The sequence below is a fragment of the Schistocerca serialis genome, chromosome 11, assembly GCF_023864345.2.
Source record: "Schistocerca serialis cubense isolate TAMUIC-IGC-003099 chromosome 11, iqSchSeri2.2, whole genome shotgun sequence".
Classification (NCBI taxonomy): domain Eukaryota; kingdom Metazoa; phylum Arthropoda; class Insecta; order Orthoptera; family Acrididae; genus Schistocerca; species Schistocerca serialis.
In genome coordinates, this window is record NC_064648.1 from 94,127,538 (window position 1) to 94,199,626 (window position 72,089).

At 42.1% G+C, this 72,089-nt stretch overlaps 1 non-coding gene across 1 annotated transcript; it reads right to left on the reverse strand.

Moving 5' to 3' along the window:
• Window positions 1-48,010: 48,010 nt before the first annotated feature.
• On the reverse strand, window positions 48,011-48,085 carry Trnas-aga (transfer RNA serine (anticodon AGA)). The gene has a single exon. It is a non-coding gene; the product is annotated as a tRNA-Ser (tRNA).
• Between the last annotated feature and the right edge of the window lie 24,004 nt (window positions 48,086-72,089).

Genomic DNA, 72,089 nt, shown 5'->3' on the forward strand with positions numbered 1-72,089 from the left:
GACAGATCCGGAGATCTTGCTGGCCAGGGTAGTTGACTTACACCTTCTAGAGCACGTTGGGTGGCACGGGATACATGCGGACGTGCATTGTCCTGTTGGAACAGCAAGTTCCCTTGCCGGTCTAGGAATGGTAGAACAATGGGTTCGATGACGGTTTGGATGTACCGTGCACTATTCAGTGTCCCCTCGACGATCACCAGTGGTGTACGGCCAGTGTAGGAGATCGCTCCCCACACCATGATGCCGGGTGTTGGCCCTGTGTGCCTCGGTCGTATGCAGTCCTGATTGTGGCGCTCACCTGCACGGCGCCAAACACGCATACGACCATCATTGGCACCAAGGTAGAAGCGACTCTCATCGCTGAAGACGACACGTCTCCATTCGTCCCTCCATTCACGCCTGTCGCGACACCACTGGAGGCGGGCTGCACGATGTCGGGGCGTGAGCGGAAGACGGCCTAACGGTGTGCGGGACCGTAGCCCAGCTTCATGGAGACGGTTGCGAATGGTCCTCGCCGATACCCCAGGAGCAACAGTGTCCCTAATTTGCTGGGTAGTGGCGGTGTGGTCCCCTACGGCACTGCGTAGGATCCTACGGTCTTGGCGTGCATCCGTGCGTCGCTGCGGTCCGGTCCCAGGTCGACGGGCACGTGCACCTTCCGCCGACCACTGGCGACAACATCGATGTACTGTGGAGACCTCACGCCCCACGTGTTGAGCAATTCGGCGGTACGTCCGCCCGGCCCCCCGCATGCCCACTATACGCCCTCGCTCAAAGTCCGTCAACTGCACATACGGTTCACGTCCACGCTGTCGCGGCATGCTACCAGTGTTAAAGACTGCGATGGAGCTCCGTATGCCACGGCAAACTGGCTGACACTGACGGCGGCGGTGCACAAATGCTGCGCAGCTAGCGCCATTCGACGGCCAACACCGCGGTTTCTGGTGTGTCTGCTGTGCCGTGCGTGTGATCATTGCTTGTACAGCCCTCTCGCAGTGTCCGGAGCAAGTATGGTGGGTCTGACACACCGGTGTCAATGTGTTCTTTTTTCCATTTCCAGGAGTGTAGAAAGAACCGAAGGCGGAGTCACTCCATTATAGGGGTAGCATGCGTGGAAATGCAGGACCGTTCGTAATGACTGAGTCGCGAGTGTCGATGTTGCGACGTCACCACAGTGTATCAGCAGGACACGCCCCCCGAGATGTCGCCATGTGGGGAAACAGCGTCGCAGACATCGACACCTCCTCTGGCAGCACGACGGCAGTGGCACGGTCCCGACAAAAAGGCGATGAACATTTTCAAAATAATCTTGAATTGTTGCTCAAGTTTAACTCGGCAAGAATACAGACAGCGTCTGGCGCAAGAATGCCGTCGCGAGCGACTCTTTTCCCAGCTGTAACGGAATTTTCGACCTACTGCTGTTTCCGCGGCAATTTATAAACAACGTGTCATTTTAATTGTTCGTTTATCTGGTCATGACGAATGACAGAGCTGGAAAGAAATGTGATGATGATGGGATGGACGTATTTTTTTTTAGCTGTAGTTGAATTGAAAGGACATAACATTTGTTATTGTGTTTTTTATGCATTAAGGGAGACAACACAACGCACACTTTCAGTCTATTCCCCAAATCTATGAAAGTAAACATCTGAACATTTAATGAGTTGGTCAAATCACTTCATAGCCTCGTTAGTAAGGGCGACCTGATTTGATAGCATCTCTAGTTTGGAAACGGAGATTCAGCCATGGGCAGGAGTTTGCAACCGTTCCTGTCAGAAAGGCCACAATTCGTAATTACTGACGGAAAGTCATCGTGTAAAACCGAAATCATATTTGCCGTTCGAAACGGAAGTGTTACGAACCGTCTGCTGTTTCTAGTCTGCGTAAACCATTTAGGGGACAATGTGAGCAGCCCCCGCAGAGTGTTTGCACACGATGCTGTCGTTTCCCGACTAGCAAAGTCTGCATAAAATCAAAACCGGTTGCGAAATGCCGAACTATTTAGCCGAGAGGCGGTGATTGACTCGAAACAATGCGGTGCGTAAAGTCACCCACAAGACACTATGGCTCTTGAAAAGGAATCCGTTACTTTTCGGAGACACGATAAATAACACAAAATCAAAGATTGTTAATTCAACTAAATAGCGAGGAACTACAGTAACGAACTGTTTCAGTTGCAAAAATCTCACAGTAAATATAGTGGGCGAAACCGATTCAAAGACTGCGTTTTATTGGCAGAACGCTTAGAAGTTGAAGCAATTTAAACCCAGGGCGAGAAACTGTTTTATTTCGTGGAGATGTGTCCAGCTGTTGTTTCTCTGATCCGCCAGATTCAGTTCCGGTGTGGCAACAGATAAAAAGAAGAATGACCTGTCAAGGACCTTTACACACTGCACATGTGAGGAGAAAGCAATGAATAAGAAACACAGAAATTGCATCGGTTTGAATACAACAGGCACTATGCTGACTTCTGTCCGGGGGAGTATCGCTTCAAATGGTCTGTGCATGGAGCCTTTCCTGGGAGTCCAGTAGTAGTTTCCCATGCACCATTGCAGGTTTACTGTAAACCTTGGACCTTCACAATGAATATGGAACACACAAATTGCATCGGGGTAGAATACAAAAGGCATCATGCCGACTTCTGTCCAGGGGAGTAACGTTTCAAAAGCTCTGTGCTTCGAACCTTTCCTGGGAGTCCAGTAAAAGTTTCCGATGCACCACTGCAGGTCTACTGTAACCCTTGGACCTTCACATTGAATTCGAAACACAGAACTTTCATCGGGATTGAATGAAACAGGCACCATGCCGACTTCTGTCCAGGGGAGTAACGTCACTCGGCTAAAGAGCGGTGGATTTTGCTGCTGCTAGTCCGCCTCAGGCCATAATGGGCGGGGGATGAAATCACAATAAAGAAGAAGAAATGGAGTAACATTCTGTTGAGTCAAAATTCGTCGCCATTTGTATGTTCTCAGATTTGACGACCAACATACATTTCTACTTTAAACCCACGTAAGGATTCTGAAACAGCTTTGCTGCGTAGCCTGAGCAGAAATTGGGCTTGTAATTCGCCTCTTTTAAAGAAAGTGTCCAGATAGTCCTCAGTGTTTCGGCACTGGGAAACCGTAACGATTTCTATTTCACGTGTGCTTGTTATGGTCGGCAACCGCTTACATCTTAAGCAGAGCCGACAACTTACTGCCATGAACCTAGACGGAGAAACGCATATGCAGAAGTGGATACCTACTTTAAAAGATTTACGTACATTCTACACACATAGTGGCAGGCCCTGTTCCATAATAAACAATCGTGTCGTCTCAACATTGCCACTCGCATCGTGTTTATTACAGCCGACTCTGCAACGCCACATATGCAGGCCCTTCAATCGACAGAGCTGGGCCTCATACTCTTCTGACTGAGACGATACATTTAGTATTCCAAAAGATTCGTTCTATTTTGAAGTTTAAGCATTTAAAGGGGGTATATTTTTGATCTGCTACAGCTTTATTTCGCTTTTAAAACATATAAATGGCGTACAATAACCGAGCGTTTGGAGCACGCCGGATCACAAGTGCCAAACACTCAAATTCCCATCGCTTTGTTTTCTGCCTCCACAATCGAATCGCACAACTTGTGTTGCCAATGTGCTACCATTATAGTTCAGCCGGCCGGAGTGGCCGAGCGGTTCTAGGCGCTACAGTCTGGATCCGCGCTACCGCTACGGTCGCAGGTTCGAATCCTGCCTCGGGCATGGATGTGTGTGATGTCCTTAGGTTAGTTAGGTTTAAGTAGTTCTAAGTTCTAGGGGACTGATGACCTCAGCAGTTAAGTCCCATAGTGCTCAGAGCCATTTGAACCATTTGAACCATTGTAGTTCCATCCTCCTCCCCGAAGCAGTTCTATGATTTCCTACGCATCCCATTCGTGTATCAAATCAGTATCATAGTTGACTTGATAATGACAGAGAAGAAATATATCATTGGCAGATTTTCATACGAAATTTAGAGTACAGCCTCTCATATGTCTGAATAGTCCATACTAGAAAACTGTACTAGAAATTGGTGCAAATCGTGTATGTACCTAATGTTTGAAAACCACGCCCCAATCAGGACAAACGCAGTTGCTCTGCTGAAACTACTGTATACTGTTGGAATCTCTAATTTCTCATTAATTCACTGACTTTACGTAGCAAAGCATCTACAGTACTGAGAACATTTCTGTGAATGACGCTTACTACTTCTGTTTCGCTCAGACCGATGCTTAAATGTAAATATCAACAGTTGCAACTACTATTTTGGAGGTTATCCACATTACGTTTCTGGAGGCAGTATTTAGCAGCTTTCAGTTTAGTCAATATTGGTGACAAATGAAGCTACATTGTTGTTAGATCATAAAAAACAGATAGCACCCATCTGTTCCGACAGATTATGTTCAACCATTGAAAGGTGGCTACACTGAGCCACAGCGCCAGAGATTGCGCCAAAGAGTATTATTCAGCCGCCTCCACTGGCAGTTCTTATCAAGAAGTCGTGGTGGAGAGTGCTTGTTGAGATGTAGCAGTGGTGAGTCGTTGTTGAGAAGTTCCCATGGAGAGTGCTTGTTCAGAACTTGTAGTATTGTTTTGATGGGCTAGACACCAGATGTTGTTGGATTAGGGATGCTGTAATGTGCTTTTCGTCAATATATATGAAGGTAGAAAAATTCCTTTTTTTAATTATTTATTTCAATGTCTTAAACAATAATGCCTCTTGGTCACAGGTTCAGTCAACAAAGCATCTGGCTCATGTTCTTGTATTAGACTGTACTTCTGGTTTCTATGTGCAATTATAGTATTTCTGTTTTTTTTTTTTAAATTACTTCAGTATAAATGGTGTTTAAAATATCTGGTCTTATTGAGGAAGAACCGTGCCAGATGTGTATGTTGAATCACAATTCCACACACAGAACAGCTACATTTGTGTTTTGTTGTTTCGTAGGTTTTATAGTTGCTGGGGACTTAATTAATTAATTGTGTTAACGGAAATTTCCTTTCATTCCTTGTTGTTGTTCTATGCAGTCAGATTGCGTACAAGTACCAGTCAGGGCCAACCGGTTACGAGACTTCGTAATCAGACAGTCAGCTGCTAAAAATTAAAAAGTATTTGCATTCATTATATTTAATTAGGCCCCCATGCACGTGGCGATCGCTGCTTCGGATCGTCCCTTGGAATTCTTTTGATTGTAAAAATAGCAGACAGTAGTATTGTTCAAGTAATTTGTAGTTTAGAAATTGTAGTCTATATTGCATGTGTAGATTTGGTAATTGTCTTTCTTCTAATGGTATTTTTTGCAGAATTTAATTTTTGTTGTCTTGTATACGGGTTAGACAATTTTGTGCAATTATGAAGATTTCAATTGTTCGTTAATCGTGTTTGTCGGGAAGCATTTCGTGTGAATTGTATTGTTGGAGATAAAGTCTCATTGTGTGTAATTTTCGTATAGTGACGAATTTTGTATGTTTTGTAAATGATTACGCGATCGATGAAAAAGGCAAAAATGATGGATAGTCAGAATGACGAAATTGTTGACATGGCGAACTCGCCAACACAGGAGAACAGTATGATGAATAATGAAGTGGAAAACAATTTAATAAATCGGGAAAATAGTCCGGAACCATTTCAAAATTTTTCTCAATCAGAAAATTCACAGAATACGAGATTAACGATAGAAGATTCTGAAATAGTATCGAACACAGATAGCTTTACAGCTATGACGAAAGAAGTTGGTTTTTGTGGGAAATGTTAGGGGTGAAAAGAATTTCGAACCAATTAACATGGAGCAGTTGATGGGCGCTATATTAAATTTGGGATCACATATGGGAACAATGGAAACACAGTTAGACTCACTGGGATCACAGTTAAGATCTGAATTAAAAACAGTGGGATCACAGTTAGACTCACAAATAGGAACAATTAAAACACAGATAGAAACAATTAAAAGTGATATGGGAACAATGGAAACACGGTTAGTATCTGAATTAAAAACAGTGGCAACACGATTAGAAACTGATATGGGAACAATGGAAACACGGTTAGACTCACGAATAGGGACATGTTTCAAAAACATGAAAGATGAATTAAAGAAAGAAATTAGAGAAGAAGTACAACCAATTTTGAATGCTCACAATAACAGATTAATTGCAATAGAAATTAGACAAAAGGAACAGGATAGAGAACAGGAAGAAAGAGATCGCGTGATAGTACAAAAATTTTCAGAGTTAAATTTACAGCGTGCACACGATAAGGAAGAAATATTTGAGAAAATCAAGGAATCCGTACCAAATGACAGATTCAATAACCTAACACAACAATATGAACAGTTAACTACTAAATGTGTCAATACCGAAATCCGAGTCGCGACACTTACGGAAGCCGTAAATAAACAGAAATAACAAATAGGTGACTTATTGGAAAGAGTTGAGGAGATTGCAGATAAATTGACAAGTCTTAGTTTAAATGGGGACAGAGATTCAGATGATACAGCTCCATTGCCATTTGCAGAAACCGAAGAGTATCAGAACATAAATAAACATGTTGAAAATCAGGGAAAATTTAATGAACGCGTTAAAAGGGAATTTGAGGCATTACGAAAGCAAGTCAAGCAAATTGAAGGTGAAATCGTAGGAAAAGACAGTAGAAGAAATTTAGAATCACAGATAGCAGAGGGGTTTGAAGAAAGTAATTTATTTCATTTACGAGAAGCAACAAGAGAGCGCCAGGCGCGCGAACTTGACAATAATCGACATTCGGACTGGGACAGAGGCGGTAGGTCTTTGTCGCCACGAGGAGGAAACTTTGACTATAAACACTTCTTAACTGTTCGGAAATTTAAGATCTTTCGCAATTCTAAGAATGACATACATCCATGTTCATGGTTAGATCAATTTATGTAAGCACTTCCACCAAATTGGCCACTAAGTCACAAACTGGAATTTATTTGTAGATATTTAGAAAACGAACCGGCGACGCGCATGCGCGCACTTATTAGAGATTGTAATAATCCAAATGACTTTTATCATGCATTTCTATCGGCATATTGGTCCGAAAACACGCAAGACAGAGTCAAACATAGTCTTATTATGCAGCGTAATTTTAAACAGTCTGAGTTCCGCACGCCAGCAGAATACTTTGAAGACATGATTCGAAAGAATCAGTTCCTTTCCAACCCTTATAGCCCGACTGAATTAATTCGCATTTGTTTAACTAAGCTGCCACAATCGATAAGACAAATTGCTTTAGCTGGAAGATCTAAAGACGACATTGAGACTTTTAAGACCTTGCTACAAGAACTTGAGTACGACAACGACGACGGGACTTCTTGTAATTTTTTCAGTAACAGTAGTCACAATAGATTTTCAGAGAGAAGGGATAGTGATCGGAACGGACGTTATATGGGTAATTTTGAGAATGACAGACGAAACACACAGGACAATAGATACCAGCCTTATGACTATAACAGACGGTCTAACAGAAATTACACAGACAGTTATAATAACGGAAACTCCTACCGGAATGACCAACCATACGGAAACGGTAATCGGTATCATCAAGACAGAAATTATTCATACAATAATAGAAATTCTTACTACGGAAATAACCAGGGTAGTAGATATAACAATAATTTCAGAAGTGACAGTCGAAATTACACAAGAAGTAGTCGTGCTGAAAGCCAGGAAAACAGAAATTTTAATAACAGACACAACCAAGAATTTACATGTAACAGACAAGAGGGACCTAATTGGCATCCTCCACGTGACAGAACTTCAGACAGATAAGTGCAAATCGTAGAAATTGATCCCCGAAATGACGCGAATAATCAAAGACGTGACGCAGGCATTCGACAATGACTTGTAGCTTCGGGTTCTGGCAGCAATATAGACGGTTCAGAAAGTAATGACACTACGTCTTTACACTACGTACGCCTGGAAGACATGAGAGACATTTTGCTAGACGAAAAGGAAAATAATGTAGACACATTTTTACATCCTGTTATTGAAGTATGTGTGGGTAAGAATAAGTTCACTGCAGTTTTAGATTCTGGGAGCCCATTGAATGTCATTAGTGAATCAGTTTTTCGTATATGTGTAAGAACTATTGCTTGTCCTGTGTTACCTGTTTCTAAAACTACAATTCGAGGCGCTGTTTCTGGAAAAAGTGTGGAAGTCAAACAACAGACCAACTTAAATTTCATTTGTCAAGGATACGAATTTTCTGCTAATTTTATTATTGTTCCATTATACAGTACACAAATTACATTAGGTATGGAGTTTCTTAACGCACATAAGACAATTTTAAACTTTAAAGAAGGAAGTGTGAATTTGACTGTTGGCGGAATGCCGAAAAGTTTGAAATTTTTCGAGTGTTTAACAAAATCTGAATCAGACACAAAATGTTTAAGGTTTCTTACTTCTGATGTTTTCGCTGAGCATTATGACGACAATGTGTTCATTCATGACAATGACAAGAGATACAGAGACGGGATGGATGATATAATTAATAGCGAAGAATTAATTAATGAAAAGGTTAAGAAAGCTGAAGTGCCAGATGACGTTGCAAGAGAAGAACTGCACCAAATTTTGACTTCACATGCTACAGTATTTAGTCATCACACAGGAACTATACAAGGCTTACAATATTTATTTAAAATAAAAGAACACACACCATTTCGGAGGAAAACGTACGCTATTCCTTTGGCTTACAGAGACAAGGTTAAGAGTGAACTTCAATACATGTTAGATCAAGGCATTATTGAGCTAGCAGTCAGTCCTTATACCAGCCCATTACACGTCGTTCTTAAAAAGGATGGGTCAATTCGTTTGGTTCTGGATTCCAGACAGATAAATAATATCATCATTCCTGAAACTGACCGTCCACAAAATTTAGATGAACTTCTTCAATATTTCCATGGAATTAAAGTATTATCCACGATTGATATACGCGCAAGTTTTTGGCAAATAGAACTCCACCCTGATTGTAGAAAATACACTGCCTTTTTAGCCTTTGATAACTGTTACCAGTTTCGGAAATTACCGTTTGGACTTACTGTATCTTCAGCAGCATTCATTCGTAGTTTAAACGAAATTTTTCCTGTTTATCATCGTGACAATATTGCTTCATATGTTGACGATATTCTTATTGCTAAACGTTCTTGGAATGAGCACAACAAAATTTTGGATTCATTATTACGTATTTTTGTAAGAGTTGGCATTACAGTGAACTTGGAAAAATCTGAATTTGGTCGTTCTCAGGTGAAATTTCTTGGTCATATTATTTCTACAGAAGGTATTCTTCCTGATCCAGAGAAACTAGACGCTATTCGTAATTATGCTGTCCCTACTACAAAACGTGATGTTCGTAGTTTCCTTGGTGCTGTAGTTTTCTTAGACGCTTTGTTAGATTGGACGATTTGGCCACACCTCGTTTATGTGAACTATCTGGAAAGAATTTTAATTGGTGTTGGGATGAGGAAGCTCAGTCAGAATTTGAACAACTTCGTGATGCTTTAGTTGCTGCTCCACTTCTTTCACATCCGGATTTATCTAAAGATTTTTGTTTGGCGACGTACTCATCATACAAAGGCCTAGGTGCCCACTTATTTCAAGAGATAGAAGAAGACGGCGTTGTAGTACAGAAAACTAAAGCATTTGGAAGTCGTGTTCTCACTAAATCAGAAAAGAATTATTCGATTACGGAACTTGAAGCCTTGGCTGTTGTTTGGGCTTTCACAAAATTTCGCATTTTTTTGTATGGCAGACATACTAAGGTTTACACCGATCACCGAGCTCTGGAATTTCTTATGTCAACAAAATTAACACATGGAAGATTGTCACGATGGGCGCTGTATCTACAGGAATCTGATTTTAGTATTGTTTACACACAGGGTTCTTCAAATATTATTGCTGATGCTTTATCACGTGCACCTATGGGTTTGAAACAAAGTGCTGAAGAGGATTGCAAGGAAAACAATTATTGTTTGATGTATATTCAACGTGTTGCGTTTGAGAATTTTATTTCGTCTTCGCTCCAGGACATCGCTAAGGAGCAAAATAAGGATCCGATCTGGAAGGACATAAAGGAGAAGTGGAGGAGAAAGGAAAGTGTAGCGATTAGACAGTATTATTTACTTCGCAATGATATTCTTTTTAAACGAAAATCGGTCGACAACTCTCTTTGGTTAGTTTGTATTCCTGATGAGTGGGTCAATAAATTGATTTGGTACACACATTTCAGTTATGCACACTTTGGTCCCAGAAAATGCTTTCATAAATTACGAGAAAATTGCTACTTCAGTAATATGGAAAAACGTATTCGATCTGTTCTTGCCAAATGCAAATTATGTCAAAAGGTTAAGCCGCCAACTATTTCTCACAGAGCACCGTTGTTTCCTATCATTCCAGCGAAATTAAAAGACGTGGCTGCAGTCGATTTGTTCGGTCCAGTGGTTCGTTCTACTAATGGTTTTACGTACATTTTGGTAGCAGTGGAATTGACATCAAAATATGTGTGTTTTACACCTTTACGCAAAGCAACAGCTCGTTCAGTATCTAAAGCTTTCATGAAACATTTTCTTAAAGAAGTGGGTCATGTTGATAAGATTATATCAGATAATGGATCACAGTTTCGTTCTAAGATTTGGCTTCGTACTCTACGGCGTCGTAAGATTAAACCAATCTTCATTTCACTTTTTCACCCCTAATCTAACACTTCAGAGGGATGGATGAAGGAAATCAATAAATTGTGTCGACTTTATTGTCATCAGAATCACAGAACGTGGGATTAGTATCTTCATACTTTTCAAAACATTCTGAATGAACTCCCTAATGATTCAACTTCTTTACCGCCTATATTGATATTAAAAAATAAAGCGACGACAAATCGCATATCTGAAATCGTTTCTTTTCCGCCTACACGGAAACTGCGGCATTCAGAAGTTGTCAACCTGGCTCTACAAAATATTGCATCTGCGGCTGCTAAAAGAGAGAAATCAGGTAAACGTCCTGGTCGTTTAAAATCCTTGTCAGTTGGTCAAAAGGTGTTAATTAAATCTCACCGCTTGTCTCACAAAGGAAAAGGCTTGTGTCGTAAATTTTTTCTGCTTTATAACGGTCCACATAGGGTTCGCAAAATTATTCATGATAACACTGTCGAAGTAGAAACTCTTCAATCTCGGCGCTCTAAGGGAATACATCACATATCGAACGTTAAAATTTTTGTGGAATGACAAACTTTTGAGAGACTGACAGATACATGTAAACATGCAGAGAATACAAGGATACCACGCCGTGTTCCGGCGGCGGCACATACTCAAAGCAACAGTCAAGTCTGCGCGCCGCACAAGGCAGTCATTGACCGCAAACAATCACGTCCTACGTCACGCGTACCTATAGCTGATCGAGCGCTCAGTGCGAATGCACTGACAGCCGTAAACAAATACACAGTCTATTTTCTCTGATTAAATTCAGTATAAAGCTATAGTGACTTGATAAATTATGTTATTAACGTTCAGTATTTTTCAGGATACGGTTGTATAAAATATTGAAGAACTTCAGGTAAATTCTGTGTGTGTCCGACGTTAAGAGCACTTGCTATCGAGAAAATTTTCAGGAAGAATTTAATTTCGAAGAAGAAACTAATAAACTAAAAAGGTAACTATTAATTGAGTTTATTTTTCAGGTGACATATTTCCCCTTAGGTACGTACTTTAGACGTAATTTGCTGCTCGCGATTACGTGATTTATACTTTGTGCTAAATTTTATGTTCTATGAATTTACTTGTGAAGTGACGTGCTTGTGTACATTAACTGATTTTGACAATGATTGATTAATGAACAGGGTTGTTACTTGCGTATATTATGCATCGCTTGGCTGCTATGCTTTTTCACTGATGTCACATTTTCTTTTTTTTTATTATGTGCCTGCTGTGCTTATTTATTTAAATTATAATTGTCACCTGATTAATTGTGCTGACTGTGGTTATGTATGTAGGTTACACTTTGTGATTTATCTGCTTGCGCCTTTATGTTTATTTATTAAGATTACATATGAACATTTATTTACTTATGCTGATACGATGCTAATGACCTGTTTATTATGTAAGATATATATTTGCTGCATTGCGTATGGATTGCATATTTACACATTTCTGTTTTGTTGTCATAACTACTCTTCAATTTAGAATATAGCAACGCTGATGTACTGTGGATGAACATAGAGTTTAGGTCACACTGTGGTATTAATTATAGATTGTTCGCTTGGCAGAGCCTCGTTGCAGGAATTGTGCTGCATCCACTTGTTGACTTTCTGTTCTCCACTGGTATATTTACTCGCTATTGCATGTTTTGCTTACGCTCAGTGCCTTATATTTTAAGATAAGAAAATGAACTGCCATGAGCTGGAGGTTTTATGGAAGCTGTATAAATTTATGCTAATAGAAAGGAAGCTAACGACATGAAATACCAACACTAGGTTTAGACCATTGACAGTTATTTCACTGCATTCTTCGTGAGCAATTGAAATAATAAGTGATGCTTGACACAAGAAATACTCCACATGTTTGCTTCTGTTTTGCCATGATTCTTGAAGTGGTGTACACACTGTGAAATATTATGATCATTCACAATCCGTACTCATACTTACTTACTGAAAGTTATTCAAACTAAAGGCTGTTAGAGGTCATGTATGCATTTCTTTTATTTAATGATGGACAAGGTAACCAAAATGTATTTTATAATTCATAATGAGTAGAAGATTTCGCTCAGGTGGACTACACAGATGTTGTGTGTGGTCATTGTGTCTTCGGATTGCATGGGATGATGAATTGAAGTTTGCACTAGGATTTTATCTGTACTTGTTCGAGGAGACTGACTAGAGGAAAGAGTCGTTATGGAAGGGAAATGATATTGGTAATAAGGTTTATATGTATCGACGTATTGAAGAGGTATTATTGAGGTATTGAGATTATGTGAAGTTGATGATTATTGGAGTTTTGGTGGACAAGAGGTAAGGTAAATGATATTGATGATAAGGTTTATATGTATCGACGTAAGAGGTATTATTGAAGTATTAAGATTATATGATTCTGATGATTATAGGAGTTTTGGTGGATAAGAGGTAAAGTAAGTGAGGAGCATATTTTTTTTGTTGGTTTATATGGAACAAGGAAGATGAAGTTGGCAGACTAGAACACTCAAGTAGAAGGAAGATAGTCTACACACACACTTTGTTAAATCACTCAGTAGTATATACTTTTTTTTGGAGAGAGGAAGCATTTGCACATCTTGGCACACTGACAGTTGTTCAGAAACCGTACATTTTGATTTGGCTTGGCAAACATTGGTCTTGACATGATGACTATGACGTTGACTAACTATTATTGACTGTTATACATTGCTGCCACTACTACTTGATACACAAGTTGAACATAAAATTTTGGACAGAATCGCATTTACACAGTTAACACTATTCAATTACACAGTAGTACTTAATGTGGATGAAAGGTGAGTGAGTGTGTTTTGTGTGTTTTCCTTTCCTAATCCCAAATAATTGGTACCGACCTATCTCCTAAATATTATTTTTCTTGTTTGTTGTGGCTTGCACTGACACCCATAAATATTATAGGTTTACTGTTATTTGTGTATTGTAATAGTTAATATGACAATTATCTGATATCATTTGTGTGTTTGTTATAAATTGTATGTTTAGTGTAAGAGCATTGATAATAATTTTGTAAAAGCAATTGTGTGTGCCTTCAAACTGTTGTATGTGCGTGCACCCGTTCAACATTGCTGGGTGCCACTGATGGACTGCTTCTACTAAAATGATGTCACTGCTCAACATTACTGGGTGCCACTGATGGACTGCTTCTACTGGAATAATGTCACATGTTGGTGTTTGCACCTGCTCAACATAACTGGGAGCCACTGATGGACTGCTTCTGCTGCAATGATGTCACTTGTTGGTGTTTGCACCTGCTCAACATTACTGGGTGCCACTGTTAGAACTATTTCTACTGAAATGATGTTACTTCTTGCTGTCTGCACTTGTTTAACATTGCTGGGTGCCACTGATGGAACTGTTTCTACTGAAATAATGTCACTCGTTGGTGTCTGCACCTGTTGACCATTGCAGGGTGCTACTGCTGGAACTGTCAACTACTTGTTTATTGAACTATGGAAAGCATTTTATGTGAAAATTTGTATAAACTGATTTTTTTTGTGTATTTACTGTTTGTGAAATGTTATGAGACTCTTGCCTACACCTATTTGACATTGCTGGTGCCATTGATTGAATGATACTTGTGTAAACTATAATGTAAAATCATATGTATGAAAGAATTTGTATTCCTTACTGTATTTTATATATTAGGTTATTGAAGGGTCAGTGGAAAGCCAAAATTAATTTAGTTATGTGATATTCACTTATTAATATTATTTTTTATTTTTGTCTGTAATTTTTTTTCTTCTTTGGACGAATTTGGTGGTATTTTCACCACCAATGCTGGCAAAAATACCATCAAATTCTAGCCCGTGGGAGAGGGGCATATGAAAGGTGGCTACACTGAGCCACAGCGCCAGAGATTGCGCCAAAGAGTATTATTCAACCGCCTCTACTGGCAGTTCTTGTCGAGAAGTCGTGGTGGAGAGTGCTTGTTGAGATGTGGCAGTGGTGAGTCGTTGTTGAGAAGTTCCCATGGAGAGTGCTTGTTCAGAACTTGTAGTATTGTTTTGATGGGCTAGACACCAGATGTTGTTGGATTAGGGATGCTGTAATGTGCTTTTCGTCAATATATATGAAGGTAGAAAAATTCCTTTTTTTAATTATTTATTTCAATGTCTTAAACAATAATGCCTCTTGGTCACAGGTTCAGTCAACAAAGCATCTGGCTGTTCTTGTATTAGACTGTATTTCTGGTTTCTATGTGCAATTATAGTATTTCTGTTTGTTTTTTTTTAAATTACTTCAGTATAAATGGTGTTTAAAATATCTGGTCTTATTGAGGAAGAACCGTGCCAGATGTGTATGTTGAATCACACTTCCACACACAGAACAGCTACATTTGTGTTTTGTTGTTTCGTAGGTTTTATAGTTGCTGGGGACTTAATTAATTAATTGTGTTAACGGAAATTTCCTTTCATTCCTTGTTGTTGTTCTATGCAGTCAGATTGCGTACAAGTACCAGTCAGGGCCAACCGGTTACGAGACTTCGTAATCGGACAGTCAGCTACTAAAACTTAAAAAGTATTTGCATTCATTATATTTAATTAAGCCCCCATGCACCATACCTCCATATAGCTCACAACGTCACGCATATGTTAGTCTTGGTCTGTGGATATGCATTGAAGAGCCAAAAAACTGTTACACCGGCATAATATCGTGTAGAGCCCCAGAGAGCAGGCAGAAGTGCCACAACACGACTTGGCATTGACTCGAATAACGTCTGAAGTAGTGCTGGAAGGAACTGACACCATCAATCCTGCAGGGCTGTTCATAAATCCGTAAGAGTAGGAGGGCGTGGATGCCTCTTCTGAACAGCAAGTTGCAAGACACCCCAGATATGCTCAATAATCAGAATGCGATTTTTACTCTGCAGCAGAGTGTGCGCTGATGTGAAACTTCCTGGCAGATTAAAAGTGTATGCCGGACCGAGACTCGAACTCGGGACCTTTCCCTTTCGTGGGCTTGTGCTCTACCAACAGAGCTACCTAAGCTCGACTCACGCCCCATCCTCACAGCTTTAATTCCGCCAGTCCCTCGTCTCCTACTTTGTGAGGATGGTGCGCGAGTCCTGCTTAGGTAGCTCAGTTGATAGTTCCGCTTGGGACGCGACAGCGATCCGATGTGTCGGTACTTCCGCGTAGTCGTAGCGCCGCAAGCCGTGTTTATAATAATTATTGGATTGTGACCTGTGATATTCTCAGTGTCTCAGTGCTTCTTCACTACCGTCGTACTCAAGCTTCTTAATTCACTCACAGCGGTCCCGACCGCTCATATAGTGCAGTTATGGCTCCCAGTGTACCTCGTAAGAATACCCTGTGTTTCGCATTTGAGAAATGTTCCAGGAATGTGCAACCGAGTTCTCTAGAAATCCATGACTGGATAGTAGATGTTATTGGCATCACATCCGACCAGGTCCACACAGCATATTATGAAATTGGCGGAATACTGTTCCTTTGTGAAGTTTTTAGGCCAGATACAACTGGAGAAAATTTTGGTGAATACTGGTGGGAAAGCAGAGTTCCGACATCGTGACCAGTCGGTGAGTACAGTTTCAATAACTAACGCTGACATTGAGTATAAACAAGTGCGAGTGTTCAATTTGCCTCCTGAGAGTGAGAACTGTTTTCTTAGAGATGTCATCGCCAAATACGGTGACATCCGACTGATTAGAAACGAAAAATGATCGAGCCAATGTTATAGTGGCGTTCGCTCAGTTGACAGGGCTCTTAAAGTCAATATCCCATCCTATATAATGGTTTGTGGTTATAAGGCTCATGTCATTTACGAGGGGCAAGTAGGCACTTGTTTTATCTGTGTCACGAGTAGCCATTTACGAGAGGATTGCCCACGACGCGTTGTCTTACTTCGAAACAATCTGCAACAACGACAGAGATTAACACTGGCTGATGTCCTAACTCAAAATCAACGCCTTCTGTTACGGACTCCCAACCAAGTGTATCTGTGTCAGAGGACAACGATCTCGCTAACGGCATCTTCCCACCCTTGCCTCAGAAACCCGTGGCCTGTCACCACTCAGCCACCGGTGTTGCATTATCTGTCGCTAACAAACGACGACGTACTATAAGTGACGGTAGTGGTTCCGGCGACCAGGTAGTAAAAAATCAAACCCATGACACGGAGCCACGGGCCTCCACACAGGACACGCATGTGTCCAAGTGTCGGATGGCTCAGTTACGACCCACCAAATACCCATTCAACCGCCCGACGCAGAAACTGTCAATACGAGTGCTGTCGAGTGTTTGCAGCAATGCGTTCCGATGCCGCTTGCCGACTCGCCGCAGGTGGCCAACACACAAGAGGCGGCAGTCAGTCAACTGCAACTCGTAAACACGGCGGATGTAGCACGCGCTGTAGAGCATAACATAAACGGCCGCCACCTCGAAACTACTCCCAAACAACACGAGGACCCGGACAGCTGTACACAAACAGCCAGTGCGGCTTCGAACAAACACAGTGAGCCTACTGGAGCCGAGTCTTCGGACTTGCCGTCACCCGTTCCGAAGCAAGGACTTTCACATACTGCTTACAGCCACGACTCGCCGACTCCGCCGTCTTCAGTGACACTTCGGACGACTTTGCGACTGCAAAATAAAGTTAAACCAAAGGACTCCGTGGCTGGAAGTAATTCAAAAAGTAAAGTCAGCGCAAAAACTGGCACAAAACCTGCGAATGTAGGTTCCAAGTCCGACGGTGGGATGGACTGGGCTTCCTACGCTTCCCATCACCCACAAGTCTCGGACGATCATGAGTCAACCTTATAAGTTTTTGTCCCTGAACATTAATAGTGTTAGGACAGATTTAAAATTAGCAATGCTACGGCAGTTTATCTATGAGTCGGAAGCTGATATAGTTCTGTTACAGGAAGTGTCTATCTTAAGTTTTCATGTATCAGGGTTTGCAAAAATCGTAAACACCGTGGGGAACGGGGGTACAGGCGTCAATATCTATGCTCCATCTGGAACGACCTTAAAATCAGAAAGAGCTAACTTCTTTAAACAAGACATCATACACTTGCTACGCCGCAACCCAACCCAGTTGATAATTAGTGGTGATTTCAACTGTGTGATCCACAGGAAAGACCAATCAAATGGCTCTGAGCACTATGCGACTTAACTTCTGAGGTCATCAGTCGCCTAGAACTTAGAACTAATGAAACCTTCACACACATCCATGCCCGAGGCAGGATTCGAACCTGCGACCGTAGCGGTCGTTTGGTTCCGGACTGTAGCACCTAGAACCGCACGGCCACTCCGGCTGGCGAAACACCAATCGCCAAACTTTAATTACTGTAGGGAACTACATGATCTGGTGCATCATCTGCAGCTGAAGGATGCGTGGGAAATAAAATTTCCTACCCTGGTAAAGTACACTTACCTGACCACCACCGCATGTAGCCGTCTAGACCGTTTGTACATCTCTGAGAACATTTGCCAACATATTCTGGATGTCGATGTCATTGTGGCTAGTTTCTGCAACCACTGCGCCCTCTGTGTCACGATAAATCTGGCCAATGTTTCTATTCTCGCCGATGCCTTGCTACAAGATGTCATCTCCACGACATGGGCGGATTGTCTCAAGCAATGCCACAGATATCCGAGCAAGATAGCCTGGTGGAATGCTGTGGTCAAACGGAAAATGCGATTATCATTAAGAAACTACAGTTGGTAATGGGCGCAAGATTGATTTTTACCATACAGTTCTGCGAGAGTTGTATGCGACTACGACACCAACCAACACACAGCTGACGACCATCAAACAAATAAAACATCGTGCCCATCGCAAGCGAGCTTTTATCAGGGAGCTGGACACAGATGATGGACTCCGTTTGACCGGCAGAGTCATATTCTTACTGCAGTTTACCCGTACTTCACGGATCTGTACTCGCAATGCGATACGTATGGTGATGACGGCGGCGATATCGTGCGTGCTCTACCCACCGTAGTCACGCCTGCGGACAACTCGGCGGTCGTGCACGATTTTGCTCCAGACGAAGTCCTTGAACTGATTTCTGGCTCGCCATCGAATAAATCCCCTGGCCCTGATGGTTTGGTACGGGACTTTTATGTGCGCTTCTGGCCCATAATCGGACACGCATTTACAGACGTTCTCAATGTAGTGATGCGAGGGAGTGACGTGCCGGCCGAAATGAAGGAAGGCCGAATTGTATTGATACCAAAAAGCGAACACCGAAAAACCTTAGATAACTTCCGACCTATTACTTGACTCAATTTTGATTATAAAACCTTCGCCAGAGCACTTAACAGCAGATTGTCTCCATGATTCACAACCATCAATCATGCATCCCTGGTCGCATCCTTTCGGAATACAGAGATGTAATAGCCATAGCGTCAGTCACTAACGTGAATCTCGCATTGCTGTTTATCGACTTGTGCAAGGCTTTTGATCGCATGCGCCACGAGTACCTCCTACAGCTGCTGCAGCGGTGTGGTTTTGAGCAACGGGTTCTAAATATCGTGCAACATTTCGTCACGGGCATTACAACCAGAATCAGCGTAAATGGACAGCTTACTCAACCCATCGAGGTCTAAAGAGGAGTGCCGCAGGGGAGCCCTCTCTCCATGATGTTATTTGTTTTATCGCTCGAGCCGCTCTTACGCTCTATTCATGACAAACGTGCAGGCCTTTCGATCGCCGGGACGTCCTTCGTGGTTCGTGCTTACGCCGACGACGTCGGAGTGTCACTGCGCAACGACGGAGACGCATCAACCCTCGAGACCGCGGTAGACGAGCACTGTCGTGCTTCCGGTGCTAAAATCAACGCCGGTAAATGCACCTTTGTCAGCATTCGAGGATTCGACGCAGCTATTATATCTCGGGCGAAGCGTGCGAAACCCACACCCCTCTGGGGATGATTATCGACAAATTGTGGGACGGCGAGTAAGTTGTAAAAATAAATTGCTGTATAAATGCTTGCATGTTGAATCAGTTTCTGGCTTTTAGAATGTTGTTAATGCTATCTTTCGCCGTTCTCAACACTGGCTCTCTATTTACTTTTTAGCACCCAGAAAGTGATTTAACAAAACGTGGAGCCAGTAATTAGAGATCCTAGTGCCCACTTCATCTGAGAATACCATTATAGCTGCAGCTTATAGCTCTGAGGAATTAGGAGATTGTCCGGGATTTCTAATCAAAATCGGTTTTCCAAAATAGTTGAGTATATTCTGAAATTCACTGATAAAAAACACAAGTATCCCTACAACCTAACTAACAGAGCAGTTCAGAGTCTAATGCGCTGATGCAACAATAAATGTCCGAATTAAATGTTAAAAAGAATGCTCGCCATAATTTGATGAGATTATTTCATCAAACGCCACGCTAAATAATTGGTAGAATGTCTGTCCCGCGACGGCACGTGAAAATACGACAATACGCAAACTGAAGCTAGATAATGAAAATCATCCCAGAATTAACACTTCACTTGAAATATTTTCATGGTTCCGCGTATCTCTAGTAACTTAATACGGCACCCGAGGCTGTTTGTAGCAGTGATACCGATGCGACGCGACTCCCGACACAGATGGCGTGTCATTCAGCGTCTGGAGAGAACTGGGCCTTGCTTCCTCGCGCAGTGTTCTTATATATAAAGCCGCGGTGCGGACGGCTAAGCGAACGCCTGATCAAATCGGCCCTCCCGACTAGCCGCTGGGCTGGTAACGCACCACTTCAAGTTATATAATAATTTATAGCTTCTTTTGCTGATGGTCGATGAAATTCTTAATTTAAACGTGCATTCAGCACGCAGGTAAGTACTGATAATAAAATTTTGACGTGGCTAAGTTAAATATTTTGGGCGAGAGAATTAATTTAATTACACTGCACACAGTAGATGAGCTCTGAACTGGCCCTTTTGTGATCCGCTACCGCTATAATTTTATAGGTATTCAAAAGAAACTTTTCACATCTTCATAGTCATAGCGGACCTCTGACCTATTTAAATCTAAACATCCTAGCCTTATTTATTAGCCTACTTAATCTATCTTGCTTCCTTCAATTTTGAGATGAAAACCAGAAAATCATGAATTTCCACTAAAATCTTAATTTGTGAAATCCAAAGTACTGTTTTATTAAATCATTATGAAAGATGAATCTAAATATAAATTTTGAAGTCTCTAGCTCTTTTCTGTTGCTTGAATGATTTTTTCGAAAAACGTCCAAATTTCGAAAATGGCTGAAGTTATAGAACTGATATTTAACACACATTAATTTAGTATTATTCCTGACATGCTAGAAAAGTTTAAGGTCATTTGCTTGATTTTTAAGGTATTGTGCAACATTTATCACGTCAGAGCTAGTAACAGCAGACTGGCTGGCACACAATGGAAACTGATGTGAATTTACTACAGCGTGAGTAGGCTGCTTCCCTACAAAATGCCCGCTAAAAATGAATGCAAAAAATTGGAAGCAGGTCACCAATAAAATGCAAGGTGCCATCTATGAAAACAATTGTCGGTCCGGTAACATTCTCCAATGCATACGACTCCTCAGCAGTTACATATTCAGTAAAGCGTACTGTATGGCCCAACTATTTCCAGTCCCCAAGATGCAGGCCAAACACGTGATGAAACTCTCTAATAGATTTATCTGGCAAGGGCATCTGTTCAAAGTGAAATACACCACTCTGACGTCTTCCAGACAGGCCGGCGGACTCAACATGCCTGACATTAACCAAAAGTGTACTGCGTTATATGTTAAACGAATGACCCATTTGTTGGACAAGGAACCTCTCAGCGTAACCAGTTGGCTCTTCCGAACCTTACAACCCACCGATATGCATCCACCCATTAATGTAGGTAAAATACATTACAAACTACGACATGTCAAGCAGTTTTTTCTTGAAGTAAGCTATATTGATGGACATTATTTCACGCACGATTTACCGACGACGCACCTGTTATTAAAAAGATGGACATCTCCAATAGTCCTGAATCCCATTGAACTTAAATACCCGAGTGTTCATTGGAAGGCAGTTTGGGACAACATAATTTTAACTGTCCACACTGCTGAAGTGGCGTCCGCATGGTATAAAGTGGTAAACGATGTTATACCCACTAATGAAAGGTTGCGTAGAATCAGTTTAAGTGACAGTGATAAATGCGTGCGCTGTGGTCTGGTCGACACGTTACGCCGTCGCTTCACTTGTGGCGGCCACCACATGGACTGGAAATGGGTGCAGCAGAGGCTGGGCCTGATTACTCGCAGCAGCCCAGCCAGCCACTGCACCGACATCCTGCCCTGGCCGGACGCGAAACATTTTCCCGCTACCGAGAACAACACCGTGATGTGGCTGTTAGGACAGTTTGTGACATATATCATCATCCACAACAGTGAAGATAATCTCATTAGTTTCGAGGCTTACATGAGAACGGCACACTGGAAGATGAAACGTTACCCAAATTTCAGGAAGGTGTTTGCTAACATGTTAGACATAATTTTTGAAAAACAAGGCGTAAGGTAATTCTCGATGCCGGTAAGAACACAAATAACATGCAAGACTATGTAGCGAACAAAATACACAACGAATAAGGGGTTATACCAGTTCCTAGGACTACTCCCAACTTCTCAATGGTGGTATTAACTTCATTATGACGTTTTCATTAATTTATGTTCCTGTGCATCTCTTGTTATCCGTTTGTATGCTCCAAATGACTTTGAGTTTGGACGGTTATGAATCAAATGACAGAACTGTCATTCCAGTTAAGACAATCAATTATGTACATGTTTGCGTTTCGGTTCTATGTCTCTGTCTGGACTGAAGAGGCTATTGTCAGTTTACTATTTTTGTTCTATTTTGTAAGCTTACAAATGGTACTATATTGAAATGTCTTCTTCAGTCTATTGTAGGATACAATTCATGTTGAAACAGTTCCAGCACTTCAATATTTTGCTTTTGTGCTTATTACATATATGGTTGTTTTAATAAAGGAAAAAAGGTAAAAAAATAGCTGGTAGAGCACAACCCCACGAAAGGCAAAGGTCCCGAGTTCGAGTCTCGGTCCGGCACCACGGTTTTAATCTGCCAGGAAGTTTCATATCGGCGCACACTCAGCTGCAGAGTGAAAACCTCATTCTGGATTTTTAATATTAGCTGACCTGGTAGAGATATCTGTTTCAAGGATCCAGTGCAGAAACTACTTTCCAGCACTGTATCAGATATTTGGAAAGATTTTGGCCATAGATAGATGTATGGAAACGTTGTGCTGATCACACATTTGGATTATCCAATGGCAGTCATTTGCACATATCTCGTACCACTTACGTTCTTCTAGAATGACGAAGTACTGTACTGAGGACTTGAATTATAAATATCTCCTGCCAGAATGCTGCAGGAAAAAGATTTCGAAAATATCGAACAATCTCTGGGACAGGTATTTTAATTTGAACTGAAGCTAAGAATTCAGGTCCCACTACCCTTGATAATACCATCATCTGCTCTTGGAGAAGAGGGAACAGTTTTAGATTATTTGGAGGCTGTAAACCATGTTACCTTACCACCACCACGACCAAACTTTGACAGTATAATCGATTTCAGTGAGGATCAAATTCAGTCTGTTCAGGAATATTTGCCTTTTTTTACACGTACTTGTCGGGGTATTGTGCAAATGCTGTTCTTAAGAATCTGAGACACGACACATGTAAAGCATATTTAGAGAGAGGTTTTATATTATCAGCATAGAAAGCAATGCAGGATAATGAAGTTATTAATCTTGTTATTTCTGCTTATTCGGTTGGTAAAAATTTGGTCTCTCGAGAAATTCAATACAGCTTCATTAGACGCCCTTGCCAGGGAAATTTACTTTTTAATTCTAGATGCTGATGAAATTAAAAAAGAAGACTTTTTCCTAAGGGAGTTTTCTTAAGCTACGTTGTCCAAGAACGACAGTTGGCTGCGACTGCGACGCTGCCCCCTCCTCTTTTCCCACGCTGGCAGATGGCGACAAGGCCGCAACACGACAGGAGTCGTCGCTGTTTCCCAAGCTCTGGTCGGCGGCGGCGGATTCAAATACATAAGACAAATAAGAATTCCGATTTTCTTTCTGTAAAAAATACTGTATGTTAATGGACTTCTCTATCGATTGTGAGGAAAGTAAAAGTCACAAAAAATTGATGTTTGCTTATCTTACAGTTTCGCATCAGAGCTTGATAATGAGGTGTCTATTTTTCCGATATTCGTCATAGTTATTCCGATACTTAATTTACAAGTAAGCTACTGCATAAAATTTGAATTATGTACAGTGAAAAATGTAGTCGCTGGCTACTTTGCGTATGGTTCACGTTAGGTCATACATCGTTGCCGATAAAAGGAAGCTAACATATCGAAATTATTAAGAATGATATCGATCTCCGTTTCCGAGATTTGGGCTCACATATCTCCGGGAGCGTCGCGACTAGCCGCCAGTTTTGTCGACGCGCAACGTGAATCATGTGGTCATCACACGATAGAGAATGCATTTGTTTTGTTTCGCTGACAAATTTGGACCTAATGAAACCATTTTGTCGTATATTTCTCCGGTATGAGTTACTAATATTGCCCTATATGCTCTTGACCATTTCATTTAAAACGCCACGAAAAGTAGGTTTCTTAAAAGTAAAGACATGCTGCCTTCAATATATTTTCTTCTCATTCTTGGGAAGAGGATAAATTACTCATCTCTAGCATTTTCTTCTGAACCTGGACGAGGATATCCAAGTAGAAGTAGACGTCCTAACAAAACCAACAAATGTCAAAAATTTACGTTTTTCAACAGAGCGAAAAAACGTTCAAATTAGTTTAATATCGCCTTGCCATCAATTATATTTTTTATATGATGTGGTAGGTAAATCATAGCGACACTGGGTTTGAGTATTACTTCCCGTGAGTATCGCATTGTAGCTTCACAGTACATCATGCGGTAAGTACGGATGGGAATGCCATCTGTCGCTCAGCTGTATTTGACCTTCACTTGTCAGTAGCGGCGCGTGTTTCCCAAGCTGCAGTCTGTCATTGACATGATGGAGAGAAGTAGAGCCAGATTCGATTTCACTTTAAAGTAATTAGATATTTTACAGCAATATGAAGACGATGACACACTTACGTTGTTGTGGCTCCACAACAAAAGGAAAAAGAAGAAGGTTCATTGTCTTTTTGCGACACGTGGCGATGAAGGCTGTTACAACATTTTGATTAACAGGCACCTTTTAAATGACGATACGAAAGTCAAACATTATTTCAGATTAAGTGTCAGCCAGTTTGTTCATGTTTTGAAACTTATAGAAAGTGACATCCAGAGAAAATCGGGCAACCGGGTCAAGAAACCTATCAGTGCAGCTGAAAAACTCCCAGTGACGCTAAGGTACGTGTAGTTTTATTATCTTATGTACATTTGCGGCGCTGGGATCACAACAATTGTTTGTTCATCTGAAACTTTTGATGCAGCTTGTATTTCTTTCGTCTCAGGCTTTTAGCAGATTTATTCATATGGATTCAACTTTCGTATTGTCTTTTAAATCAGTCCCAGTGATGTAAACCGTATTGTCTATCATTTCATTCAACTGAGAGAGCAAAATATTGCAGACATATCTGGAACAAAGCCTCTCTTGTTATAGCTCGTTAAATGTATCAACAAAAGTTGTAAGGAAATGCATGAGAATGTGTCCTAAATATTTACATTTACGTAAATTCATCAGATTCGGTCATAAACCTGCCAGTTTCAACTGTGCACCAATTTCTTCCAAAATTCTGTCTCTGAACAAAGTGTTCCTATATTTAGGGTTCTTCAAATCGTAAAGGCAAGGATGTTGCGAGACCAGCTCACAGAGCATCACATCCTGTGAGTGGCTCATTTCAGTTTTCCTTGACTGGCTCGACATCTTTCTGGCAGCCGTACGTCTTTGTGTCGTCCGACTTCTGTCGCAACACTGCTCACTGGTGCAGTGCTGCGGCAGCTGCCGCAACAGTCACGCGTCGCATCCCAAACTCGAACTGCGCATGCGCCAGCAGGCAACTTCTGACGTCACGTAGCGACCCGTCACAGTCGCTAGTGTGCGTCGCGTCTTGGACAACGTACGTTTATACTCAGGCGGATCACATAGGCGACAGAATTCTTTAGTGGGTAGTAAAAGTACCGTGTAATATGTTTCTCAATAATTAGCGATAATGGTAATAACAGCAAAAAGAGAAAATTTTCAACTGTAAAGCAGTTTAAAATAAATTTTGTATCACGTTAACAAACATTTACATTTGTCATTTTCCTCTCATTCATAATTTTATCTTCTCGATACGTGTAATTGCTTTGTTAACACTGAAAGTGCATGATACTAAGCCTATTTTTTACTAACAAACATTTCATTTCATTAACGGCAGTATGCTGGTACACATTTGACTGTTCTGATGACACAGACAGAAGGACGTGTCAGATTTATGAAATCTATCTTTTTGCTTTCTTGGTTAAATCTCGGTTACATGAGGATCTACAATTAAACTGATCCTGACGACAACATCGATACGATCTTTGGTGAGTCATTTATGTCTCAGTGAATTATATTTTTGTCGAAGTAATTAAGCTTATGGTCACCAGAATAATTACTCAGCCCTATCTGATAAGTTTTACTAAAACTTCCTCCATCACGTAGAATAATTTACAGGCTGTGGCGTATGGCGGTTTCACTCCCAAAGTTTTTGTTAACAAACGGTAAAATTTTGAAAATGATCTCAAACACAATAGAAGGAAATCACAGAGCATTGCAACCAGCGTAACATGCATTTTTCACTACAGCATTCAGGAAAGGCATAGTGTCTTTTTAAATGATAAAGGGCGGCATTGTTTCATTGGAAGTGGCACACAGATTGATAGTCGAGAACTAAGTCTCGTGAATTTTTTACATTTTCACGAAAGAACTGCAGCCTCCAGCGGCGATGCAGTGTCGGTCTATCGGCAATGACGTCACAGTTGACCGTGAGGCCTGTGTATCAGAAGCTGTGGGCTCAACCCCCTGCAGTCTTCTGCACGCCTGGCTGTCGAGAGCTGAATGAGATGTCGGACTGCCTGGTTATGTCGTTCCAGCCTCGCTCTCAATCGAACATTTTTAATGGGCTTAAGTTCTCCATTCATCGAATTCAATTCCAGTATCGAAAGTGCTGCCCTGCAACAGAAAGAAGTTGAAGCACGTTTTATTATGTTACGCGTTACAAGGGAAATTATCACCAATGTAGAACATTATGAATTTATAACGACTGTATCTTCTCTTGCAGAGGATTTCTGTCTTGCTCGTTCGAAACGCGTCAGTTATAGTGCTTCGGGATTGTGAAATGATTAACCTATTGATATTATAATGAAACTCTGTATATTAAACACGATTACCTAATTTTTGAATAATAATTACAACACTGCTTTCAAATCCTCAAGTTTCCTCATTCATGTGTCGTAATATGAACTAACTCACAAGCAAGACAGCCTATTCCAGCGTAGACTTGGCCACTGTTTCTATGTTTCGATACAGTGTATCGATACGTGGAACTGTTTCAATGTTTCGGAACGGCTGCGCTTCACTGTTTCGAAACAGTGGTGTTTCATTCTGCCCCTGTCTCGGATAACCGGACCAGATTCGATCTCGAGCCAGACACTGTAAGAGGTCTGAGCAGATGTAATTTCGATGTATTGCTCATGCGCTGCCTGCAATAGGCAAGGTGTAAGAGAATCTCTGACCAGAGAGCAGTGTTGACTGCAGTAGGAACTGTGTAGCTGTAGCAGTAAGTTGTTTCTAGTCTGAAGTCTGCTCTGGTCTGGTCTGGTGTATCGTGTTGGCTGGCCTGGTCGCGATGCAGCGATGGCGGAGCCGAAGTATTATTGTACAAGGTAAAAGCAGCCTCGCGCATATGTAGTAATGTTATCTCAAGTCGCATGTAAATGTTTTAAAACTCTCGTGATAATAATCTTCCTCATAAAAAGTAACTTTTAACAACCATTAATCTCAATTCAAAGAATTTACTAATTTCTCCCATCCATGATCATCCCAATTATTGCAATAGAAAAATCAGTTGATAAATGAGAGATATATCGGCCTGCATTGCACAGAGCTGTGCCGGAAAATTTATTGTAAGAGCAGATATATCCGGCGACTTTATTGAGGTAAGAATTTTTCCTTTTTTATTCAGAATGATCTTTCAGGGCCATGACGCAGCACTGCTGTCGTCCAAAATTTACCAGGTTAAATTCACAGTGAATTATTGAAAAGTCATAAGTGAGCGACAATTTAATTGAGAGGTTTTATTACTAGGTTACTGAATTTATTTTTTTATTGGGACGTTACACTGAATGTGAACGACATAATTATAATTTTTACTGTTGTGAGGTTACACTAAGTGTGAATGAATTTTTAGCTTAGATTAAATAAGAAAGAATTTTGTGTGGGAGGACAAATCAGAAAGAATTTTGTGTGGAGGTCAAATGTGAATGAATTTCTGTAGGGAGGTTATAAATGAGAAAAAATTTTGTTTTGAGGTTACACTAAAATTAGAATCTTATCCATTTTTGTGGGGAGGTTACAACACAGAAACTGTACCGTTGTTTCAAAATAAGGCTGTTTCAGTCCACCTGTGCTTGGAACGGAGTAATTGTATCGAAACAGTGATGTTTCATTCCGCTCTATGTCGGACGAGATTCGGGCTCGGCACAGGTACTGAAACAGCAACATAACACTTCATGAAACACTTTCAACAGTGTCGAAATCTTTTTGACAAACAATAGCATGAAGCTTAAGATATCCGAAAATAAAGCTTCGTTTCTAGCTGGCTGTCCTATTACGATATGGCGTAACATCTGCTTTATAAACACTAACCAAACAATAAAACAACGCATACTATTCACATTCAAAATAATAAATATGTGAAAATCATTCAGTTAAATTACACTTTTTTATAACATACGCTTCTCTGTTCACGTACAGTAATCACATTAAGAAACGCAAGTAAGCCTACAACATTTTGAATAAAAAAAGCCGTAGAGTGACAGGTATTAGACATATACGTAAATTTGATGTAGGCATAATTGCAAGCAATCTGTTTGACGTATCACTGATAGTGTGATGGTGAACGGGAAGGGCTGGGAAGCATGGTGAATTTATAGTAACGGTTCGAAACACTTTGAAAGACAAAATTTTTTTCTGTTATATTTTGTTATTTATTCGAATTATTTGTGAGTCTATAGTCACTGTGCCTATTACCCACAATGATTCCCTTTGTGTGAATGGAAATTAGCAGGATGTGTATATTACCCATACTATCAGAATATGGGAATCCCAGTAGCATATCCGTTGTTTCTGCAGTTTGCTCCCACCTCCAGTTCCGTTCGTGGTGGCTCTTCTGTCTTCAGCTATGGCTGTCCTCAGCCAATTGAAAAGTATGAAAGTCACACGACACGAAAGCAGCGCATTTGCTGCAGGAAATACGAAACTGCCGAGACGCCTAAGTGGTCGTTTCATGCATTCTGCGACATCACTAGCGCTCTCGCACTTCATTTGTGTTTATATGGACATGCATACATACAGAGTAGACAGTCAAGATGATAAAATGTGTAGGTTTATTAGATTACAAAACACAAACTGTATCGAAACACCATATCGAAACATTACATTGTATTGTTTCATTTGTTTCGAAACAGTTACGTGTTTCAGTTTACCCATCACTATTCCATTGCTCTATATTATCAACATTGAACACACACGACATATGCTCGCCTCACGTTGCGAGATACAAACCACAATTGGTTGCTCTCTTCAATAATTATATCATAAGAAAAATTATAACCTACAATTAGTTGCCACAGCTGCGAACTATATAGCATTTGCCACGAATTACCATAACTGGTATTAAATATTCTTGTGATAAGTACTGCAAATCTTCGTACCCTTATCTCCCTTATCTCAAAGTCTATAAAGAACAAAAGATATATCATTGCTGAGTTGAGCTCTACTTCAAATACTTTCCGACAAGGCGTCAGAAAGCGAAATAAACGTGACTGCCAGCCGTCGGCTGCTACTGGTCGGCGAAAGGCGAGCCACACAACTGTTGCCTGGCGTCGCCAACAGATGGCAGAGCGGTAGTCAGTCTTTTGCTCACGGCAGTACGTGTTGGTTAACTATGTAGTATTGACACATGTATGGAAGAATATCGACTCCTTTACTGATACATTAGTTCCCCACTAAGGGGCAGCCTGATGGCATGTAAACCACTCTTCAAAGTTTAGGCGAATTCCAAGGTATTTTAAATTAAATAAAAACATGGCTATGAAATACGTTGTTTCGTTTTGATGCACATCCTCTCCCGAAACAATGTCCATATCATAACTGGTTCTATGGGGAACATATACGTTTTGACGATTCTCACATTGAAGTCTGACTGCTTTTCTCGCCGTTTCTTCCTAGCATAACAGGGAGATACACTAAGTCTCCCATCGCATTTAATATCCACATTTCTCAATCGTTTCACTAAATTTGTAGTAGCTGCCTGTTCACCTAAACACAAAATATTTGCCAATGCGCCGCTAAATGTACCCTTCAGAAAACGCTGTTTCTTCCTATCATTTGCAGTTTTCCTCCACTAACAAAGTATCTCTTCCAAGAAGAAAAATAAACAACATCTGAAGCTTGCAAAACATAATAGCGTTCCGTGGAATTCATTTGTACTTTATGTTCTTTTTCTCACACAGCTCCCAAGTTTTCATTGAGGTGTGAGAAGAGAGAATGTCTTCGATACGTAATGACTGGGTGTTCTGTGATGTCCTTAGGTTGGTTAGGTTTAAGTAGTTCTAAGATCTAGGGGACTGATGACCATAGATGTTAAGTACCATAGTGCTCAGAGCCATTTGAATTTTTGTCTTCGATAGTTACTCTCCCTCAGTCCTTCTTTGGGGCAAACATGAGGAAGTGAGTTTGAAACAAATCGTGAAACAACTCTGTTCTAGCCAACCACTCTACTGTGTTCATTTGCGTTGCAGGAGGTGACTGTATATCCAGTCAGTCCCTTTTTGGCTTACCTTTGTCAATAAGATAAAAGGGAAGGAATTCTCCCGTCACATGAGCGGGAAGCACGATTTTGAGGTGTCCTCAGTTTTCTCTGGACGTCGACATGTCCAACGAAACAAGAGTTTTCTTTTGCTGGTATGTCATGAAACACATTTTCATCAAAACTGTAAACTTTTCAGCAGGACCGCCTCCAAACTCGGCTTTTTGTTTCTCTAAAAATGATATCGATTACATTCTCAATTACAGCAGCCCCTTCGTTAAAATATTGACTGTAAATTTGTGAGATAGTTCAGAACTATGTATCTCTAACAATGCCTTTCCCCAAGCCCATCCAAGCATATTATCAGCAAGGCAGTCTACTGTTCTTTTTCAGGTGACATGATTTAACCATGCACCTGAAGTCAGATAGTGATATTGGAAGAACCGAGTCACTGACACTGATACAGTCTTTGACAAAACATCTCTCTTCAGTCTGGGTAAGAACAGTGGGCCATCCAGCTTTTCCGTCATTCTTGTTTCTCAAATTGTTCGCAATGGTTTGTCTTGGAATGTAATATTTCCTTGCAGCAACCCTGTGTCCATTTCGTCCAGAAGTAATTTCTTCTAATATCTTCCTGATTTTCATTCGAATGACCGGTTTCATGCAATATTCCTGACAACCTGGTTTTACACGTTTCTGTCATTCTGCAGTCTGTAAAAGAAAAACATAGTAAGCCTACAGTACTATTTTAATTCGTGGCTAATTGGAGGCTTAGAATGAATATTTAAGCTTATTTATAATTGCACCTACAGTACTTTTCGAATAATTTGGAAGAGTGTAGAACAATTCTACTTCCTTCTGCATAAGCCTCTATTGTTCTTCTCGATAGCTGCACTGGCTCCAAAATTTCCTGAAAGATGTTACTTCTACTAATAGTCGATAGCGATATTGTGGTCGACACTAGATGTAGACTTAAAACACTTTAATCTTTAATGACACTCTCAGTGTAAAGTGTTCACTGATATGGCCAGATTTGTGTGTCACATATAGTTCGAATCAAAGGAATGCAGAGTACTACCTACTACACACTCCAGCAGACCTTTTCTGAGGCCGTGGAGGCCCATGTCCCTACTGTCGCCATCCAGCCCCACCTCCCTACCTTACCCCCACAGGCCGTCCTCCTCCTCCGTGAATCCTGCCCTCTCTACCGTGCCTTCCTCCACACACGTGACCCAGACACACTACGACGCCACCGGCAACTCCAGCGACACATCCGAAACCTGCTCGCGGCTAAGAAACTCCATGACTGGCGACAGACATGCACCCGTTTAAATGCTACCCTACCTATAAACTCGTCCAAGTACTGGTCAGCCTCCCATCGCCTTACCGGAACTAAACCCTCCTCCTACTATCCCCTTCTCCATGATGATCACCCCTTTCCCGACGACACCCTTAGTAAGGCCAATCACTTTGCCTCCTACCTTTCCGATGTCTTCTACATCCCCGATGACCCCTGTTCGATTACTCCCTCTCTCTGGATGTCCACGATCGAACTGATACCTCTGTCCCTCCCCTCGCTCGTGGTTTCCAGGACAACATTGCACACACGGAACTCAATGCCCCTATCACTACATAGGATCTAATTGCTATACACCGCACAAAACGCAACACCGCTCCTGGTCATGATCGCGTCACCTACCGCCACCTTCGTGAAGCTCCTGTCTCTTTCCTCTCCACCCTGGCCAGGCTCTACAATGTAGTCCTGTCCACCGGCTACTACCCCGACCTGTGGAAAACCTCCCATATCCTGATGTTACCCAAAACCCGGTAAACCACCATCCGCCGTCTTCTCCTATTGTTCCATTAGCCTTATCTCGGTCTTCAGCAAGGTCCTGGAATCTATCCTCACCTGAAGCATCCACCAGCATCTCCGTCACCACCGTCTCCTTCCTGTTACCCAGTGTGGCTTTTGGCCTGCTCTTCCGATGACCTTATCCTCCACCTCACTCATCTCCTTTCCGAACAGCTAAATTCCCGCAGCTCCACAATCTTCCTCTCCCTGCCCCTCGAACGAGCCTATGACCACGTATGGCATTCCGGTCTCCTCTTCAAGCTCCAAACCTTCGCCCTTCCCATTAACTACGTCTGTCTGATCAGCTCCTTTCTATCCCACCGTCCTTCCTACGTCACCATCCATAACACGGAATCCTACACCTTTTTTCCCTCTGCCGGTGTGCCCCAAGATTCTGCTCTCTCCCCCCCTCTGTACCGGACATGCCACCAACGTCACCCCCCCCGTCCACCGTCTCAAATTTGCCGATGCCACCGCATTCCTTGTCCTCGCCCCCACCCTGCCCCACACCTTCTCCAATAACATCTTGACCGGTTCACCGCTTGGTGCAACCAGTTATTGCTCAAGGTCAATCTCTCCAAAACCCAGGCGATCATTGTAGGCAAAGCCACCCCTTCCTTCCGCATCCTCGATTTCTGTCTAACCATCTATGGCCGTCCTATTGCCCTCACCTCTACCCTTAAGTACCTTGGCGTCACCCTCGGCCGTCGCCTCTCCTGGACCCCCCATCTCCGGACAATCCTAGGTACGCTCCCGACTCCGTCTCCTCAAGCTCCTTTCCGGCCGTATTTGGGGTCTGGACCCCTCCACCATCCTCCACACCTATAAATCCCTCGTCCGCCCTATCCTCTGTTGCGCCCATCCTGTCTGGATCTCTGCCCCCCCCCCCCCTACCTTTTACAAATCGCTTCAGATTCTTCAACGCCATGCTCTCCGCCTCGCCTATCGCATCCGTCTCCCCTCCCCCATGTGGATCCTGTACGGCCTCATTCCGTTCCCCCACCTCCTCCTTTTCCTTGAACGGATACGGATCCTGTACACCTCCCGAGAACTCGATCCTCCTCACCCGTTTGGGTCCCCCTCTCCCAACCCCGCCTACTGCCGCGCCTGTATTCCCACATCCCACCCCGTCTCCATCTCTCCAGCCTCCTTACCCTCTCCCAAGGTGGCTCCCGCCAGCTCCCTCTCCCTCATGATGCTCTCCTCCCCTCCATCTATCCCTCCTACCAGCATTGATCCTCCCTCCCTCTTCCTGTGTTTGCTACTTTGGGCACGCACCCTCCCTTCTCTCCCTCTTCCCCCCCTTCCATCATTTCTCCCCACTCCTCCCCTGGGCTTCCCATCCTCTGTCCCTCTACTCCTCACCCCATCTCCTCAGCCATTGGCATCTTTGTTCTCCCCTCTCCCCCACCTCACCCTTCTTCCCCTCTTGGCAGGTCCTCAGACTCGCACATTCTACGTGGACATTCACGCGCCGGATATCATCGCCATCAATATCTCGTGTGTGCCGTCTTGTTTAGTGTTCAGTGTTCACCATCACACTCCATCGTTCACCTGTGCCATCGCCATCTTCAGTGTTTGTGCGTCGTGTCAACAGTTTGTAGTGTGGATTATCGTCGACTGTGATCGGCTCCATGTTTGTCTTTATGTGTCTACTGTTTTATCACCCACTTATGTGTATTCTTTCTGTTGTTTATTTATCTGTTCTATGGCTGAAGAGCGGCGTTACATGGTGCTGACAGCCTGCCTGTTTGTGCGGGTTTGAAAATAACAATAAAGAAAAAAAAACTTATGATACTCGATTTTACAGCGATCACAGTTTTTGTTAATTTCTGGGGGAGGCACATCCAAATGTGATTTGTGCCTTTTAATGTTTGGTCAACCATGCGCTTGCTGCTGTTACTGTAAGCCGGTCACAGTACCAGCACAGCAAGGCCATTTGGGTTAGTGTTACAAGGCCAGTCAGTCATCCAGACTGTTGCCCCTACAACCACTGAAAAGACTGCTGCCCCTCTCCAGGAACCACACGTTTGCCTGGCCACTCAACAGATATCCCTCCGTTGTGGTTGCACCTACGGTACGGCTATCTGTATCACTACTAAGGCATCTTTTGAATTCGATAGTATTGTGCGCATTTTCTGATAAAAATAATTTTTGTTGTAAGAACTAAAAAGTGGCGTGTGTGAAATACTTAATTAATTTACTTTTAGTTAATGATAAGGAGTGATATCTCTAGTTATCGATGTATTAATAGTTGTGTGTGATATTTAAGTAATAAAAACAACCAATCTCATACTCATATTGAAACATAAGTGATAAAGAATATTTGGGATACATTCATTGAAGCAATTATGCTTATTAAAAAAACAGAGATGGGGCCCCTCCACGCCCGCACCAACATGGTGACCAAACCGAAAGTTCTACTGTCACCTCCGTAAACATGTTAGTTATCTAGTAAGTGGATCACAGGATGCTGGGCTGTGATGTTGTCCGTGCGTCTGGGTAAGGCTACGCATTAACCCCGTCCATCAGGTGATAGATAGTGGACGAAACGCGAGTGAGGGTAGCGATTTGAAGAGCAGAGGGAAAAAAGTGCCATGGCTCGTGCCGTGGGAAAAAAACCTCTGCGACAGTGGGATGGGTAGTAAGAGCCGTAGTGGCTTACTAGCTGCGATAGTTCATGCAAGGTTGCATTTGTTAGTATGGGTATCATGCATCATTACCATGGCAAGCGATGGCGATGTATCCCAGTTGCTGCGGCCGCTACATTCCTGGAACAATCGAGAGCGTTATACAGTAGTGGGAGATCGGCCATAGATCATCTCGCTGTGTGGGGGATGTGTGGAGCTTGTCTGCATGCAGTGTACAGTACGGCTTCCCTTCGTGGTGCCAGTTATTCGGCAGTGTCTTCCAGCTGGATATCCAGTAATGGCGTCTGATTAACAGGGGCTCGCCTTTACTGTTATGTTTGCGTATGCTTGGCCATAGATGTTAGGTCCTTACAAGTATGTCTTTTGGTCTTTTATGTTTCCATTTATGGTTCTGGTCGTAGTTCCCCAGATTCAGAATAAACGGGTTCTGCAAATGTCTGGAGTTTCTATATAGTCTTGTGGTGATTTTGTGGATTACCTCCGTGAGAGTCGTCGTAACTGCCGTCTGCTTCACGTATGCTGTGCAGCGAGCTACCTTAATTTAAGTATTAATTGTATTTTTCTTACTTGTCACTTCTTCTTCCGTGTGTATTTGCTTTTAGGAAGCTTTAATTGTCGGGTTGTATTAATAGTGTTCCATAGATTTCGTGTTTGTTTTGAATACAGTCAGAGAGAGTCCCTTTAGTCAACCATAGTGCCAGTAGTGCTAGTGTTTGTTTTCAATACAGTCCAGAGACAGGTACCGCTATTTTCATTGTTTTCTACAAGAAGTGGCTAGCAACCACAGTTTAGTCAATAAACAGCCGCCTTTAGTGAATTAGCAGTCTAGTTAAAGGTTGATTAACTCTCTTCAGTAAATTGATTCCTTAGGATGGATAGGATGTGTGACTGCTGTGTACAGACGCAGGAGGAGCTGGCCACTGTTTGCGAACAGCTGAGCGTGTTGATGGCCGCCGTCAGCCGTCTTCAGGCTGCTGCCTCGGAGTGTAGCGGCAGTGGGGAGTCTGGTGCGTCGCAAGGTACAATCCAGGTGTTACATGCTTCACCCACTGCCCCTGCTGTCGAGACAACTTCGCGGGTACCGGGCGCGGTTGGGCCACCCTCTCCCCAAGGGGAGTGGCGTGTTCAGCGGCGTTCGCGGCGCACAAGGCGGAGGGTCAATGTGGAGGCTGGTCGTGTGGTATCGCCCGCTCTGCCTGTGATATGGTTGCTCCTTCAGCAAGGTCCGAGCAGGCACACGGGGGGAGGGGTTTATTAGTTATTGGGAGCTCCAACGTTAGGCGGGTGATGGAGCCCCTTAGGGAAATAGCGAAAAGATCGGGGAAGAAGGCCTGTGTTCACTTTGTCTGCTTGCCGGGGGTCTCATCCGACATGTGGAGGAGGCCATACCGGCGGCGATAGAGAGCACTGGGTACACCCGACTGCAAATTGTTTCTCATGTCGGCACCAATGTCTCCTGCCGTCTGGGTTCAGAGGTCATCCTCAGTTCGTACAGGCGGTTGGCGGAATTGGTGAAGGCCTCGCTCGCGGGGTGGAATCAGGGCTAACTATTTGTAGTATCGTTCCCAGAACCGATCGCGGTCCTCTGGTTTGTAGCCGAGTGGAAGGCTTAAACCAGAGGCTCAGACGATTCTGTGGAGATCTGGAGTGCAAATTTCTCGACCTCCGCTATCGGGTGGAGAAATGTAGGGTCCCCCTGAATAGGTCAGGCGTGCACTACACGCCAGAAGCGGCTACAAGAGTAGCGGAGTACGTGTGGAGTGCACATGGGGGTTTTTTAGGTTAGAGAATCCCCTCCCTAGGCCCGACAAGACGCCTCCTGAGACGCGGCAAGGTAGGAGTAGGCAAAATGCAACAGGGAATAACAATATTAATGTGCTAATAGTAAACTGCAGGAGCGTCTATAGAAAGGTCCCAGAACTGCTCTCATTAATAAACGGTCACAACGCCCATATAGTACTAGGGACAGAAAGTTGGCTGAAACCAGACGTAAACAGTAATGAAATCCTAAACTCAGATTGGAATATATAACGCAGAGACAGGCTGGACAGTGAAGGGGGAGGCGTGTTTATAGCGATAAGAAGTGCAATAGTATCGACGGAAATTGACGGAGATCCGAACTGTGAAAAGATTTGGGTGAAGGTCACTGTTAAAGCAGGCTCAGACATGGTAATTGGATGTCTCTATAGGCCCCCTGGCTCAGCAGCTGTTGTGGCTGAGCACCTGAAGGATAATTTGGAAAATATTTCGAGTAGATTTCCCCACCATGTTATAGTTCTGGGTGGAGATTTTAATTTGCCGGATACAGGCTGGGAGACTCAAACGTTCATAACGGGTGGCAGGGACAAAGAATCCAGTGAATTTTTTTAAAGTGCTTTATCTGAAAACTACCTTGAGCAGTTAAACAGAGAACCCACTCGTGGCGATAACATATTAGACCTTCTGGTGACAAACAGACCCGAACTATTTGAAAAAGTTAATGCAGAACAGGGAATCAGCGATCATAAAGCGGTTACGGCATCGATGATTTCAGCCGTAAATAGAAATATTAAAAAGGGTAGGAAGATTTTTATGTTTAGAAAAAGTGACAAAAAGCAGATTTCAGAGTACCTGTTGGCTCAACACAAAAGTTTTGTCTCAAGTACAGATAGTGTTGAGGATCAGTGGACAAAGTTCAAAACCATTGTATATTATGCGTTAGATGAGTATGTGCCAAGCAAGATCGTATGAGATGGAAAAGAGCCACCGTGGTACAACAACCGAGTTAGAAAACTGTTGCGGAAACAAAGGGAACTTCACAGCAAACATAAACATAGCCAAAGCCTTGCAGACAAACAAAAATTACGCGAAGCGAAATGTAGTGTGAGGAGGGCTATGCGAGAGGCGTTCAATGAATTCGAAAGTAAAGCTCTATGTACTGACTTGGCAGAAAATCCTAAGAAATTTTGGTCTTATGTCAAAGCGGTAGGTGGATCAAAACAAAATGTCCAGACACTCTGTGACCAAAATGGTACTGAAACAGAGGATGACAGACTAAAGGCCGATATACTAAATGTCTTTTTCCAAAGTTGTTTCACAGAGGAAGACTGCACTGTAGTTCCTTCTCTAGATTGTCGCACAGATGACAAAATGGTAGATATCGAAATAGACGACAGAGAGATAGAGAAACAATTAAAATCGCTCAAAAGAGGAAAGGCCTCTGGACCTGATGAGATACCAGTTCGATTTTACACAGAGTACGCGAAGGAACTTGCCCCCCTTCTTGCAGCGGTGTACCGTAGGTCTCTAGAGGAGCGTAGCGTTCCAAAGGATTTGGAAAAGGGTACAGGTCATCCCCGTTTTCAAGAAGGGACGTCGAACAGATGTGCAGAACTATAGACCTATATCTCTAACGACGATCAGTTGTAGAATTTTGGAACACATATTGTTTCACTTCTCTGGAAACTAGAAATCTACTCTGTAGGAATCAGCATGGGTTTCGAAAAAGACAGTCATGTGAAACCCAGCTCGCGCTATTCGTCCACGAGACTCAGAGGGCCAGAGACACGGGTTCACAGGTAGATGCCGTGTTTCTTGACTTCCGCAAGGCGTTCTATACAGTTCCCCACAGTCGTTTGATGAACAAAGTAAGAGCATATGGACTATCAGACCAATTCTGTGATTGGATTGAGGAGTTCCTAGATAACAGGACGCAGCATGTCATTCTCAATGGAGAGAAGTCTTCCGAAGTAAGAGTGATTTCAGGTGTGCCCCAGGGGAGTGTCATAGGACCATTGCTATTCACAATATATATAAATGACCTGGTGGATGACATCGGAAATTCACTGAAGCTGTTTGCAGATGATGCTGTGGTCTATCAAGAGGTTGTAACAATGGAAAATTGTACTGAAATGCTGGAGGATCTGCAGTGAATTGACGCATGGTGCAGGGAATGGCAATTGAATTTCAATGTAGACAAGTGTAATGTGCTGCGAATACACAGAAAGATAGATCCTTTATCATTTAGCTACAATCTAGCAGGTCAGCAACTGGAAACAGTTAATACCATAAATTATCTGGGAGTGCGCATTAGGAGTGATTTAAAATGGAATGATCATATAATGTTGATCGTCGGTAAAGCAGATGTCAGACTGAGATTCATTGGAAGAATCCTAAGGAAATGCAATCCGAAAACAAAGGAAGTAGGCTACAGTACGCTTGTTCGCCCACTGCTTGAATACTGCTCAGCAGTGTGGGATCGGTACCAGATACGGTTGATAGAAGGTATAGAGAAGATCCAACGGAGAGCAGCGCGCTTCGTTACAGGATCATTTAGTAATCGCGAAAGCGTTACGGAGATGATAGATAAACTCCAGTGGAAGACTCTGCAGGAGAGACGCTCAGTAGCTCGGTACGGGCTTTTGTCGAAGTTTCGAGAACATACCTTCACCGAGGAGTCGAGCAGTATATTGCTCCCTCCTACATATATCTCGCGAAGAGACCATGAGGATAAAATCAGAGAGGTTAGAGCCCACACAGAGGCATATCGACAATCCTTCTTTCCACGAAGAATACGAGACTGGAATAGAAGGGAGAACCGATAGAGGTACTCAAGATACCCTACGCCACACACCGTCAGGTGGCTTGCGGAGTATGGATGTAGATGTAGATGTAGATGTAGAGAGTCTCCAGTCGGTATTCCCAGTGAAGGTCCGCGATGCGTGTGTATCGTGGAGCATTGCTTATGATTTTTATTACTTTGTTTTGTATGAGCTACAGACGGCGCAGGTGTGTAGGCGCAGCGTATCCCCAGACAGGAGCTGCGTACGTCATCAGGGGTCGGATAAGTGTCATGTACATGGACCTCGACACCCTTCTGTTCAGTGTGCTACGCCTGTTGAGCATAGGATAGAGCTGTTTGAGCCTCGCGCTAGCTCTGTTGGTCATGTGTTGTATGTGGTCCCCCCAGAGTAATTTCCGGTCCAGCCAGACACCGAGGTATTTGACTTTCTCGCGGAAACGTATTGGGCGTGCATGAAGAGTTATTGGTCTGCAGTATCGGTGTTTGCGCAGTTGCTTCGGTCTTCTAGTGAACAGAACAGCTTCGCACTTGTCGACGTTTACTCTAACACACCATTTCTCCAACCAAGGCTCAGCCACTCTGAGTGCAGTCTGTACTAGGCGTGACGTATTGTTTGATTGTTTCCAATCTTGCGCGAGGATGGTTGTGTCATCCGCGTAGATTGCCAACGTTGTGTTGAGTGTGGTTGGAAGATCGTTTATGTAGAGGTTAGACGGTAGGGGCCCTAGGATGCTTACCTGGGGTACTCCTGCGTGTATACCGTGTCGTGTTGATTGTTTTCCCTGCACGTCAGTGTTGAAACTCCTGTCTGTGAGGTATGAGTGTATTAGACGCACCAGCCCGTCGGGGAATCACGCGTTGCTGAGTTTGCGAATGAGGCCGTTGTACCATAGACGGTCGAAAGCCTTTTCGATCTCCAGGAACACCGCCCCTGTAGCTTTGTTTATGTTGAAGCCATATGTTATATGTTCAACGACCCGTAAGAGTTGTGGAGTGGTGATTCCTGAAGCCGAATTCCTCCGGTCTCAGGATGTCATTTGTTATGCAGTGCCTACTGATGCGTTTCAGAATCACCTTCTCAACAATCTTACTGAGAGAGCTCAGAAGTCTGATGGGTCGGTAATTTTGTGGGAGGTTGTGGTCTTTCCCCGGCTTCCTGAACATCAGGACCTTGGCCGTCTTCCAAAAGGCGGGGAAGTGTTGGTGTTTTGGTATGGCATTCGTTATGTGCATTCGGAACTCAGTTGCTTTATCTGTGAACTCCTGGAGGACACGGTTATGAATGTCATCATGACCAGGGGCTTTCCTAGCAGCGGAATGCATTATAGCCCAGGAGACTTCGGTTGTGCTAGCATGTCGAATTTCGTCGCGCGATGGTTGGGCTAGAATGCGTGTAACCTCTTGGTCAGTAGCAAGTGTGAACACTGGATCTGATGACGCTGCGAGTGTTCGGGCCATTAGTTCTGCTTTGTCTTCCGCTGAGTATGCAGGTCCGTCAGGCAGTTGAAGTGTTGGGGTGTATATTTTCTCCATGGTGAAGTGTCGGGCTAGTTGCCACACGCCAGGTCGTGCGGCGTCCAGACCTTCGAGTTTTTGGTTCCACTGTTGTGTTCTATGTGTTTGTATTTTGTCGTGTATGATGCCCTGTAGCCTGTTAATGTGTCGTTTGAAGTACTGACGCCTGGTGCGCTGCCATTGTCTCCTCAGGCGATTCCTCATTGAGATTAGGCCCAGGATATCCTGGGGCAGGGCCGCACTGTGAAGTTGTGAGGTGCGATCAGGTATGGTGCCTGGCATTGCGTCCTGGACGGCGTTAGTGAGGGTTTCTACTGCCTCGTCAATTTGTACTGTTTCATTCATTTCGTATATGGGTGGGATGTGGATATCGAGCGTTTCCTTGAAAAATGTCGTTCGCACGCCCGTAGTCCAACATCTAGCGTTGTTCCATGAGCTGCAGTGTTTCCTCAATGTATAGTAATACAGTTTGGTGGTTTGAGGGCAGATCGTATTCAACGGCAACGTTGAGTGTCGCTGTAATGCCCTTGATGAGGGCCATGTCTATAATGTCTGGCCTGTGTCCCCTCTGATAGGGAATGTGCGTCGGTTCAGTCGACGCTAGTATAATGTACTTTCTGCCTAGTGAATGTTCGTACAGTTTTTTGCCGTAGGATTTTGTATGCGTGAATTCCATTCTGGGTGTTTTGCGTTCAGATCTCCAGCGACTATTACTCGCGGTGAAATGTTGAGTAGTGTGCTGATATCGCGTGTTGAAATGCCTACAGGGCTGTTGTATACCGATATCAGTGTGGTGTAGGCTCCGTTGAACTTGATTCTGACGGCCGTAGCCTCGATTTTTTCCAGTTCTGGGAGCTCTATGTTTGTGTGCTCAATGTCTTTGTGTATGACGATTGCAGTTTCACCTGCCATGGCGTCGCCGGGTCGGTCGGTACGATAGACGCAGTAGCCACGAAAGTTTGTGCGGTTTAAGCTTAGTCTCGCTCAGTAGCGCGGCAAGGATTCCCTTAACCTAACTAACCTAAGGACATCACACACACTCATGCCCGAGGCAGGATTCGAACCTGCGACCGTAGCAGTCCCGCGGTTCCGGACTGCAGCGCCAGAACCGCACGGCCACAGCGGCCGGCTCTACCGTGCGTTTCTTCGCAGTACGTTATTTGCGGGAGTGGGGTCGTGTTGTTTGGGGGAACAGGTGTTGGTACCGATGCTTGTTGGTTTTCGGGTGTTGTATGTGGCTGTTGTGTAGCTGTTGTAGCGGTTGTTTCGCGTGTGTGTGAAGGGCGCTGAGGTTCCGCGGCCTGTGCCGTTCCGCCAGGGCGTGCAACCGTGGCAAACGTTACGCCGTTCCCTACTGGGTTCGGCGCTGGCCTTGGGCGTGGTATGTCGTCCAGTACCCTGCTCTTGTCTTATTTACGCTTCAACGCCTGTTTGTATGCACTGCACTGCGTGAAGTTTGCCGCATGGGGTCCACCACAGTTGGCACAGAGTCGCTGGTTTGGCTGTGTTTGTGTGCAGGTGTTGGATCTGTGACTGCCAGCGCATCCGCGGCAGCGAGTTGCCAGGCCGCAGCGGAGGGCCGAGTGGCCGAACCGCTGGCAGTTGTTACATTGTTGGGGGATGTTGGGTGGTTCGTAAAGTTCTACACGTACGTCCATCCTCAGAAAGCTCTTTATCTGCAGGATGGCGTGGGAATCAGCCGTGTCGGCTAACTCAACCGTGTAGTGTGGAAACGGTTCGTGTGCGCGGAACCCTATCATCCGGGAGGCACTTTTACAATCGGATCCCAGATAACAGAGCGCCGCCTGTACTGTCTCGTTGGGGGTACTGGGATCCACTCCCTTGATCCCGTACTGCTGGGATCTCTCGTCCAGTGTTCTGTACGTGTAGTGTTTGATCTTCCGATATTTGAGGAAGGTCAGAAGATCTTTATATTCGTTGTCTGTGGCAACGTACAGTGAGGAACTATCCCCCGAGTACTTTGCGTGTAGTGTACTGTTTATGTGCCTCTCCGCGAATGCAGTGTTAAGGGCATTAAGGTTCCCATAGTTTTGTATAACGACTGGGGGGAAACCACTCTTGTATTGTGTGGGCACCGCTGTGGATTTTTGTGCTTTGTTGTTGTTCGCCACAGCTGTGTTTGCGTTTTGTTGTGTGTTAGTATTGTTGCTAGCCGGAGGTGAGCTAGTGGGTGTAGGCAACAGCGCCTTTCGGTTGCCTAGCGAGTTTGGTTGCTCGCTTGTTTGTGTTTGTGTTGGAGTTTTTCTGGCTCCGCGTTTCGGGCCCTCCACCTGCCAGGGCTCTGTGTAGTGGTTTTCTGGGTCCACATCCGACGCCGCTGCCTCGATCTCTTGAGGCTGCGGCGTCGGTGGGACAATGGTTCGTGACTGTCCGGTGACAGAGGAGTGTAAGGTTATGTTAAGTGTTGCTGTTTTGGTGGGTGAGACGTCCGCCCCGAATAGTTCGGTGATTAGCCGGCGAGACTCGAGCTGGTTTTGCGCTTTCGCGCCAAGCTGTCGAACGTCGCCAGCTGCTCCCTCGCCTTCGGTAGCGGGCGGGGCGCGAGTTTCGGCGGGTGCAGTCGATCCTCGCGCCTCGTGCGTTGCAGTCTTACTGCGGGTGACAGCAGGGGAAGTGCTAGCAGCGTCCGCCATCTCGCACTTAAGATTATTTATTAGGTGGGAAGGGGAAACGACAAATTTGCTTTTCTCGATAGGCGAGAGAAGTGTCTCTTCTTCCCTATTGAAGTGGGTGTTCCCTACGCCACGCTAACATGCGCTGTTGGTGCAAGCGCGGCACCGAAAGGAGGTGCGGAAGAAGATTGGCCTGCAGCACGCGGGCGTGGTCCCGTGAAGTCGCCCTGGTACTGCCCTAAAAGAACGTGAGAATCACGTTGGGGGCGTTGGGTAACCGGAGGCTACCGGAAGCAGGGAGCCGAAGTTCTTTCGCGGCACTCCGCAACTGGTTGCGCGGCTTTGTGTCGGAGGGGAGCGCGCTCAACCCTTCGGCACTCGGCCGGTTGCCGCTGGGCAGCAGCGCCGGTAGCGGCTGATGCGCACTCCCCGGGCGACTGGCTGCGGAGCGCCGGTAGCGGCCGGGTGGAGGCGGTGGCGGGCGATCGCTCTCTCTCAGGTTCGAATCCTGCCTTGCGCATGGATGTGTGTGATGTCCTTAGGGTAGTTAGGTATAAGTAGTTCTAAGTTCCAGGGAACTGACCTCAGACGTTAAGTCCCATAGAGCTTTGAGGCATTTTAACCATTTTGAACAAATATATGAATTTACTTAAGCTTATTTATATCCATTACAATCCGCACTACCCGAAGCATAAATTTCAATAATTCCATAATTGTATCCATCCATATGCATAAACTACAGTAGTTACAGCTTTAGTATACTACCCACTGAAGAACTCTGTCGTCTGTATGATATACCTGACTATAAGAAAACTCCCTTAGGAAGAAGTCTTCTTTTTTAGTTACATCAACAGCTACTCTTTAAAAGTAAATTCCTCTGGGAAGAGCATCTAATGAAACCGTGTTGGTGTTCTCCAGAGACCCAGTTTTTACCAACCGAATAAGCAGAAATAACAACATTAATAACCTCCTTCTCCTTCATTGTTATCTATTGCTGATAATATTTTATCTTACTCTACATATGTTTTACATGTGTCGCATCTCAGATTCTTAAGAACATCATTGGCACAGTAACTTGACAAGTTTGTGTGAAAGATGGCAAGTATTCCTGAACAGACTGAATTTGATCCTCACTGAAATCCATTATACTGTCAAAGATTGGTCTTGGTGGGGGTAAGGTGACATCATCTACACAGTAGGCTTCCAAAGAATCTAAATCTGTTTCAGATGGAGTTTTCAAGGATAGTGGGGCCCGAATTCTTAGCTGGATTCAATTTTAAATACCTGTCCCAGATATAGCAAATAGTAACATACTGCCATTATTCGATATTTTCCATTTCTTTCTGTTTAAACCATTCCTAGCAAAAGATATTTAAAATTCGAGTCCTCAGTGCAGTACTTGGTCATTTGTAGAAGAGCATGAGTGATACAAGATATGCACAAATGAGTGTAATTGGATAATTCGCATGTGAAATCAGGACAACGTTTTGATACATCCAACCATGGAAAAACTCTTTGGAAATATATGATACTGTACTGAAATGTAGTTTCTGCAGTGCATCCTTGAACGGATATCTCTACCAAGTCATCTACTATTTAAAATGTTCCACCATGCTCAAATTAATTTTGATGAATTTAACAGTGCTCTCAAAACTTTCAGTAAAATGATGTTCCCTCAAGGTTAACAAACCTTGAACAGTCCTCTCATGGAAAATATTCAGCACAAGGATGACATTTTGCACTCCAGGTTGCTTTTATATAAAAAAAACTTCAAATTAAGTTTCATGACAAAAATTTATCATCTGTGTACACTCCACGTCATATGCTTTTTAACTGCAGAGATTTTCGTCATAATCAGTTTCAAACTGTGGGTACTTTATTGTCTTATTTTAACTAAAGTTCAGTCTCGATCACATCACTTATGTCTCAATAACGTAGGTGACCGGTTTCGGTTATATTTATATAAACATCTTCAGACCCATGGCCTCCTTGGAGGATGGTAGGAGGAGCTCTCCTCAGCTGTTACAAAGTAACTGAGGAGAGAGAGCTCCGCCTACCATCCTCCAAGGAGGCCATGGGTCTGAAGATGTTTATATAAATATAACCGAAACTGGTCACCTACGTTATTGAGAGATAAGTATTGTGATCAAGACTGAACTTTGGTTAAAATATAATATTTTACTGATCACTGTTGCAAAAATATTCACCAAAATTATACTTTATTGTCTGATCTGGATCATCTTTATCGATCTAGTTGTATGTGACACATTTTAATGTAGGAACGGAATGTTAAATTAAAAAGGGGGTTGTCTGTCATTACAAAGGAGACTATAAGCAATTGACAGTTGAGAAGGCGAAGCAAAGGTGATGTAGCCCGCCTGTTAATTGAGGTTTTGTCACTAAGAACACAGAGCAATCAGTGAACAACGTGAACTGATTCACAAAGAAATTTGAAGTGCTGATTTGTATAGTAGCTGCTGAATGTTTGAAAATGCACACGTACATCATGCAGTGCATTAGGAAGGGGTAGTGCAAGACAATTTGTGCTCCTTATAAACTCGTAAGTGTGTGGTGATGTTGAAAATAAAATACTACAAAAAATAATACAATCTGGCGAGTATCTCTAATACTTCTTTTGACGCCTACTAAATTCACTTGCTCACATAAAAAATTAATGTTGCTAATTTCAGTTTTATCAAAAAAATTTACAATTTTTTCAAATAATTGGTTCAGAATAGAAATTAGATTGTTACTGAAGTATTATTGTTCTTTCTGGTGAAGTTTTCCAAGTTATCTATGATGTCAATTTAGTCATTTATTCCTTGTGTGCATTACCTACGTTTTCTGCACATTTAAATAACCCGGGTCCAATGGACCGGTTGTGTCTAATTCGAAAATTAAAATGGAAAAACTATTTTGTAGATATTAACATACAGAAATATTTTGTTTTAAAGTTTATCACTATAATATAAGACAGCTGAGATCATTTTTAACACTTTCACTGAAACATAAGCCACCAGTATTATCACAAAATGTTCGCAGATCAGTGGTAATGATATTCATGAAGAACAAATCAATAAGCAAACAAGGATGACAGTGAAACTTCCTGGCCGATTAAAACTGTGTGCCCAACCGAGACTCGAACTCGGGACCTTTGCCTTTCTCGGGCAAGTGCTCTACCAACTGAGCTACCGAAGCACCACTTATGCCCGGTACTCACAGCTTTACTTCTGGCAGTACCTCGTCTCCTACCTTCCAAATTTTACGGAAGCTCTCCTGCGAACCTTGCAGAACTAGCACTCCTGAAAGAAAGGATATTGCGGAGACATGGCTTAGTCACAGCCTGGGGGATGTTTCCAGAATGAGATTTTCACTCTGCAGCGGAGTGTGCGCTGATATGAAACTTCCTGGCAGATTAAAACTGTGTGCCCGACCGAGACTCGAACTCGGGACCTTTGCCTTTCGCGGGCAAGTGCTCTACCAACTGAGCTACTGAAGCACCACTTATGCCCGGTACTCACAGCTTTACTTCTGCCTGTACCTCGTCTCATACCTTCCAAACTTTACAGAAGCTCTCCTGCGAACCTTGCACAACTAGCACTCCTGAAAGAAAGGATATTGCGGAGACATGGCTTAGCCACAGCCTGGGGGATGTTTCCAGAATGAGATTTTCACTCTGCAGCGGAGTGTGCGCTGATATGAAACTTCCTGGCAGATTAAAACTGTGTGCCCAACCGAGACTCGAACTCGGGACCTTTGCCTTTCTCGGGCAAGTGCTCTACCAACTGAGCTACCGAAGCACGACTCACGCCTGGTACTCACAGCTTTACTTCTGGCAGTACCTCGTCTCCTACCTTCCAAATTTTACGGAAGCTCTCCTGCGAACCTTGCAGAACTAGCACTCCTGAAAGAAAGGATATTGCGGAGACATGGCTTAGCCACAGCCTGGGGGATGTTTCCAGAATGAGATTTTCACTCTGCAGCGGAGTGTGCGCTGATATGAAACTTCCTGGCAGATTAAAACTGTGTGCCCGACCGAGACTCGAACTCGGGACCTTTGCCTTTCTCGGGCAAGTGCTCTACCAACTGAGCTACCGAAGCACGACTCACGCCTGGTACTCACAGCTTTACTTCTGGCAGTACCTCGTCTCCTACCTTCCAAATTTTACGGAAGCTCTCCTGCGAACCTTGCAGAATTAGCACTCCTGAAAGAAAGGATATTGCGGAGACATGGCTTAGCCACAGCCTGGGGGATGTTTCCAGAATGAGATTTTCACTCTGCAGCGGAGTGTGCGCTGATATGAAACTTCCTGGCAGATTAAAACTGTGTGCCCGACCGAGACTCGAACTCGGGACCTTTGCCTTTCTCGGGCAAGTGCTCTACCAACTGAGCTACCCAAGCACGACTCACGCCCGGTACTCACAGCTTTACTTCTGCCAGTACCTTGTCTCCTACCTTCCAAATTTTACGGAAGCTCGCCTGCGGACCTTGCAGAACTAGCACTCCTGTAAGAAAGGATATTGCAGAGATATGGCTTAGCCACAGCCGGGGGGATGTTTCCAGAATGAGATTTTCACTCTGCAGCGGAGTGTGCGCTGATATGAAACTTCCTGGCAGATTAAAACTGTGTGCCCGACCGAGACTCGAACTCGGGACCTTTGCCTTTCGCGGGCAAGTGCTCTACCAACTGAGCTACCGAAGCACGACTCACGCCTGGTACTCACAGCTTTACTTCTGGCAGTACCTCGTCTCCTACCTTCCAAATTTTACGGAAGCTCTCCTGCGAACCTTGCAGAATTAGCACTCCTGAAAGAAAGGATATTGCGGAGACATGGCTTAGCCACAGCCTGGGGGATGTTTCCAGAATGAGATTTTCACTCTGCAGCGGAGTGTGCGCTGATATGAAACTTCCTGGCAGATTAAAACTGTGTGCCCGACCGAGACTCGAACTCGGGACCTTTGCCTTTCGCGGGCAAGTGCTCTACCAACTGAGCTACCGAAGCACCACTTATGCCCGGTACTCACAGCTTTACTTCTGCCTGTACCTCGTCTCATACCTTCCAAACTTTACAGAAGCTCTCCTGCGAACCTTGCACAACTAGCACTCCTGAAAGAAAGGATATTGCGGAGACATGGCTTAGCCACAGCCTGGGGGATGTTTCCAGAATGAGATTTTCACTCTGCAGCGGAGTGTGCGCTGATATGAAACTTCCTGGCAGATTAAAACTGTGTGCCCGACCGAGACTCGAACTCGGGACCTTTGCCTTTCGCGGGCAAGTGCTCTACCAACTGAGCTACCCAAGCACGACTCACGCCCGGTACTCACAGCTTTACTTCTGCCAGTACCTTGTCTCCTACCTTCCAAAATTTACAGAAGCTCGCCTGCGGACCTTGCAGAACTAGCACTCCTGAAAGAAAGGATATTGCAGAGATATGGCTTAGCCACAGCCGGGGGGATGTTTCCAGAATGAGATTTTCACTCTGCAGCGGAGTGTGTGCTGATATGAAATATGCATAGGAAGTTTCATATCAGCGCACACTCCGCTGCAGAGTGAAAATCTCATTCTGGAAGGATGACAATAATTTTACAATTGCTACGCACCACACAGCTACAGTTCTGGCATACGTTTTCTACATTTTCAGAACACTGTCTTTCTTTTTCTATCCTTCGAAGCAGGGCACAATGAACGCCGTATCTTCTGATAACCCACTGTGCTGTTGTTACTACTGCTGTTTTGTGTTTTAGGAACAGTAATGAACTTTTCCACATCGAAGTATATGGATTTCTATAGAAGGGGATTAGGCAATTTTCTGGTCATAAACTGTTGGATCATCTTGACTGAGAGGTATTTGATGAAGTGGCCTCTCGTGCAAAATCCCTTTGTGATACATAGGGTGTTGTGTTTTGTAAAGAATAAAGGCGTTCAGACAGTATACATCCCTTATGTTGCAACAGAGAGCCATTTGCCACCGTTTAGTTTGTCTTTTGCTTGTATAATCCACCCCATGCTTCGTGCGGTTATAAAATTTCACAATCTCAGGCTTCAGGTTCGGATACTGCTCTTCTATTGATTCATTATGATGTATGGTGCGTAAGAGGGCTAAGCACATGTTTTTCTTTGATGAAAAACTAATCATCTTCATTTCTTTTCTAATTGCCAACGACCTTGAATTTACTGCTCTGCACCAATTGTGCTTCATCTCTTTTGGAATTGCTCTTTTATTCATCCTCATTGTTCTCATAATAATCAGGGTTTCACATAACAGATATTCTGCCAATGGTACACTTGTGAAATAATTACCTACAGTAACATTTCTGGCTGTACCAGCAATAGCAATGTTGGCTGCAAGGGTCTTCACTGTGGAAAACCCCAAATTTTTCTGGCGTAGCTCCCCTGGTTCTCTTCCAGTGTATACATTCCTGTGAATGGCATAACCAGTTTACCTTCAGGCATTCAGAATATTTTCATTCTACACTTTCCAGGCTTGTATGTCATATACTGCACAAATTCACAATGGCTCCTAAATGGAAATAGCTGTTCATCCACCGTAACATTACTTTTGGGTGTCATCATTTTCTTGCACTGTCTGGTAAATATTTTCCATGCATAGGATACAGCAGCAAGTTTACTGGTTTGTCACCTAGGGTCTTTGTTCATTTGCCATCAAATCTAATTAATCTTATTATTGCCTCAAACCATCTCTCAGACATTGTAGCTCTATATATTGGATTGCAGTACCTTCCCAGAAAAGTTCCCTGATTGGAACATCCCAACCCTTATCTCCTCCATTATGAAGTAAAATTACCCAGAGGGCGAACATTTCGTCTCAGGCTACATCATTCTAGGTTTATTTTTCTTGGTACAAAAACTCTTCTTCCTTCTAGGTTTGTGCATATCTCAATTCCATCATCAATGGCTAGAGGAATAAATAAAATCCATCCATCTTTGGAGGTGTAAGTGATTATGCCCCTTGCTGGTCCTGTAATAAATTTCACCAAATTGTGTGAAGGCATTTCATTTGGCACTGGGGGGCACTTACTCCACCGCATACCATTTGGAGCAATATGTTTGTTAGCATTTTCACTGCTTATGTTTCAGAGACATTATTGCCTACATCATCGTCAACATCATTATCATCACTAACGTCATCATCACCACCACCACAACTTTGTTCTTCACTCATAGATCTGCATGCCACTGCCTTACGAACAATTTCATGGTTTTCATCTGAAGCATTACTTATTTCTGAAAGGAAATCATCATCTTCAGCTACCCATTGACTAACAACAGATTCGAAATCTCGGCTTTTAAGCATATGCTACCTTCTTCCTGCTCACTTTTTTAGATGTAGATTCTGTCATTATATCTGAAAAAAATAATGTGAAGAAATAATGTCTCTTCTTTGGTCGACTGTAGGACTGTAATTACTGTTCATTTTATTGTTTATTGGTACAAAGGACACATACCTTTCTTCTGAGGTTATAACGAATATCAGACACCACACTGTTGTTGCAACTAACTCCCACAACATTACTGTGTTTCTTCACATACTCGTAATAATCCACTACAATATTTCGCTCTGTTGGCAACACAGCAGTATGCTATTGTAAGTAGGCTGTTTAGGTTTGCTTATTGGTAATGCCACGCAGCGCTCTGTATAAAAAATCACTGACTGTGCTGTGTGCAGTCTGTGGCTGGTTGGCATTGTTGTAATACTCGCCATTGTAGTGTTGGGCAGCTGGATGTTAACAGCGCGTAACGTTGCGCAGTTGGAGGTGAGCCGCCAGAAGTGGTGGATGTGGGGAGAGAAATGGCGGAGTTTTGAAATTTGTAAGACTGGATGTCATGAACTGCTATGTATATTATGATTTTTCAACACTATTAAGGTAAATACATTGTTTGTTCTCTATTAAAATCTTTCATTTCCTAACTATGCCAATCAGTAGTTAGTGCCTTCCGTAGTTTGAATCTTTTATTTAGCTGGCAGTAGTGGCGCTCGCTGTATTGCAGTAGTTCGAGTAACGAAGATTTTTGTGAGGTAAGTGATTTGTGAAAGGTATAGGTTAATATTAGTCAGGGCCATTCTTTTGTAGGGATTATTGAAAGTCTGATTGAGTTGTGCTAAAAAATATTGTGTCAGTTTAGGCACAGTCATGTATAATTTTTCCAAAATGGTACGTTTCATATGTCGACCCTTAGCCAAGGATACCTCACTGGAATCTTCTAATTTTTTCTTGCAGTTTTTGTAATTAGTGTAGCTATTGTTTATTGCTAGCACGTAATTATAGAGAGAATATCCTTTGTAGTTGTAGTTTTTATTGTTGTACAGTGTACAGTAAAACAGTTGTGGCATGCATGTAGATTTGGAGCAAGTATTTCGCAGCGCCGCTTGCAATTAACTACATATTATTTTCAGTGCTATGTTAATGTGTTCTCTTATTTTTGCTCTTCCAATTGTGTTTTTCTGTGTTGTCGTGTGAAATATTGTGACAATAATGGCGTGTGAAAAACGTAATACTAGGCTCCAAAGTAAACTGAGAAATGACAGTGAAGACGAAAGCAGTGTGTTAGCGCCACCATGTAATGAATTAACTAATGTTCAGAGTAGTAATTTGGTAATTGTGCATAGGGAAATAGAGTGGGCTGCAAATAATGGTGTAGACAGTGAAACAATTAGTGAACAGGGAAGCATTATCGATCGATCGGTCGGCAACAGCTCGCCTCAGGATTCCGAAATGACAGGACATAATCTTGCAAATACTGTAGATTCAGGTTTTGCGTCCTCACCGTTTTCTCAAATAAATCAAGACACATTTTCTGCTTTTCAAAATGTGAATATTGCCAGTTCAAATGCATTGTCTCATAGCACTGAGGAACATGTTTCAGACACCAATGCATTGGTATTACAGTTAATGCAACAAATGGGACAAAGGCTACAAAAGTTAGACACAACGCTCGAACAAAATCAGAAACAAATGGGACAAAATCTTCAAATGTTAGACACAATGGAACAAAATCTTCAAAAGTTAGACAGAATGGAACAACACCAGAGACAAACGCAGCAACAGTTAGACACAATGGAACAAAATCAGAGACAAACACAGCAAAAGCTTCAAAAGTTAGACACAATGGAACAAAATCAGAGACAAACACAGCAAAAACTTCAAAAGTTAGACACCACACTTGATCAAACACGTGAAGATTTAACTACTGAGTTACATAACATTGAATCGAAATGTCAAAAAGTCTGTAATGACGTAAAAACACAAATTTGTGAGCATTTTCAACCTATTTTTTCGCGGCATGTAAATGCATTACAGAATCACGAAGCAGCCATAAAAGAACTGTTAACCATTGTTCATGAAAATCACGACACCTTGCAAGCTAAAATTGAGTCAGTTGCATCTACCGATTCGGCTATGCAACTTGCAAAAACTCAGGAAAACTTAAAGGACACAGTAGATACTCTGAAACTTGGTTCAGAAAAACACACTGAAGAAATAAGTACACTATCGGAGAAAGTAGCCGAACTTTCGGATCAGTTCACTAACTTATCTACAAAGGTACATGATGATCTGAATGACACAAGACCGGTAGCCATCACTGACACAGCAGAGTATGACCAAATTACGAAATTCAAACAAAATCAGAGTCAAATTAATATGCAACACAAAAGAGAAATTCGGGAAGTACAAGATCAGTTCGCACAAGTAATACAAAAATTTCATACTTTAGAGGACACTCGCGCTCCAGCACGGGAAGAGGGACTTAGAAATACGGAACAACCACAAAATAATAACACAGGACACTTCGGAAATTATGAAAGAAATTGGCAAAGTGCACCGAATTTTGAGATGGAACCGCCAACACGACGTAACAATGACCGATATGCTACTCGCCGACACGATGATTTTAACTATAAGCTGTTCATTACTACAGGTAAATTCAAAACGTTTAAGAATTCTGACAACGACATTCATCCACAAGCGTGGCTCCATCAATTCTCTCATTGTTTTTCTCCCAACTGGTCGATGGAGCACAGGTTAGAATTTATGTGTGGCTACTTGGAGACTGAACCAGCTGTAAGAATGCAATCGGTCATTCACGATTGTCACAGTGAAGGAGAATTTTATCATGCCTTCCTCTCAGCGTATTGGTCTCAAGCTACACAAGGCCGAGTAAAACATAGCATCATAATGATGAAACATTTCGAACAATCTGAATTTTCCAGTCTTGTGAAATATTTTGAAGACAAGTTGCACAAAAATCAGTATCTGTCAAACTCATACAGCCCCTCAGAACTCATCCGCATTTGCTTAATCAAACTACCTGAACATTTACGACACATTATTTTGACAGGACGTTGCAAAGACGACATTGAAGCTTTTCAGGGATTCTTAGAAGAATTAGAAATTGACACTGACAATCGCAGAGCGCGAAAACAGGAACACCACAATTACAGGTCACATCCGTCGCAATTCCGCGATGAAAGAAATAATAACTGTACACGACGAGGCTATTCTCACAACACAAATCGTGACCAAAACAGACACCACCCGTATGACAACCACTGGCATAGTAATAGTTACAGAGAAAGTTCGCATTTCCGTAGTAATGAATATGACAGAGACAATCATAGAAACAGACAATATCGTAACCAGAGCTATTATTATCAAGGGAGACAGAATAATTTCAGACGCAACAGTTCAGTTCGCAGTTACGATTCAGGGAGAAATTCTCCACCATGTGACCGACAAGAAAGAAACTGTGGAATCTACCGACATGACGACAGACGATATAATCATAACGATAGACCTGAATTTTATCAGAACTGGCGGGATTCAAACAGAGCAGGGCACTCTCGACAAGGTGAATTTGTAGAAGTTAGGTCTCCTAATCCTAATAACGACGCGCGCCAACAAAGAGACAGACAATGACTCGCACAGCAGGCAGCCCCGTGCGCCAGCTGGCTCAGAGAAAAATAACATAGATGCTAACCTTGAGAAAAATTCCAGTATTTTTTACCGACATACACCACACGATGATTCCGTTGAAGCTGGAGCTCTGCATAGTAGTAAGAGTAAAGGCTTGCACCACATTTCACATGTAAATCCGTTTATTAAAAGATAATCTGCTTTTTAACCTTGTCTTTGCTATATAACTTTTCACTTTACATTACTAGTATGCTTTGTCAGACTTAAAATCTGTTAACATACAACAATGTTTGAAGTTAAATATCCAGTCAAGAACCAAGAGAACTTATTTCAACAGAAATTACGAATGCATTGTTGTAGTGAACAGACAATACAGTGTTGTTATTTGTACATTCTTGCTTGTTAGTTGCACGATTATGTAACGACTATAAGGCTCACATACTTAGAACATTTACCAGTACTGCTAATGAGATTTTAATGCAACATTTTGGTTTACTTGAAAGTACATTCTGGATTTAAAGTACTTTCTGTGAGATACCAGATGACACAGTGGTTAGTTTATGTGACAGCTACACGATTTTATCACACCACTACTAATGAGTGGCAATTTACAATGTTGCTTTTGTGGTGTTTCTGTTTTATATCTGCACAGTTTTTCTGAATTATTCTGGAAAGTAAAACATGTTTTAGTAGTAATTTTTGTGCTGTAGCTACAATGAGACAGCCTTTTCCGTAGCACAACAATATGTTACAGCACAGTACTTTCTTCATCACGGCAATAAGCGTAATAACTAAGATATCTAAATGCAAAGCATTGCATTTTTGTTTATCATGAGGTAAGTACATTGACTTCTGCAGAACTTAGCTTTCGGAGGACAATAACTACGACACTTCCACAGAATTATCTTATAGCAAGATGCATATTTAGCGCCAAAGGACACGTATTTGTGTGATTAATTTTGTACTTAAGAATTTATTTTTAAAGATTTTTTTATTACAATGATACAAAGGTTTTCCGTGATACATTTTGTTCCATTGCTGTAATCTGTAACACCTGAGGGTATAATTAAATTAATCCTCAGGGGGTACACGCCTACTTTGTGTACCATGTGTTTGGCAAGCACAAGGAGCCCTAGCTAATGTGGTATTTAGAGATCGGTACCATATTCCTCTAACACAGAATTACACAGCTCTCTGATCATTTAACTGAGAGAGACAAACATTTATTTTACTACATCAGTGACAGATGTTTACGTAATTACACAGTTGGATAACTTCACACTTATGAAATTGTATTTTGTATGCACTTTGTGAGCTGTTCACATTTTTTTCGGAACCATTGTGATGCTATGAGAGCTTTGAATGTTGTATTTGGTATGGGATCATGATTTTAAAGTACGTTTGAGGTAGATGACACTATTGAAAGGAACAGAGAATTTTTTAGGGTTTGAAATTATTGCAGAAAGCTACGACGTTTTTGAGATTTGACTGAGGTGTTTTCATGTTATTATTACGATGACGATGTGTATTATATTGTTGAGGAATTTGATTATGCTACGTATTTATTATGATGAAATATTGAAGAAGTGTCGACGAATATGTATATGTGTAATAAGGTAAGAAATAATGAGTAGTGGTTAGGGACTCTGGTTTGTGAAAAAGGATGTTGGAAACCAAGAATCGTACTTTAAGAGTTATGAAATGTGTGTAAATGCGTGAATGTATCACAATGCCGATGAAAACTTTTTGAACGCTGTTATATTCATAGGATTTTGTTTCTACACATTTGTAATGCAAATTCTCGACCTGTGAAATTTCTATATGAGACTGTCACTACTGTCGTAAATATTTCGGTAAGAAAGTTAAGTGACCTTCACGTAATGCATCGTGGATGCCCAGCTGTACCACCTGCCTGGAAAAAAGCCATTAGTGTGTGCCTTTCAGGGGCACAGGTGGAAAACAAAGAGGCCATTATCCTTGCTATTGACATTACTTTGCAGAAAGCATCGCAAATACGACACGCTCATTACTTGGAAACATGATTACTCGTACTTTGTGCTACTTACTGAAATGCTTATGAATTGATGGGAAATATTCGTACATCTGCACACCTGATTATGACAAGTGTCTTTCTACGAGAATTGAGAGAATTTCTACTGACTTATGAAATGTCACATGACTATTGAAAGATATTTTTATGCTTTGTACATCGTTGCTTATTTCATTTGATATCTGTTTTCCAGCTCTGTTGCAGCATTGGTTTTATAAAATAAACTTAAATGCATTTGCTAATGTGAACACTTTCTGTCAACAGATCTATTAAATAATTATTTTATGATCCATATTCTTCGAAAAAGGAGCACTTGGACTGGAAAGAACAATAAGAAGGGATTAATAACAGTAACTGCATACATCATTTTGTTTTCAAGTACTTGGTAATTTCTTTTGTAGAATAAATTGTGATGCATCACTCTAGTGTTAAGATGTGACATAGGTATTAAACATGGCCATTTTTACTGTAATATTTTTTCTGCTTGAGCTTTGTCATGTTTAGATATAAGTTATTGCATTTGCTGCTGCTGTTTGCCAGGCATAGTGCTACTAAATTTCACATTGTATTACTGTGTTAAGCCAGTTTTACTACTGATTTATTTTCCTTGTTTGCTGCACATTGCCTTATATTAGTTGTAATATTGCAATTGCTTTGCTAATTTCTATAATGCTACTTGCTTTGCAAATCTGCATTTTTTTGTCATTGCTGTTTGTGTTAATTGTTTTGTGCTGCTGCATTGCCTCATCTCTTAGTTTAGCATCTGAGCTCAGTAGATTTAAGTTAGCTTAAGATGGGTAGGCAATATAAGAGAACAAGTTGTGATAAATTGGAAGAAATGCATTGAGAAGCTATAAGAAAATGGTTTGGCCAAAAAAGTAGTGTACAGTGGAGAAAAACTATTTTTGAAAGAGGATGTGAACAGAATACAGAAAGCATGCTTGGGTAGGATTTTTTGGCGGAAATAAATGTTGAAATAAGAGGAAAGATCTACAGAATGAAGTTTTGGGTTGGACTGCAGTACCAAATGTCACACTGAAAACAAACGCTGTCCTGTATTTTTGTGTTATTACACTATGTGAATTTGTGTTTTTCCTGTCTTAATGTGTTTAGCTAATAAGAGTTACATTGCAGAATTTTTCTGATAATATGTTATTTACTTTGTAAAGATGTTTAGACATTATTTATTCTGTTTTGTTGCTCACATGTGAAGTTGATGTTTCGAAAGTTATTCTGATCTTTTATGTATGTACTCATGTCATAATTCCTGCAACACTGATGTATATGTTATTTCGATTGTTTTGTAAAGCTTGTACTACAAATGTTATCTGTATTGTTATGTTCTTTAATGATATATTTTGTACCTTTGTAATTGTATTCTTATGTTATAAAATTGTAATTGACACCAGTTCATCATATTATTAACTTGTAAGTCCCATTTCACTGCACACGTTTCTGTTGGTCATAGTATATAGACAATATGTGAGAAGTAGGGACTGTTAGTGTGTGCACGCGTGTTAATAATTCAGCAAGGGACTGGATAACAGCATTGCTGGTTCTAAGGACAATTCCAAAAACTTTGTGAGTGCACAAGTGGTGGTTTATGGACTTACTATATTGTCCACAAGACTCTTCGATGGCGATTGTGCACCTGCACAGTCGCAGCAGATGGCTGCTGGCCATCTTACAAGGACTACCGTGGGTCTGCATCTTTGATGACCCACCAATACCATTATTTCTACAAGGACTATAGTGGGTCTACACCTTTGATGACTCACCAGTACCATTATTTCTACAAGGACTGCAGTGGGTCTGCACCTCTGGTGGCCCACCAATACCATACTACCTACCAGGACTACAGTGGGTCTGCTCTGTGATGACCTACCTACCAATATTCTTCAAAATTTCGACTGAGTCTGCTGTGGGTTTGCTCTAGTGTGGCCCATAACCTGTCTGCATGTCAAGAGTCAGCATTGTCTTTCCGTTGGGAGGATAGCACTACTTCTTCAAGACTGCATGGAAATCCACTACATCCATGTGCATTTTCTTTTACTGCTCAGACTTTGAGAAAAACACTGCAATTTTACGATGATGAACGATCAGGACTGTCTTTATGGACTGTGGGAAAATTTTAGCTTTTGACCAGCATTGTATCAATAAGTGTGTGCATTTGATTTCTTTGTTGTTGTAATTGTGAAAAAATTTTAACAAATATGTATTGGCCAGAGCCCAAAACAATTTGTAAAAGTTTTTGTGGGGAGCATGGGGGCTATGTAAGTAGGCTGTTTAGGTTTTCTTATTGGTGTAGTGCTCTGTATGAGAGTCGCTGGCTGTGCTGTGTGCAGTCTGTGGCTGGTTGGCATTGTTGTAATACTTGCCATTGTAGTGTTGGGCAGCTGGATGTTAACAGAGCGTAGCGTTGCGCAGTTGGAGGTGAGCCGCCAGAAGTGGTGGATGTGGGGAGGGAAATGGCGGAGTTTTGAAATTTGTAAGACTGGATGTCATGAACTGCTATGTATATTATGATTTTTCAACACTATTAAGGTAAATACATTGTTTGTTCTCTATTAAAATCTTTCATTTCCTAACTATGCCTATCAGTAGTTAGTGCCTTCCGTAGTTTGAATCTTTTATTTAGCTGGCAGTAGTGGCGCTCGCTGTATTGCAGTAGTTCGAGTAATGAAGATTTTTGTGAGGTAACTGATTTGTGAAAGATATAGGTTAATGTTAGTCAGGGCCATTCTTTTGTAGGGATTATTGAAAGTAAGATTGCGTTGCGCTAAAAAATATTGTGTGTCAGTTTAAGCACAGTCCTGTATAATTGTTCAAAGGGGACGTTTCACTATCTGTTGCAAGTCATAACAATACACTTTCTGCAGTGACAACAATGTCTAGGTGTAGCAATAATGCATTCTCTGAATTTCAACAAAATGTAATTGATTACAACCCAGTCTAATTTGATAACGCTACAACATAAACCATAGGTTTCCAAGGACCCAGGTTATGTAAGTGTGTGGTATAAAGACGAAAATGTAAGTAACACTAAAAACTAATGACACAGATTTAATGTGTTACTGAATACTGCAAGAGAGCGTACCACAGTTTTAAGCCTTTCATATAGTAATTAAAAGTTAAAACTGCCAGCAGGTCGGTAGCACCCAGGTTACACATACCAGAGTAAAATGGTTTATAGTTAATGGTAACTTCCATGTATCAAATTTTGTGGTTACACTTTTACCAACAAGTAACTGCATACTCGGGCCAGTATTCACCACAACAGGATATGAAAGTGTAAGAGTATGTGTCGTTTCTATTAGAGCAAAACTAATGACACTTCTTGACTTTACAGTATGCAGTCTTCGGGCACCTTGATCCCCTCCATGTGCTAAAGAAAGCCATTCAAGTCCACGAAATGTCTTTCCTGTTCATAATGGGCATAAGTTGTTACATGAGCTGCAATAGCTCGTTCAACGTTTCTGTTTTCCACGCAGTTCCATTGAATAAGAAGGTGACGAAAGGTACTCCAGACAGGCAGAATCAATGGTACAGTTGGTGGTTTAAGGCGAGGTTTCAGAAGAGGCACAGAATATTTCTGTCCTGTGGATCTGTCGAAGTATTCACCAAGTCTCAGAATGAGGTCCTCAGTGAAATGGAGCTCGCAGACCTTGAAATAATGACAAAAATATTTTTAATAGCTACATATGATAATGCCCAAAGGCTAGGTTGCCACTAATACTAACGCAAACATGCGATTAGTGTCGGTGACCTTCAGAACAAATCGATTAATACCGACTCGGAATTTTGAGTTATAAAGCTGCATAAATAAATTACAGTCTGCTAGTGATTCAGTACTGTAAACAGTGAACTTGCTCTGCCATACATTGGCATCAGGTGAACTGAAATTACCTTGTTCCTGAATAACTGGACATCATGCTAACATGAATACACAGCAAGTTTGTCATGCTCTCTATATTAAAGCACACGCGCTGTGACACAATCTAAGTGACTTGTAAGATGCTGAGTTTACCTTCTAATTCTGTGTAACCTGGAAATTTTCACGATGTATTGCAGTCAGCTATCCAGTTCTGTTGGAACTCTGCTCATTTAAGAGAGGAAAACACCGCTACTCGTGACCCATTTTCATAATTTCCTCTGCAACGAAGCCACAACACATATATCAGCTGTGTAAATAAAACAAAGTACGTAAGGGATGCGACTGTGAGAACTTCAATGGGTTAAGACATGTTACTATTAGGGCTGGTCCTGCCATCGAACGGCCTGCCACGCAACTACACCGTGCTGCAAGCCAGCGCCCCAAGATGGCAGCACGGTGGGCAGCCTCGCGCTTGTCACGATCGATCGATACTCGACGGGCAGTCTGTAGCGTAGAGCTCGCCGTCGTCAGGCAATGCCACCTAGAAACAAATTATCATTTTAAATAACGTAAAATAAATGTGGTCATAATTGCCGTCACTGATGCCTATTATCACTGCAAGTCTCATATTTGCAATATTTCGACTTTTTTGAAGAGCAGCTTTGTAGTTTTAACATAGGCTCTTAGAGTGACAACACATCATTCGTAATTTGTACCTTTTTGTGCTACAATTAGAGATCTACGTCTGTGAATGTTTTATGTTATATATTTGATCACAAAAAGCATTAACACCTTTTAATGGAAAACAAGTGCGGATGTGAACTACTAATTGTTAAATACAGCTAGAGCATACCATGTTCATTTTCCGTTACTGGAAAATTACCGAATTCGCTAAAACCTAGACACAAAATTTTGTTTCATACAAATACACATTTAAAGAAACAGCGCAGAAATTAGTGCAAATATTTTGAAATCTATTGATTCGTGTAATATCATGAATTAGTAAGGAAACACACATTCATAACTCTTTAAAATAATTGAGACATTTTGTTACATGTAATTTTCACTCACACACATGCAGACAGGAAATAACCGCACACACACACACACACACACACAGAAAGCAAGGGGGTGGGAAGAATCGGAATATAATGAAATAAAAATATTTTGTAGCGCCTTTATATTTCTTGCAGAGTAATTCCGTCTTGCTAGTTCGAGACCCATCAGTAACAGTGTTTCTCGATTGGGAAATGAATGACCTATTGACGTTAGTCCGCATCGTAGTTGATATACCACTCCTTCACCTCTTCACGTTCAGCATACACACGCCATCGCGCATGCACAGCGTTACTTGAGCACTAATTAAGGGGCACAATAGAGGTGGCAAAAAATAACGTAACTGATAGAAATAACCGGTTACTGAGAAGTAACGGTTACTGCGATAACCGTTCCTCTGATTCTGGCAGTTATTTTAATAACTGTTTAGTGTCAACAGTGCCTCACGCCATCTGTTGACCGAAGATCGTACTGCGCATTTGGAAGGCGTTCTATAGACCATGGGAATAACTGTGAGACTGCGCGCCATCTGTTGATAAGAACTGTGTACTATTTCGTGGGCCTCCGTTACTTTTAGCATAAACAATTAAATAAAGTTAATGTCCAAGCCGTGGCTGATAGGAGCTGCAGTACAGGCATTAACAAGTACGGTCGTTCCCTTAAGCCACCGCCTTACGTGTTAATTTAGCTTGGATGGGTAGTACAAGGAAAGTTACTTAGGAATTCGAGCGACTATGGAAATAACTGTCAGAGACCTGTATTCTCCTCTGGCAGTTATCGTTATTGGCTCGTAGTTCTAGTTCTCTGGTAGTTATCGGGCTACCACCACAGATAACCTGGAAGCTGGTAACGGAATAACTGTGTGTGTAGACGTTCCTGACTCGGTGACTCCAGTTAAAGGTCGTAGTTCCAGGTGATATTTCCAGAGAGGATAGTAACTGGAGCGAACAAATATTTTCGTACTGCTACGGAAATAGCCGCTGGCCATCGCGAATGACAAATAACATGTCAGAAAGTATAACATAATACAGTGGAATATAATAATTATTATCCTCATCATTTGTCAGGAGATTGTCAAAATATGTGAATATATCACAGTAACTGCTAATATTTACAGAATTGGTACACTGACAGAATAAAACACAGTTACGTACTTTTAATAAATTTATCGTACACAGAATACCCGATCTTGACTGTTGCAACCAAGTACTGTCAAAACTGAAATATAGCAGAATTTTTACCTAAGCTGGTCTATCAGTCTCTGTTGCGATATTCATCTACAGAGTAGAAGGAGGGGTCAGTGGAAGCGTCTGATTCCACCCGTCTGCTTCGACGTAAAGGTGTTGTGGTGTGTGAATGTCATTACGGCACGGTGTTTATGAGTTGGTTTTTGTGTGTCTGTGTGGGGGGGGGGGGGCCTGTCGATCTAGGTTGCAGTGCCGGAATTTGCTGGTGGTAATTAATTTTTTTTTTTTTTCTAGCTGTGATGTTTTGTGTATTTATGAAGTATTGAATGTGATTTAATTTATGTAGGGATGATTGATTTGTGGACTTTTGGGATTGTGGTTTTATTTTTCGCAGTTGTAGGTGTTGGTATTTGGCATCAGTAGCTGTGGTGGACCTATATAGGTCACCGGAAATGACCGATTCCCATTTTCATAGTTGTGTGTGTTGATGTTTTAGTATCGTCATTTGAGGTTGACCTATGTAGGTCAAGGGAAATGTCTGATTCCAATTTTCGTACTTTTAGTTGTGGGTATTGGTGTTTTGGTATGGTCACCTATAGTTGACCTATATTGTTCAAGGGAAGTGTCCGATTCCTGCAGATTTTTGTTGGTGTAGCAGAATGCTGTATTTTTTTCTTTTTGTTCTTCATTTTGTGTTTTGGGATCATGGTGTGTTTTTTTTACTAGCTTGTCCTCACCCTAAAACCCCCAACTTCCTGCAGTTGTCCCATTGGTTTGATTGTATTTTTGGTGGGAAATGTTATTGTATTATTTATATGTAACTTCGTGTTTGGTGCCATGTGTATGTAGTGACGTCATAGACACTTAAAATAGCCATTTCCGGCATATTGATGACGGGTGGAATCAGACACTTCTGTATCAAATAGTCTTTCAAACACACTGTAAACCGTGCCTTATCTGAAACCAAGTTTTTAATGGTTGCTGACTTGCTGGCAGTTTATTGAAAATGTATGTTCCTGAATATTGGACCCCTTTTGGACCAAGATAACTAATTTTAGGTCTTTATGTAGATTGCTGTTTCCATTTCTAGTACTGATATTATGTATTAAGCTATTGGTTGGAAATACTTGAAACAAATTTCATAAAGTAATAAATATACTAGGAAGCAGTGGTTAGAATACAAAGTTCCTTGAACAGGTTCCTACATGATGTTCTTGAATTGATACCACAAACGATTTTTATTACACGCTTTTACATGCGAAAAACTTTTGCTACGTTTGATAAGTTACCGCAGAATATGCTCCCTTATGAAGTAATAGAATGAAAAAATGTATTATGCCCTTCCCAACTGAATTTACTATCGAGTTGTAGTCCCAGAAATGTAACACTGTCAACCTTTTCGATCCGCATGTCTTCATATGTTATAAACATGCTGTCGCTGGAGAAATCGAGCAGTTTGCAAATCTGACATAAAACTTGGATTAGCGTACTCACACTTTCCCCAATAGGACTAGCTTTTACAGCACAGGAGTAAACGAATCTGTCACATTACGTATATTTTTTGTTGTATTATAAGGCTGTACACTTTATTCTATTATGCGAGCAGCACAAGAAATTAAGCTTCGAATTTAACCTACAGTACTCAGTTTACATATTACTTCATACTTAAAAACGCACGTTTTAACATTTTACTTAAACAGTGCTTTGGCGAAGTTCCGCGTACTTTCTGTCGCAGCTGCGAAGATAATATTTCTAATAGCGACCGATAACCTACAAACATATAATATGAAACACTAAAAATCGTTCTAACATCAACTAAAATGTACTCGGAGTTAATAAGCTGAGGTTATGACACGATTCATACGACATTCCTGCTATTTCACACTACTCGCAGTTCTGCTGATAACTAAACTGATGGATTCCAACAATGTCGTTATTTAACTGTCGGAGTTATCGGTATTCGCTAGCGAAAAATAACTTGGCAGTTATTAATAACCGTTAACGATAACGGTTATCAAAGAATAACTGGAACTATAACAACGGTTACTCCGGAATAACCGTTTGGCCCACCTCTAGGGCACAAACCCTGTTTGGTTGAACCTCTGTCAAAAATTAATTATAGCATAGCTACATATAGCAGTTGGCACAAATTTTTTTTTTTTTTTTTTTCCTTTATTGTGATTTCATGCCCCTGCCCCATATGGGCAGGGGAGGGCTGTCAGCAGCACAATCCGCCGCTCTTCAGCCGAATGACATGGCAACTAAAACAAGAATAAAATAATACATACATAAGGAGGTAAAAAAAGGGGAACATAAAACAGAGTAAGGGGAGAAAATGGAGGTGAAAATCACTGACATGTAGAAGTTCATGGGGGACAGTTAAAATAGTCACCAGAAAGTTAAAAAACACAGTTGGCGATTCTTAAAACACAGAGAAGACACTGGATGCACATGCACAGTTTAAAAGTTGGCCACAGTATTAAAAACACTCCGAAAACAACACACTTAAAACCCACTCGGAGCACACACGACGAAGAGTAAAACTACCAGGCGGGACCTGCCGAGGGAGAGGGCAGAGAGGATGGAAAAGGAGGGGAGAGCATGGGGCAGCTGGGGAAGCGGCGGGATGAAGAGAGGAGGGGCAACTGTGGGTGCACGAAGAGGCAGGAGAAACATGGGGCGGGAGAGGGAAGACAGGGCAGGAGGGAGCGCAGAGACACTGAAAGAAGGCACAAGAGATGGACGGGGAGTAGGAGGGGAAATCCGCTCAGAAGGAGGGAGGGGGAGGAGAGGGAGCCCTGAGGAGGAGGCAGGAAGAGGGGGTTAGAGTTGGTAGGAAGGGTAGATGTCAGGGCGAAGCTCATCATCCGGGAGTGGTAGACGGTGGAAGTTGTGTTGGGAAAGGAGATGGGGGGTGTGGAGATGGAGAGAGGGAGGGACACAACGGTAAAGGCGCAGCAGCAGTTGGCACAAAAATTTTTTTTTTTTTTTTTTTTTTTTACTTTATTGTTATTTTAAAACCTGTACAATTCAGGTAGGCTGGCAGCGGCACACTACGCCGCTCTTCAGCCATAGCGTTTTACAAGAGTATAAAACATGGTGAATGACAGTGAACAAAGTGACGGGCAAAAGAGAGAGGTCACAGAGACATAAAAAACACGGAGTCGTTCACATGTGATGACAACAACACTGAAAACACGTTGGCACGGCGCACAAAACACTGGTGAGTCCGACGGCACAAGTGAACGTAGGAGTGGGACGACGGACACCAAAAACACTATATGACGTCACACACACGAAGCACAAAAGGCGACGATCTCCGGCGCGCGAATGTTCACTATACGTGTGCGAGTCCGGGGACCTGCCAAGAGAGGAGGAGGAGGAAGGGGAGTGGGAGAGCGAGAGGGGAGAGCAGAGATGCCACGGGCAGGGGAGATAGGGGGAGGGAGGAAGGGGGAGAGGAAGCCCGGGGGGAAGAGGGGGAAGGGAGGGGACAGGGAGATGGAAAAAGAAGGGAAGAGAAGAGAAGGGAGGGAGGGTGCCGAAAGGAAAGGACACGGGAAGTGGGGGGTGGGGCAGGGTCAAAGTCGACAGGAGGGGTAGATGGAGGGGACGAGGACATCATCAGGGAGAGGGAGCCGGCGGAAGCCACCTTGGGAGAGGGCATGGAGGGTGGAGAGATGGAGACCGGGTGGGACGTGCGAATACAGGCGTGGCAGCGGGCGGGGGTGGGAGAGGAGTGGGGAAACGAGCGGGTGAGGAGGATCAAGTTTACGTGAGGTGTACAGGATACGTATCCTTTCAAGGAAAAGGAGGAGGTGGGGGAAGGGGATGAGATCATACAGGATCCGCGTGGGGGAGGGGAGACGGATGCGATAGGCAAGGCGGAGAGCATGGCGTTCAAGGATTTGGAGGGATTTATAGAAGGTAGGGGGGGCGGAGATCCACGCTGGATGGGCGTAACAAAGGATAGGGCGGATGAGGGATCTATAGGTGTGGAGGATTGTGGAGGGGTCCAGGCCCCACGTGCGGCCGGAAAGGAGCTTAAGGATTGGCACAAAAAAGGTTACATGTAACTATATGCATTTGTCACTAACTATAAGAGCGAGTATGAAATATTCTTAGAGTAAGTAGTGTAAACAATCGCTCGCTTATATAAAGGCCTTTAAAGAACAAGAGATTTGCAGTTGTTGGTTTGAGCTCTACATTAAATACTTTCCGATTTGACGCCAAAATGCGAAATAAACGTGCCTGCCAGCTGTCGGCTGCTACTGGATGGCGGACGGCGGCCACACAGCTGTTTCCTGTCGTCACCAACAGATGGCAGCGCGGTAGTCAATGTTTTGCTCACGGCAGTACGTGTTGGTTAACTATGTAGTATTAACAACTGTATTCAAGATGCCGACCTCTTTACAGATTCATTGTAAGTAAAATATAGGCTTAGTATTATGCATATTGAGTGTTAAAACTGCAATTACGCATATCGAGAAGAGAAAATTAGGACTGAGGGGAAAATGACAAATGTGTTTGTTAACCTGTCACAAAATTTATTCCAAACTAGTTAACAGTTAAAAACTTTCTCTTTTTTATTGTTAGTGCCGTTATGGCTATCGTTAATTTTTTTAACATAATTATTGAGTAACATATTACACCCTACTTTTACAACCGGTACACGCTAAAGAGATCTGTAGTCTGTGTGATCTACCTTACTACAAGACATCTCCCTTAGGTAGCAGTCTCTTTTAATTGCATCAACAGCAAATTTCTCTGGGGAGAGCATCTCATGTAGCTGTGTTCATGTTCTCTAGACATCAAGTTTTTAGCAACCAAATTAGTAAAAATAACAGCATTAATAACCTCATTATTATGACAATACGAACTATTTCTGTCTGTGTTTCTTATATGTTCATCATTTCTATTACTAAAAGACTTTATCTAGCTTTAAATGTGTTTTAGATGTCTCACATCTCAGCTTCTTAGGAACAGATCTGGCATAATACTCTGACAAGTATGTGAAAACAGGCAAGTATTCCTGAACAGACTGAATTTGTTCCTCATTGAAATCGATTATACCGTAAATGTTTGTTGGAGGTAAGGTCACAACTTCTCCAAGAGTGGATGATGGAATTTTCAGGGACAGCAGCGTCTGAATCCTAACCTTGAATTGAATGTCAAAATCTGTCTCAAGATACCAAAGATACCAATCATTGAGATCCTTGCACTGTTCGCCGTTTCCAAAATCTCGCTTCTACAGCACCTGTCTGAACATTTCATGTCAAAACATATTTAAAATTCGTGTCCTCGCTGCAGTACTTGGTCGTCTCTAGATTGCGAATGGATTCTGAAATGGCCAAATGTGTGTTATTTTATAATTCAAATGTGTGTTCAGGACGACATTCCCATATATCCGACAACGATGAAAAACTTTCTAAATATCTGATATTTTGGCCGTTTGTTCCGGAAAGTGGTTTCTGCAGTGCATCCTTGAAAGGGATAATCTACCAGGACATCAAACATTTAGAATATTCCACCATGTACAAATTAATTTTGATGAACTTAGCAGTGCTCTCAAAACTTTCAGCAAAATAATGTTCCTCCAAGGCTAACAAACCTTGATAAGCGATCTCACTGAAACTATTAAGCACAGGTTTGGCATTTTTGTTGCTCAATGTTGCTTTTACAAAGAGCCTTTAAATTAAGTTTGTTGGCCGATTTTATTATCTGTGGATGCACTCCATCATGTACCTTTTTAACTACAGAGAAATTTCTGAAATTGTTTCAAACTGTGGGTACTTTATTTTCTCATCAGTATCTTTCTTACTGATTCAGTTGTTTGTGACGCATTTTAATATCTGAACAGAACATAAAACACAAAGAGGGGTTTTGTGTCATCACAGGGGTGTTTGTAAAAATTTGACAGTTGAGGAGGGGAATGATGTGGCACGTGTGTTAATTGAAATCTTATCACTAACAACACAGGCTAATTAATACAAATTATGTGTAGCCTATGAAATATTTCCTTAATTAGAGTGTTCTTCACCATTTACGTTCCTAACTGGAGGTATAAAAACCTGAGCACTAGTTGCCACAATTTTAGAACTGAATCCAGTCTCCAAAATGTTACCTCCTGTGTAGTCCAAATAAAGTTTCAAGTGAGTTTTGTCGACCATTAGTGAAACAACATAATCTGATTCACAAAGGAACTGTATCTTCTGTTTTGTACAACAGAAAATTGCCACCTAGCTACTCACCTGTTTGGTGTGTTTCAAAATATGGACTAAACTTATGCAGTGTATTAGGACAGGGTAGCACAAGACACTCATGATATTGAAAATAAAATACTACAAAATATAATAAAATCTAGCTAATATCTGTAATGTTTCTTTTGTTCACCCATTAAATTCACTTCCTCACATAAGAAATTAATCTTGCTACTTTCAGTTTCTTCAAAAAAATTTACCATATTTTCAAATATTTGGTTATGAATAGTGAGTGAGTGGTCTGTTGTGAACTTTCCCAAGTTATCAATACAGTCAATCAAATCTTTTAAATGGTTTACAGTTACTGGGAAACTCCTTGTACCAAGTTTTGTGGTTTCACTTTTACCAACTGCATATCCTGGTCAGTATTTATTATAATAAAGATCTCACTAAGTGATTAATATTGAAATAAGAGCTAATTTTCTTAATATTAAATTTTAGATTAATGTACTTACTTCTCCAGTAGTCTATCTATTGAAGGTATCGGTTTCCTGACTGTATTTCGATCTAAAAGGAAGTAATTGGTAAAGGCTGGTAGTCGCTAGTTTGTTTACGTTTTTTTTTGCCGTAAATTTGGCACGAGTGTAAATTTTCGTTTTTGACTAGAGTTATTCCTTCAAATCCTAACTAATTCTTTTCTCTCATACAGTGTTTGTGTAGATAAAACTTTCGGAAATAAGTTTAAAAGTTTGTATACATTAGTGTTTGTTTACAGGTCTTGTGCCAACTTGTTGTCTGCTATTGTGTTAAGTTTGTCTGTCAAACCATATGTGACAAATGTGCTATTTGCATAGGAATTTGAAAGAGCGGGTGCTCTGTGTGGACTGTAAGTTATGGTTTCGTGGAGGGAAGAAAATGAGGCTCTTCGATGGCAGTGTAGGTTATGTAGAAAAGACAGAAAAATCGCTGAACATGAGGCAAAAAGTTGTGCCCTTAAGGCTGAACTAGAAAACGCAGACTAGGAATTATGTAATTTAAGGAAGGAAAAAGAGACTGAGAACTTGGAAAAAGTAGAAAGCAAAGGGCGAAAAAGGGAAACACTTGAAAAGACTCCAGAAATTCAAATACTAAATCAGTTTGGGTTGCTATCTGAAGTGGAGGAAGGGCTTCATCCAGATGTAGTTGAAAGTAGGTTGAGGCAGAATATTAGCTTAAAGAAGAAAGACAGGTCAGGATCAAACTAGAACAGAAAAGAAGAAGTCTGCTTATGGGGAGCTCTCATGGGAGGAGTGTGAGAAATTAGGTGCGGGGTACTAGGAAACAAGTTTTGTGAAACAAAGTGCTAGCCTTAGGCAGGTGACAGAAAGATCAGCTATGCAATGACTTTGAGAAGGAAGATCAGGTAATTATAGTTGTGGGAGCAGGAAACACCCTGGCTATGAATCCAAGATACAGTATTAGAAGTGACCTGGATAAAATAGGAGCAGAAACTGGGCACACAAATGTGGCGTCTGTGGAGGTCTTTCAGCGCCATGATCAGCCCTGGGTGAACTCTGCTTTAAGGCATGTTAACAGTGAGTTGAATGTGCTGCTCCAGACACCGACCAAATCTCACGTAAGTGTTGATCCAGTTAATGCTATTGGTACATGGGGATACACTACATACAGCCTCCACCTGATTAGGAAGGGGAAAAATAAGTTGGCTTCTCTATTAGCACAAATCGTAAGGAGGGGGGGGGGGACAGTCACACAAGAGGTGATACCCGTGGTGAATGGGTCCAGGCAGACAGATTTTTTAGCTTAAAGTCAAAGTCCAGACAGACAACAATCAAAATAAATATAATAAAAGAAACTTCATGTACAGTAAATAGGGGCAAAGCTAAGGGCAGTATCAACTTACTTCATCAAAATATGAAGGGAATAAAAAATAAAGTAGATGAGCTATTAGCTTGTTTAGGTGGTCTCAAAAATAAGAGTGTGGTTCACATACTCTGTCTGTCTGAACAACATGTAACTGTAGGGATGGATAGTATCCGTATAAATGGGTATAATTTAGCATTTTAGACTTGTAAATGTAGGATGGATAAAGGAGGAGTTGCCATTTTCATAAAACAAGGGTATAAATACAAAACGCCGCCCGGAATGGCCAGGCTGTTCTAGCCACTATAGTCTGGAACCGCGCGACCGCTACAGTCGCAGGTTCGAATCCTGCCTCGGGCATGGATGTGTTTGATGTCCTTAGGTTAGTTAGGTTTAAGTAGTTCTAAGATCTGGGGGACTGATGACCTCAGAAGTTAAGTCCCATAGTGCTCAGAGCCATTTGAAACATTAAATACAAAACTATAGAAGTAAGCAAATTCTGTGTTGATCAGCGCTTTGAGGTTTCTGCATGTGAACTTCACCTAGATAATGTAGTATTGATATTAGCAACAGTGTACAGGTCCCCATTAGGAGACTGGGAGCTATTCATTATAAAGTTTGACTCACTATTTTGCTGTCTGTCAGACAAAAAGGAGAATTTATTAATATGTGGTGATTTCAGTCCAAACTCTCTGAGTAATTCTGATAGGAAAAGTGAACTAGAAGTGTTATTAACAACATATAACTTAGAGTCAGTGGTCAATTTCCCTGCACGTATAGCACTGTAATAAATAATGTATTTGTACAGAAAGAAGATGTAAAACAAACACATGCTTTCCCTGTGGTAAATGGATTGTCAGACCATGACGCACAATTGATTAACTTACAAATCCTAACAGGGTGTCTAGTTGAGAAGCCATTAAGTAAAAGTGTTAGGTTGCT